This window comes from Sminthopsis crassicaudata, chromosome 6, assembly GCF_048593235.1.
Source record: "Sminthopsis crassicaudata isolate SCR6 chromosome 6, ASM4859323v1, whole genome shotgun sequence".
Lineage (NCBI taxonomy): Eukaryota > Metazoa > Chordata > Mammalia > Dasyuromorphia > Dasyuridae > Sminthopsis > Sminthopsis crassicaudata.
Window position 1 is genome coordinate 240,659,278 of NC_133622.1, and position 72,089 is coordinate 240,731,366.

Here is a 72,089-nt window from a genome sequence, read left to right on the forward strand (position 1 = left end):
GCTGTAGCCCACTTAGGAGAAAGGGGATGAAGGGGAAAAAAGAAAAAAAAATTAAAAAAATGTTCAGCAGAGAACATTTGTTGGCTGGAACACAAACTAACCAATTAGCCCCATTTTAAAGATGAGGAATATTAGATCAGAGATGTTAAGTAATTTGCTCAAATAGAGTATAAACAAAAATACAAAGAAGAATTAGAAATGAGATTTTATGAACATGAGTCTGACATTTTATCAAACATTCCACTTTGTTTCAAAGAATCAAATATAATCCAAGGACTACCCCAAAAAGTACCTTATTATGAGACTTCACATGGAAAAGTTCAGTAGCTAATAGGCTAAAAGAGCCCATCAATATTGATATAATTAATCAATCTCCTCTCCCTCTCCCCAATTTGGAACAGTGAAACACCATTTCAGAACCTATCACTTTCCTGAGGGCATCTTTTACATCTTTGTTTCTCAGACTGTAGATGAGAGGGTTTAACATTGGTATCACCACAGTATAAAATACAGTAGCAACTTTGTCTGAATCTAGGATATTTCCAGTTCCTGGTCTGCAATAAATGAAAAGGATTGTGCCATGGAAAACCACAATGGCAGTGAGGTGGGAGGCACAGGTGGAGAAGGCTTTGCGCCGACCCTCAGAAGAGCGGATTCTCAGAATGGTGATGAGGATAAATATGTAAGATGTAAGGATGATAATGATGGTGCTGATCTCATTGAAACTGGCCACTATGAAAAGTAGCAGTTCATTGATGGAGACATCTGAGCAAGACAGAGACAGAAGTGGGGGGAGATCACAGAAAAAGTGATTAATGATGTTGGATCTATAAGAAGATATCTTAAGGGCTAAACATGTGTGAATCAGAGAGCTAACTGTACCACAGATATATGAGCCACATACCAATTGAATGCAAAGCTTCTGGGACATAGCAATCATGTACAACAGTGGGTTACAAATGGCTACAAAGCGATCATAGGCCATCACTGCCAGCAATATGACTTCAGTGACCACACATGTGCAGAACAAATAGAACTGTACAATGCAACCGAGAAAAGAGATGATCTGATCTTCCGTTAATATAATGACCAGCATTTTGGGTACAATGATGGTGGAATAGCATAGATCAACAAAGGACATGTGGCTGAGGAAAAAGTACATAGGGGTATGAAGGCGGGGGCTAATCTTGATCAGGATAATCATTCCAAAATTCCCCAAAACAGTGATGGCATAAATCACTAGGAATATCAGGAAGAGGAAAATTTGGAGTTCTGGATGATCAGAAAATCCTAAAAGCATAAATTCAGTAAATGCAGTACAATTTTTCTTCTCTTCCATTATTTAATTCTGTTCAAGGACAAATAAAGCATAAATGAAAAATCCTTCCTTCATATGGTGTAAAAATAACTTTTAACCATATCCTAGAAAAACAACATTAGAATCAAAGTTAATACATATTTTATAGGAGAGAGACATTATATGACTTCATGTATATTTATTATCTTGGTATTATTATTTTAAATATCATAGGAATATCATCAAATTTATATACACCATCCAAGTCAAGGAAAGCCATGATATGTTTTGCATATTGTATAGATAAAAACATCAAAAACAAAGATAGCACTATGACCATGCATATTCCCTAAATCTATATGTATAACCCTATATATTTCTGTGGCTTGCATACTGGTCATCAAAACAAATGCATATACTCTTAGGCTGCATGAATTACACATATAATACACCTTGGTTCAAACTAGTATCATATGTAAAACCTAGCCTATATAGTTTGTGCCAATCCCAAAAAATGAAAGAAAGCAATTCATCTCTGTCTCTATTTCCTGTTTCTGTCTTTCTCTACTTCTCTTTCTTCCTCTTCTCCTCTTTTCCTCTCCTTCTCTCCCTCCCTCTACATATATATATATATATATATATATATATATATAAATTGTTTGTGTTTATTTAAATGATAGCTGTTAGCTATTATTATGGGTGGATGGGTATACTCCATTATACATACTGTTACTGTAGCATCATGCTCTTTAGAGCTCATGCTTCTTTAAAATTATGTTTCCTTTTATGTGTTGGAACTGCAAAATCAAGGAGAAGTAATGAATGAAAAACAGTTTTCTTTGGGAAGGGCTAACAAAAAAAAACTGGTTTTACTGGAAGGAAAAATAGAAGAGTCAGATTCAATGTTTGTCTATGAACAATTTAAAAAATTATGTCCTTGTACCTTGTCTGGCACAAAGAGAGAACTGAAATGAAATTTTGGACACTTCGTTAGGAACATATCCAGGTTTGACATGCACAATTTATCTGGGAAATTTTACAATCATGAAAGGGGCTTTTCTCTATTAGAGAAGTTAGAGGTCTTGACCATTGACTGTAATCATATCTTCCTGCCTTAAGACAGAGAAAGAAAGAAATTATAAGATACACATATGAAGCATTTGGCAAACTTTAAAACACCATATGTATATAAACTATCAACATATTATTTTATATTGTTAATAATAATAGCATTATTATCTAATATTAATTTACCATTCGTTTTAGTATGAAAGAAATCTTCACAGATGGATTCTGTGGCAAAAGATTGGGGAAAAACATCTTAGCAATGAAAACAACAGAATGAGAGCACAATTAAAACTTTTTTCCTGCAATGAATTTTTAAATTATTTCTAATAAAAAAAGTTACATGAAATCCATTTTTACCTATCGACACATACTGCAACTACATAAACAATCTGAAGGGCAGAGAAGGATGAGGCATTTTCTCAGTCAGAAAATCTGCTTCAATGCATGTTCAATGCAAGGGATTTTATAATTAATTTTTCCTTTGGGAACTAGGTCCCCTAAGTATGTTTCTGAAATTATGGATCTCTGTGGGTTGCAAAGTCTTAATCAAAACAAAGGCATACCTTTTCTGAGCATTTTGGTCAAAGGTTTTATCCTGTCCTACCCCTAAAAAAAATGTGCACTCATGATGTAGATGAGCATAGGATTTTTTTTCACCTTTTAGACAAAATGACAAAAATTTGCTATTTAAATTCATGTTCTTGGACCCCTGGGTCAAACTGAATTGTTTCAGTTATTGGAAATCACCTAGAATCTTTCTCCTAGCAATCTCAAACTTCAATTTCCAGTACTTATTAGACTTGAATTCAAGGCAGAAAGAAATAATAATCATTCTTTTATCTGTTATGTTCTCATACAAGCATGTCCATATGAATTTGAAGAAATCAGTGAACTAATAGTTATATGTATAACTGTTTACAGACATCTTAAAACAATCTGGTTTATTCACCTCATTTTACTCTGGGGAAAATGTGGCATAGAGAGAATAAATCTAAATCACTCTAAATCCTCTAAACCTCTAAATATAAAACCTTTCTCTATATAAATGTAAAACCTGTAAATGACTTTGATAATAAGTATCGGAAATTGATTATAACTAAGGTAGTAACTATAAATGAATCATATTTTTTGCTAGTAGAAATACTTAAGTTCCTAATAGTGATACGACAGAATGAGTGCAGATTACAGAAATATTAACAATTCATCATTTATGTAATGGTGAGCTACTCCAAATTCCTTTTCTAGGACATGATCATCTTCCATATGAGGTATAAAATCCAATGGTATTCTAACCACTAGAAAGTTATATTTTTAAAAATTCTTATGTCATATATGTTATGTTAGGATTACTAGGTGACAACTCAGGTTGTCTGGACAATTACAAGGTGAGAACTCAGGTTGACTTGACAGTTCTCTGGCTCAGACCTGTAAAGGGAATTCTCACCTAGTAATCCTGACATTTTCCTTTTTATTGGATGATGTTAAGGGAATATATGATGAATCCTCTGAGTGTATTATTTTGCCTTTATCTTGTACCTTTCCTACTCTATATCTTTGTCTTCTGTCTCTCTGTGTCTCTTCTCCCTCTCTCTACATAAGTATGGATATGGATTTATAGATATTTGAGTTGTACATAGATAGATATATAGATATAGATATGGATAGATCAATTATATATATATATATATGTATGTATATATGTGTATATATATATATATATATATATATATATATATATATCCAAATACATTATACTTTGGGTTTTATTTAGATGATTCTTTTTGTTTGTTTGTTGCCATATCACTCACTAATCTTCACTGCCATAAGGAAAACATTCCATTTTTCTTAAGTTCCTAATAGTTCCTCATATAGCAGGAATTCAAGTTCTTCACCTCTTGTCTTTGCCATACTTTTCACAGTTCCCAGCTTGAGAGTGAGTAAAAAAATAACATTTCAGTTCCTAAATGTAGAGTGCTGTGGACAAATTGCCATCCTAATTGCTAATAATGAAATAATACATAGAAATTTCATTTTAAAGAATCACATGAGACTCAACTTCTTCAAGTCAAGACATTAGAGTAAGCAGGGTATGTATACAACTCCCCTTTGTTTAAGTGTAGCCAATTATACAATAACACCCATCTTGAAGTGTAGAACCAACAAGGTTGAAACAAACTTTTAGCCCAGAAAACTTGGAGGATCAGGAAGAGAGTTCCTCTCACTCTGGTATTGGTGGTGGTACACAGTCCAAAACAGGAAATTCTCCAATGAGGCCATGGAGTGGGGGGAAATGAATAAAAAACAACAACAAACAATAATCTTACCATAGGAAGTTGCTATGGTAACAGAAAGACCAACTCACAAACTCAGAAAAGGATGTCAGTGTCAAAGTACCTATGAAAATATCCCAAAGATAAATAGGAAGTGGTTTGAAGCCAGAAACAAGTCATGGAAGAATTTACAGAAGGACTTTAAAAATCACATAAGAGATAGGAAAAAAGGTTGGGGGGAAAAACAAAGAGTGAACATCTTGGAAATTTGTCTGAAAAGTAGAATTGGCCAAATAAAAGGAGATTAGAAACATCCACTGAGAAAAACAATTTATTAAAAATTGAAAAAAATAACCAAATGGAAAGAAATTACAAAAATTAGTTGAGGAAAGCAATATCTTAAAAGCCTATTTTCATGTATCTGAGGAAAAAATAAAATATTCATACATATATATAGATATACATATCATATGTGATTAAAAGGAATAAGAATGAGTATTTTTTTCTTTTTTCTTTTTCCAAGGCAATTGGACCTAAGTGACTTTCTAGGGTAACACCTAGAAAGTGTTAAATTTCTGAGGCCATATTTGAATTCAAGTCCTCCTGCCTTTAGGGCTGGGGCATTATCCACTGTGCCATCTAGCAGCCCCCAAATAAGTATTTTTTATTGAGGTCAAGTAAAGGACTATGGGGTAAGCATTTGATTCCTTTATTTGTTTTACTTAAAGGCAGCCCTGTTACAGACTGAGGGAAGACAATCATATGTATCCTGAGCCACAGATGTATAAAGGCATATTATAAAAAAAATTCATGTGAATCAATATACGGATTATCAAATGGTATTTGAAAAGTCTAATTTCAATACTTTTATAGTATATAAAAAGCAACAGAAAAATGAAACCTAATTAAACATTTACAAATACTTCCAGTAAATAAAGATTTAAACAATTCTAAAAGATCTTTATTATTTATTCATTATGAAAAACTTAGTTATCCTGAATATCTACTTTTGTTCTAAAAATGACAGAAAAATAAGTCATTATTGCCTGTCTCAATGTTTTAGATTTCTTTTTTTATTAAAGTTATTTAAAAATCATTATGTTTATCTACCCACTTTAATAGCTACATAAAAATCAAGTAAAATATTTATATCTAGGTTATTTCCTACTAAATATTCATAAGGTATCAAGTTACTAAGAATAAGGAATAATGGGAAAAATACATTTTCCTTCCTCAAACATGCAATATAATATTATATCTATCCAATATGTGATGTTAACCTAGGATACTGCACTAAAACTATCTCAGCCCAAATGTATGCCATTCTTGCAACTCATTTAGACCACCACAAATGAACATACCTGGGTAGGCCACTGAAGCCCATGAGCTTCAAAATGTCATTCCCTGTACTTATACTATACACTTTGTGGAGCAGCTATCTACCCTTTATCTTTGTTTTATTGGGGAAAAAATATTCGAAGTACCAACATTTTATTTCTAAAATAAACTGTAGATATATGTTTCATTAAAAAATCAAAGAACATGTCCACGTAGAGCATGTCCTTTTTCTCTCTGTTAAAAAAATGATATGTTTCTACACTATACACATTTTAGAGTTACACCTACTCTGTGAGATCCCCAATTTAACAAAAAAAATTAAAGTAAAACGGTGGTGTTACTGGGAGCTGTTGTAATACAAGGGAGCCACCTGACAGTGGCAGGTGGAGATCCAACGGAGACCTGTAGAATGGATCTTCTCTTGTGAGAGGATGATACAAGGATACTGAGAGGCAGTTGCTGTTCTCTGATATCTCCGACTAAGAGGCCATTGCATTGTCTGACCTCCCTCCTCTTCCCTCTGCCTACAATTTATTTCCTTCCCAGTCCACAAGCAACAGTTATGTCAGTAAAGGCTGCCCAGCAACTCCTTCAAATGTTATAATCCACAGCTGTAGTGGGTCTTGGAGAATTAATCTGTCCCTTAACAATTCTCGCTTTTTGTTTTTTGCTGTTATTCCCCCCCCCCCCCCACAGCATGGTCCTCACACTGAGGAGTGCAAGTAGCCCTATCACTTCTGGATGGTTGTAGCAGGTATTGATCCTGTGAAATATCATGGAGGCAAACTTTCAAACAGAGAAGAGGACTATGATCAGAATAGGCATTTAAGTCTTTCATCATTCTCCTGGCCCAGTCCTTTGATGTGTTGGCCCATTTAATTGCCTGGACTAAAAAAGTCTTATCAGGTCTCTTCTTCCTTTCCTTCCCCACTGGTTACCAAAGGAACTCTGGAAGGATCTTTCTCAGGAACAGCTCTTTGTTTTTCTTGTGTGCCCCAGATTCAGGTGTCATAAAACTAACAATAGTGACTTCATCTGAAAGTGCATATGATATTTTATATTTGTAGGGTTTTGCAATTTTTTCCACTTCTATTTCCTTCTTTATTTCTTTGTTTAATTAATAGAATACTATTTTTTCTCTCTCACATTGCATATATTGGGGAAAAATATTACTTGTAACATATACTCAGTGTCTAGAGTAACACATTCTGTCATCTATTACTTGCAATAAAATAATATATTTCTCATTTTGTACCCTTACTCCATAATCACTCTGTGAGGAGATTCATAGAAAGAATCATCATTGGTTCTCTGAAAATACAGATGGCATATTTATCACAGTTCTTATAGCAATTTAAGTTGTTTTTCTTTCCAGTTCTACTCTTCTTTACTATTAGCCCTTCCCTACTTATTTCACATTACAATATTTTTTAAAATTCTCCAAAAATTACTATTTTCATATTTTTCTAGTGCTGCAGTCTATATTTGCTCATTTAAGATTGTTGATGCCTTTGAAATAATGTATTTATTCATTTCTTACCATCCAATAGTATTCCATTACATGTATATAGTAGTATTTCTTCCACTATTTTTAAAATTTTAATAGGTATACCTCTAGCTTCTACTCTATTGTACAGAGAAAAATTTCTTTATTTCTTTGACCTTTTTAAGTATGTGCCAAGAAGTGGAATAGTTGAGTCAAAGTGAAAACAAGTTTTTTGTTTGTTTTTACCTTTTTTGATATAATTCCAAATTGTTTTCCTTAATAATTGTCTACATTCATAGGTCCACCAATAGTACTCTGCCTATTTCCCTACATTTCCTTCAAGATTCATTATTTAACAGTCTTATAGGTATGAGATAGATTCTTAAGATTTCTTTAATTTGCATATTTATAGTTGATAGTCCTTAGAAACAAGTTGTTCACTTATCTATAGATAAACTATTTCATATCCTGAAAGCCATTCATTCAGACTCTTTTCTATTTATCAAATGGAGAATTGTTCTTATTTTTTATAAATTTTAGTCAGAAATGAATGCATCAATGAAATTTGCTATAAATATTTTCCAAAAAATGTCCTTTTAAATTTTAGTTTTATTTAATATTTTATCACAATTTTTAAAAATTTTATTTAATAAAAATTACCTTTCTTAATCAGTTTTATCCACTCTTTTCATGAAATTTTCATCTATATTGCTTTAATGAGTTATAATCTTCTTATTTCTCTAAATTGATGGTGATGTGACCTTTTTCAATTAGGCCATTTATTTAATTGGAGTTTGTTAGGTATGAAGTTTTGATGTATATATTTGTCATCAGGAAAATTTAATTAATAAGAGATATGTTCATGGAGAAGATACTTTAATTTCCATTAATTTGATGACTGTTTCTTTTACATCTTTGTTCCTCAGACTGTATATTAGAGGATTGAGCATGGGAATTACCACTGTATAAAACACAGAAGCTACTTTCACAGTGTGTCGAGAGTTTCTGGAGTTTGGAACACAATAGAGAAAGAGGATGGTCCCATGAAATATGGTGATAGCCATTAGGTGAGAAGCACATGTGGAGAAAGCTTTCCGTCGTCCACTGGATGAATTCATCTTTAGGACAGTGACAAAAATGAATACGTAAGAGGCTAGGATAATCAAAAGTGTGCTTACTTCATTAAAAGTGGCAGAGATGAAAAGTAGCATTTGGTTCAAATATGTATCAGAATAAGAGAGTGTAAGAACTGATGAGAACTCACAGAAAAAGTGATTAATTGTGTTTGAACCATAAAATAATAATTGTATAGCAGAACACGTGAGTAGAAGAGAACAGATTATACCCCATGTATATGACCCAGCCACCAATAGGGCACAAAGTTTCTGAGACATGGCAACTGTATACAGCAAAGGATTGCAAATAGCCACAAAACGGTCATAAGCCATCACTGCCAGCAGGAAGGACTCAGTCACTACAAATGTACAAAAGAAAAAAAATTGTACCAAACACCCAGAGAATGAGATGCTGCGGTCCTCTTTAAGTAAGTCCACCAACATCTTGGGAGCAATGATGGAAGAATAACAAAAATCCACAAAGGACAAATGACTGAGGAAAAAGTACATGGGAGTGTGAAGTTTGGAGTTGATTTGGATGATGCCAATCATTCCTAGATTTCCCACCACAGTTATAGAATATATGATCAGGAACACCAGGAAGAGGGGCACTTGAAGGTCTGGATAATCTGAGAAACCCAAGAGGACAAATGTTGCAACAGAACTTTGATTTGCCTCACTGGTCACCATGATTCATTCTGGGAAAAAGAATTAGAAAGTTACTAATGAAACCAATTTTAAATGGCATTCAAAAACATGTTTTAAATGCCTATTTTTATATGGCATTATGGTAGTCACTGAGGATATAAAGTAAACAAAACAAATTATACTCAAATAAATTATTTCCTTTCAAGGATGGTGGGAGTCTAATGGACATTAACAAAGAGTGAAGATCTCAGGAAGAAGCAATGACACTGATAAGGGTCTAATTTTATATATATTGTGTGTGTAATACATATACATATACATATACAATACTACATATACATATACATATACATATACATATACATATATATACATATACATATATACATATATACATATACATATACATATACATATACATATACATATACATATACATATACATATACATATACATATACATATACATATATATATATGTTTGGGATAGTTCTAAATGTTAGCACATGCCACATCTTCATTATATTACCTCCCTTCGATTTTTAGTAATTTTTATTTTTTTCCTCCTTTTCTCTGAGATGTCATGCAGAATAATATCAATGATCACAATAGCTACCAGAATTTTTAATGGAACATACAATTTGAGTTAAGCTCAAAGAAGGAGAGATGGCAGAGTGATACAGGAGTCAAGGAAACATTTAACACAAAATTAAATTATTTAAGAAAAAATTCAGAAACTTTGTGGAAGGAATGAGTTTCTTTAGTATAGAATATTAGTACAGATGAAAGAAGGAGGATGGAGATAAGGGAGCTACTAACAGTGAAAGATAAAGATTCATTGTTAGGGGGGAAAAATGACCAAGAAGGGAATTTGCTAATCCTTGAAAGATGAATTTAGATTGGTTATCAGCAGACCTGGAGCTCTAGATTCAGGATAAAATCCCTCCAGAATATTAGAAACTTCTGACTTGAGAATGATATTTCTTACTGTTCTCCAAAGTAGGAGACTGGTATGAAATGGAATGATTCATTTTCCAATTACCTGAAAGGAATTTTTTTCACTAGAAAATTGATAAGAAATGGAGCAGTTTTTTATGATTTTTTTCCTTATCTCAATTAAGGATAAAGGCTTTAAATTTAATATTGTAGAGCTAGAATATTCTTCATTCTCATCTTTCAATAGGTTTATTTAAAACAGAGGTTCATGGACATCTCTCACATGAGATCTTTCCTCTTACACTCAGTTGTTTATTCCTTTTGCTAAAGTAGCTCGTATTTATTTATTGTGTATCCTTTGACACTATAAAACATTTCTCCCTCCAAAATACAATTCATTAGGTAACACAATGTTACTGTTGTTGTTGCATGTGTTTTGTTCTATTCCTCCACCCATTCTTTGCACTGTACCTTTTATCTAGTAAGCAATTTAAAATTCAATATTGAATTTATTAGATTCATGTCAATGTTCTAGGATATTCAAAAACTTTTCAATTCCCTCCTCTCATTCATTGTGGTCCATATGCCACCAAGTTTTTTGTCATGCATACATTTTCTTTTTATATTTCCTTCCAAACTATTTAAATAAATTTGAACTCACATTTCAGGCCTTTGTTATTGCTGTCTATAACAGAAACATAATGTATATATTATAACAAGGATGTTAAAAGTATTTATTAAATAGTCCAACTAAATTAACTTAATTCTTTTGAGGTGGATCTTATTAGTGCTAATATAACACACTCATGACTGTGGCTCAAAGATATAATCCCATTGAGAGTAATGATTGAAAAGTTATAAAGCTGTGAAACAATTTGCTATCTACAGATCCTTTTTTTATATAAAAAGGAAAGTGATGTTCACAGAGGGAAAATGTCTCAGAGAAAATCTTAATAAAACAGATGATTGTACTTAAAAGTACATTGAGTATATTTTATTTTATTAGATAGCTTATTAGCCATTTAACAACACATCACTAAAGTCATAAGATTGAAAGAAAATTGACAAAGACACTCATCACAATGAAAACTTAAGATTTTTCAAGTATTTCGCTGAAGAAACAATTTTTCTACCCTTGACATGACGATATGGATTTTCAACAGATATATTTTTTATATTTCAGAGCTGGGAGGGCTCTGATTTAATGAGTCATTAGATTGAGGCAACAGATAGACATTTCAGAGAGATGGATTCCTATTGTATTTAAGATCGAAACTTCTACTGAAACTATGTAAATGTGTATCAGTGTGTCTTGAGAAATAGATTTATGGGATAACAATGAAATTCTGGAAGAGCCCTTATGGAACATATACTTCAACCCAATCATTTTACAAATTGAAGAAACTGAATCTTGGAATGTCACAGTAGAAGAAATAGGATTAAAGCATAACTTCTGTAATTCCAAATCCAGTTTTTTTGCTACGAAAAATTGAGTTCCTAATTTGGTCCTTTCAAAGACCGTCTCCTAAGGATGGGAAATAGGTATAGCACATTAACTCTAGCTGACTCAGTATGTTGGGTGCTTCTGAGGAAAAATATCTACCAGAAACCCAGCATACACAGAGCCAAGTGGCTCTGACAGAATTCAGGATTGACTAGTGGAAGATGAAAAAAGGGGAAAGTTCAAGAACTAACAAATAGCGAATTGTTACTACTGTCTTACCTTATAGGCAATTGTTTCAAAGATGAAATGTTCCAAAGGAAAACCAAATCTTTGCTCAAACATGAAATAAAATGAATCCCAAACAAAACAATTATTATCAAATTATCTCTTTTGGAGAATATAATTTTTTTAAGTACTATAGGAAGTTTTTGTTCATTTTATTGGTATTCCTATTACTTATATCAGTATTGCAAATAGTAGATACTTAGTAAATAAATAATGCTTATGTATTAAATGAATGAATTAATAAATAAAATGAATAATTTCTTCCTTTGCTGAAACTGACAAGTTAGAGGGTACTTCCAGGGGGAGCAACATGTAGAATATGGACATTTCCAGAACTCTCACTGACTTCCTTAGTGAAATGGTAACATCTTTGACCAGGCTTCCTGAGAGAAATAAACTTCATTTACTTCACAGAAATGGAGATCAAAAGTTATGAGGGACCACAGATAACATCTAGTTGAACTATCTTATTTGACAGATCAGAAAAGTGATACCAAAAATGTCAAAAGACTTGCTCTTTGTCACAGAGGTAGCATCTTTTTTTTTTGTTTTTGTTTTTGTTTTTGTTTTTGTTTTTGTTTTTGTTTTTGTTTTTGTTTTTTTTTCCCCCACTTTACTAAATCTGGGAGGGTATTGTTGAAATACTATCCTCTATTCTATACTGGCATTCTATTCTAGATTCACAGAGAAGTGACAGAATCTAGTTCTGGAGAGAATTTCTACTTAGAGAAGCTGTTGTTTTGGTTGCCTTGTTCAGGCATTAAATTACAATCTATTCCCAGTCCACACTTTTCTTTCATTGACAGAATCTTTGCTCAGTATTTTTTAGTTGGGTGGTGTAGTTGCGTATAGTTTATTTGGGTTGGAGAGAACAAGATTAACTCTTGAATATTTTTAAAATTCAATTAATCTAGAAATCTTCATTAAACTGAAAACAGCAAGGTTAGTATTTAGAGTCAAAGAACAGAAATTTCAGCTTGTCATTTGCTATGTAACTATATTACTTTGGATAAAACATTAACTTATTTCAGGCTTGTTTTTTTTTTAAATAAAATGTATTTGGACAAAAATCTGTCCAACTTTTTTTCATTTGTTTATATTTATAGGACCTTAAACATTAAGCACATACTATGGTCCAGGAAAGATGTTAAGATGTGTAATCTGAAGCAAATGCTTCTATCTCTCTGGGCTTCAGTTTATGTGTCTGTAAAATGAGGGGAGAGTTGTTGCCCTCTTTGGTCTGTTGTAGTGATCTATTCCTTCTCTTTCTTAAAGTACAGTTCAATGTTACACCAGAGTTAGAAGCTTCCACTCTTTTTAAATATCCAACTGGAGTCCCAGCCAGTTTAATAACAGGGATCTACCAACAAATCAGCTATTCACATAAAACATTTTTGATTCATAAAGATCATATTTCTTTAAAGAGACTGTTTTAAGAAATCTTTTACAGACTTTCAACTAAATTTATTATTAAGCTATACTATATGTTTGGTATTATACTAAGCAATAGAGACAAAGATAAAGCTTTCAAAAACTTTACATTCAACTTAGAAAGCTAGTCATACTCTGTGAATTGAGATAATTATTCTAAATCATTAATGACTATTTCATGCTGGGGGCTAAAGGGAATGGGGAGGTGGAATTGTAATGAAGCTGGAAGACAAAAATTCTCTTCAAAGAGAAATTGCTTGCTGGGAAAATGTTTTCTGTAGTCCATACAAGTCTCTCCTTTGTTCCATTTTGTTATTGTCAAATATCTATTTCCAGTTCTTAATTTCAGTGGAGGTTACTCTAGACAGAGGGTAGTATCTTTCAAGAGACACCAAAAGTTCCCTCCTGCTCTCTGACACAGTTTTTCTCAATACAGACCTATATATCTATTAATCAGCCTTCCATTTTAATTGAAATTATAACTCCCACATTTATCCTAAGACTTGTCTTGTCATTATGACACCTGTCTGTTGTCTTGCAGTAAGAACTAACTAAACTATAAGGAGATTTAAGGCTAAATGATGTAAAAGTTGTTTTTGCAAGCATTTTAGTTTTTCAGATGTTTTAGGTAAATACCTTCACCTAGAGGAATAATGTAGTGGTAGATAATTGCCACAGCAATTACACACAAGTAATTACATATAATACATGCACAGTAATTGCATATAAGTAAGTTATACACATTGATTCAAGACTGTAAAAGAAGTGGTTTCCTACTGAACATTTATCTCTCAATTGTTTTTTTTTTCTTCGTTAATGTTGATATTCACTGGATTAATAAACAGTTTTTTTGTTTGTTAATAAACAGTATTTCAGTGAATATTTAATGTTAATATAAGTGAACGATAGACCTTGTTTGGAGATTTCTAAGGTAGTATTTTGCCATCACAGGCAAAATTCCCCTCCACCGTTGATACTCTGTTTTCTAATGTTACATATGATTTTTTTTGATTCTTTGACCCACCTTAAATTTATTTTAATAGGGTTCCAAATTAATTCTTCATCATGTGATCAATCTTTTACAAGTGTATTAAAATGAATTGGTGGAAAGAAAGAAAGAAAGAAAGAAAGAAAGAAAGAAAGAAAGAAAGAAAGAAAGAAAGAAAGAAAGAAAGAAAGAAAGAAAGAAAGAAAGAAGAAAAAAATAGAAGTTTTGATCAGTGCATTGTCTCCAAAGGTTCTCTGATGAAAATGAGTCTGTTTTATTTGGGAGAAGCAGCAAAATTACAAAAAAATAAAATAAAATGAGGCAAACCAATATTTAGCTGTCCCACTGTCCAACCTATTCTCCCTATTACTTCAATTGGCTCTTCTTCCCATTGTAATGCTAATCATGGGAGAAATATATCTCCTTTGCAATTTTTACATTCTTCATGAATTCACATTTTAATATGTTACTTCCATGGCCCTAGATATGTAAGAGAAGAGTGAGATTCAAAGTTGAAAGAAAGTTTAGAAATCATCTAGTTTGTGTCTTCCATTTACAGATGAAAAAACTCAGGCACAAAGAAGCAAATTTACTTCCCCAAAGGCATAAATCTAGTAATTCTATCCTTTACATGTTGTCTTTATGGGTCTTACTTCTATCAAACCTTGCCAACTTTGGCACATTGAGAATATTTTATTGCTTCTGTATAAATAGGTGTGGATTAAAATGTGACTGGACATTACAAGTAACATAATATTTTAGGAAAATTACCAAAAGGAAAGAGAGAAACATTTCCCTTTCTAATCTTGCTTTTTTAGAAAGAAATCCTAGAGCATTTTTCATGATGATTCAAAGAGCCCCATTGTGAACAAACCTACCTTCTGGAGGGGAACAAGTCACTCTCCTGTCTCTGAAAGCTACAGGTGGGCATGATTCTAAGAATCTTATATCTGTGTTGTCCTCTGGGGACAAAGCCCTAGAGAATTCCTTCTCTACTTTATTATTCTCCAAGGACCACAGATAAGCAATTAAAAACAGTGAATTATCTCTGATGTCATCATGATAGAAGAAAAAATCAAGAGGAATATTGAAGTAGAAGGAGGAGAAGCATTATTATTTACATGCTTAATTTATATGTAATATTAATAATTTCTTAAAACATAGTATCTTATGCTACCTAAAGCTCTAGCATATCAATTATCTCAATTGTGTTTTACAATGACCTTACTTGAAAGACTTGAGAATTCTTATTCCCCATTGTACAGATGAGGAACCTGAATTGTGACTCACATAACTTTCCCATTGACAGAGTTAGTAAGTATTCAAGCCAGTATCTAAACCTAAATCTATTGCTTCCTAGTCTGATAACCTTTTTGATATGTTCTTTTTCCCCTGACTTCCAGGATAAATAGATAATTCCATAGTCATTCCAAGCAGTGGTCTCACTTCCTACTTTCTTCAAACTTACTACTCTCCCCCACTGTGTGCCAAATGGTTAACATGTGATGCCAAGTTATCAAGTATGACAAGTATCAGGAATTTGCTTAACCCAAGCCAAAGTTTGTTCATAATAAGGAATCTCCAATTTAAACTTCAGTGATTAGAACTTGGAAAATTTCTTTAAACCAGTAATCACAAGTGAGGAATATTTGATTTGAGGACATGCACTCTAAGTAGTGTTTACACCTTAAAACCTTTCTCCATCATGAATAAGGCACTGGATATATTTTCAGGATGGAGCTTTATGTGGGAGTCTTTAGAAAACATTATGATTCTAGGCATATATATATATATATATATATGTATATATATATATATATACATATATATATATATACACATATATATATGTATTTATATTTCCTAAACAACAACAACTACAACACACATATACTTGAAATTTACAAGTTTTTGCTTCTAAGTTTTAAATTTAATTTCTTTTAATTAAATTTATTTTAGGGAAATCTCCCAGTTTCAGGTAAACAACTTTAACATTAAAAAAAAAAATCTTTGAGTTCCAGATTCTATCCCTTTCCTTGGCCCCACCCTTCATCATTAAGAATGGAAGCAATTTGATAATTGTGTTGATAATTGTGTAAAACATTTCTATAATAGTCATATTATAAAATAAAACATAAACAAAGAAAAAAATCTCAAGGAAAATAAATTAAAAGAAAAAGTATGCTTCTATTAGTATTCAGACATCATCAATTCTTTCTCTGATGATGGATTGCATTTTTTTTTGTCATAGTCCCTTCACATTTGTCTTAGATCATTGTACTGCTGACAATAGCTAAATCATTTGTGATTATATCATCTTACAATATTGCAGTTACTTTGTACACAGTATATTTCACTTTGTATCAACTCGGGTTTTCTGAGAGCATCCTGCTCATCATTTCTTATAGCACAGTATTATTCCATCATAAATGCACATCAGAATTTGTTCAATCATTGATGGATATATTAATTTCCAGTTCTCTGCCCCCAGTAAAGAGCTGCTATACATATTTTTGTACTTACATGTTTTTCTTAGTTTTGCTTTTTAGAACTTTTGTTTGGGATACAGATCTAGTAGTGGTATTGCGAAGTCATATTTTATAGTTCTTGGACATAGTGCCTGAAAAACTGTAAACAAAGTTTCACATTATTATACAGCAAACACTTAACAATAAAAAAAGATGAAAATACTATGTTGTGATCCACACTCAGTCCCCAGAGTCCTTTTTCTGGATTCAGATGCTCTATCACAAGTTTATTGGAATTGCCCTGAAATCACCTGTTTAAAAAAAAAAAAAAAGTATGTTTATCAGAGTTGATCATCGCATAATCTTGTTATTTCTGTGTACAATGATCTCTTGGCTCTGCTCATTTCACTTAGCATCAGTTCATGTAAGACCTTCCAGGTCTTTCTGAAATCATCCTGCTTATCATTTCTTATAGAACATTAATGTTCCATTACATTTAAATACCATAACTCTTTCAGACATTCCCCAACTGATGGGCAGCCATTGAGTTTTCAGTTCCTTAACACTAGAAAAGGGGTTTATACCATCTTTTTTAGACCCTCATTAAATTTCTACTCCACTCAATGAATGTCCTTTTATTTTCAGTTTTTAGATAGCATTTTACCTGAACTTTTATTATTATTATCCTAGTATATATAAAATTATAGCACTTTTTGTGGCATTCCTGCAATTCAAATTATGTTCTTTCTCAGCATGGGCTCTATTTTTTCTTACATGAAAATGTTTTACTATGATAAAGACATCATACATTTTTTTATGATCCTGTTCTTTTCTTCTTGCCTTTTTAACAAGACCAGAAGAGAAACATTTGCAACCTTTACAATCTTGAAGCAGACTAAAGCAATATCACCAATGGTACGACCCTTTTTACCCAATCAAAACTTCATTCTTTTCCTCAATAAAACACAAGCTAGCTATAATTGGGAAGAAAGAGAGGGATCTATCTATCTATCTATCTAATTATTTATTTATTCATCTATCTACCTATTTATTTATTTGTGTTTTTCTTTTTATTTGATTATTTATTTATTTGTCATTTTTAATTGGCACATACTTCCTGATGTTATAATTGAACTACTTGACTTCCATATCAACTTTTCCTAAACTAATCTTTCTTGAATGGGATGCTCCTTTGTTATATCTGGGCTAGCTTTCTGGAGGTCCTCTTGAAGGGCCTTGGTCTTAGCAGAATAGACACCACTAGAATGGACAAGAATAGAGTCCAAAGCCTTTATTGTCTCTTATACAGTCTGTGTCTGTCATAGTCTGACTCAATCTCAATCCGATCCAATCTCAGTATCCTTCAGTAGTCTGATTCACAGTCTGACTGACTATCCCCAGGTTCCTCTAGCAGTCTGCCAGTCTCAACCAGTCTCCCCCAAGTCTGACTTTGTCCCTAGTTTAAATATGATATTTATGATAATTACATCATTACAGTATACTGAGTATGTGTGAACTAGAGAACCATTACATCACCTTGCTAAGTACTATGTGTATGTAAACTAGAGAACAATCATCTCATCAATTTCACTGAGTTAACACCTTGCTTCAAGTATACTTCTCCAGATTTCCGGCCCTCTACAATGCTTCAAATGAGTCTGCCTCCAAGGTAGTGCCCAAAAGAGCTTTCTTGTATCATTTTTCATACTACTTCTTTTCTCTACTGTGGCTATGGAGCTTTCTAGCTGCATGAAGACCATAGCACTTAAGCATGTTGCCATCTCTGGGTTGAGAGACAAGAGAATGACCTCTGTTACAATTTTTATGATTGGATTCCTCACTGTTAGGATTCTTACAAGATACTAAGTCAGTGGAATTGATAGAGACAATAATTATCTAATTTAGCATGGTTCAGTATGATTGATTTAATCCTACAAGGACATGTTATGGGCCAGAACTTGAAACAAGTTCCTAAGTGGAATTGAGGAGACAATGGCTAAATCTAATTTAGCATTGATTTAATCCTACAATCAACAAAGGTGATATAATGATTGGTGTGTACACAGTGTATAGCATATAAACAAGAAGCTTTCAGGATTAGGAGGACAAGCCCACTCTAGGAGGCAGAGAGAAATTCATTTCATTTTCCATCTTTGTGCTGGCTGAAGGATTTGGATTCCTTCAGAGGGAGCTAGAGACAGAAGCTGGCAGAGGCAAAGGACTCCAAATAACTAACTGATCCCCAAGTGAAGGAGATAAGAATTTGACGGAAACAATAAAGGATTTGGACTTTAATACCTGGCTGCATTTGGAGTAATTATACTGAACAGAAAGGAAAACTGCCTCCAAAAGCTCCCCAAGAAACTTGCTCCCAGAGACAATTACATTTTAGAGAAGAGAATATTGCACTTCACACCTAATAAAATATCTTGCAAATATACAGAATTCAATAAATTCATGTATTTGAATAGATACAGGGATGAAGGGATTAATAAAGTTTCCACATTCTTTAAAAAAACAAAGACATTATTTTTCATTGACCCATGCAAAAGGAGATGAAACATTTTGTAATCAGACTGGGGTCAATAGTATGGCTCTTATATCTTTGTCTCTGGCCTTTGGGGCCTGAATCCTAATGAGTTTTTAAGCTTTGAACCATATAATTTAGAATGTACAAATCCCCTGGATTTTATTCCCAAAGTAAAAAAAAAAAAAAAAAAATCACTGAATATCAGAAGAAAGGTTACTGAAATTCATTATCTTGATTTCCCTGAAGCTAAAGAAAATCTCAAGGTAGATAATGATGTTGAACCTTCCAAAGTATATTACTTTTTAAAAGAAGTTATAGAGAAGATTCTGGGTGGCAGAGTGGGTCAGTAAATGTCAAGTATTCTAGATTTCCCCCACAAATAGAACAAATTTGAGCCTCGGGGCAAACATAGGCAAATGCAAAACAAAGAAGCTTTGGGGCAAAACTGGGCAAACTCTAGAAAACGTGAGGAAAATCCCCAGGTGTGGGGCATTAACTTGAGGAAAGTAAAAACCCCTCCTGGATAGCTTTGCTACAGCACAAACAACAAATTGGGATCCTCAGCGTTAGCTGGGGGACTGATCGAGGCTCAGCCTGAACCATAGTAACTTTCAGCTGCTGGACAGCACATAGAGTCCCAGTCTGAGCAGTATGAGGGAATCTTGGCTGATCAGGAGCACCAGACCCAGCTGTGCTGCTGAAACAAGGCCTTGGGTCAGAGGAAACCAGGTAAGTGTGAAGACAGGGGGCAGGAGGGTTCTGGCTGTGGGCACTTGCAGAAGCAGAGAACTCTTGATTTAGGGTTCCAGGTTTGAGGGGAGAGCTCACTCAAGTGAAGCCAGAGGCACCATCTGCCACCCCATTATTAAAGGTGCTTACACTAATGTCTCTCATTAAAAAAAATAAAATCAAACAAACACAAGAAAGAACTCAATCATAGAAATTTACTATGGGAATAGGACACATACAGAGTTTATCTTCAAAGGAAAAAGTGAAGATTTTTTTTTTTTTGCCTCTTTTTTGAAACCCTTTTTATTACAATGACTAATGTTAAATGGTTCCCTGCCCAGAGAAAATTTATAGAAAACCTCAAAAAAAGATTTTAAAAATCAAATAAAAGAGATTGAGCAAAAACTTAAGTAATAATAAAAAATGTCTAAAAAATCTACGAATATTATAGGGGAGGGGGAATTAATTAGTTAGAAAACTATATAGAATATCAAAGAAGAAAATCATTCTTTGATAATTGGAATTGGGCAAAGGGAAGCCAGTGAAGCTTATAAGAGTCCAAGAAATAACAAAACAAATATAAAGAATGAAAAAAATGCAACAATCTGAGATAATCTAGCAGAAAAACAACAGATCTGAAGAACAAATAAAGAAGAGAAAATGTAACAATAATTGGACTACTTGAAAGCTGTGACCAAAAAAAGAACCTTGACACAATAATGCAAGAAATAATCTTAGAAGATTGTCCTAGAGTGATAGAACATAGTAGAAATATGAAAAAAAACTGATCAATACTTTTGGAAAATACATAGAAATATTATTGGTAAACTTTGCAACGCACAGGTGAAAGAGAAAAAAATTCAAGAAACAAGAAATACCTGGGTTAAATATAACACACTGCTTTTCAGCATTTTGGGGAATAATTCCAAATTGCTTTCCTCAACATATGTAAATTCTGCCAACAATGCATTACTATGTGAATTTTTCTGCATTGCCTTCACTATTTCCCTTTTTTTGGAAATCTTTAGCAGTCTGATATGAATGGATTCTTAAAAATTTCTTTAATTTGAGTATTTGCAATTGATATTTTTTTAGAAATATTTCTTTTAGGGACCCATGTTTGTAATAGCCCTTAATATAGTGACAAGAAACTGGCAACTGAGTGGATGCCCATCATTGGACAATGGCTGAATCAGTTATTGTATATTAATGTTATGAAACAGTATTGTTCTATATAAACCAACCATCAAGATTATTTCAGAGAGGCCTGGAGAGACTTATCTGAACTGATGCCAAGTGAAATGCCAGGAGATCATTGTACACAGAAATAACAATATCACAGGACAATCCATTCTGATATAACTTTCTAACAATGAGATGATTGAGGCCAATTTCAATGATCTCATGATGAACAGAGCCATCTACACTCAGAGAGAGAACTGTGGGGACTGAATGCGGATCATAATATAACATTCTCACTCTTTTTATTGCTGTTTGTTGAATTCTGCTTTCTAGAGCCCCCAGGTTGGGATGATGAAACATACTGTGTCCTTCTATAGCCCCCATATCAGGGTGATTAAAATATACCTTCCTAGTGGAGAAGTGATGAGGCAGGACCCCTGAAGATGGTGAAAATGTAGTCCATTTATTCCCCATTCTTTCCCTTTATATACTCTCATATCCTTATGTAAACCAAACAACACTAGGCATGCAGTAAGTATATATTGCTCACATGGGACCACATAAGCAACTTTTATTGTATGTAGGTTGTCACCTGGTATCACTCTTCCACTTGGTATTCAGTCTGCTTCAATCACAACACAGGTTGTCACCACCCTCTGATTTCTTAGCTAGACTGAAAGCCCTTAGAGGAGATGGGGAGCCAAACCATACATTGTCAGCAGGTTCCTTCTGGGCTGAAGTGTCTTATACCACACCCAGAGTTTCCCCAATGTCTGTGACCCTCTACAGTTGTTTTTTTTTTTCCTTATTTATTTCCTTTCCTTTTTGATCTAATCTTTTTTTGTGCAGCAAGATAAGTATACACATATGTTTGTTTACATATATTGGATTTAGTATATATTTTAACATGTATAATCTATTTTGCATTACTTGCAATCTAGGGAAGAGAGTAGGGTAAGGAAGGCGAAATATACAAGGAACAATGTTGAAAAAATTATCCATACATGTTTTGAAAATAAAAAAGCTTTAATAATAAAAAAGAAAAAAATAATTCTTTCATGCATATATAAATAAGCTGGAAATTTTTTCTTCTTTTTTCATTTATCAATGAGGAAATGGCTCTTATTTATGTAAATCTGAGTCACATATATATGTATATCTAAAGACATAATCAGTAAAATTTATTGAAATATTTCCTCAATTAATTATTTCCCTTTCAATCTTAGCTTTACTAAACATTTTGTCTAAACCAGTTTAATTTTATCTCATTGAAATTATTCATTTATCTTGCTTAGTCTTTTTTATCCATTGTTTGGTCAGAAATTTTCTTCTATGTTAATCTGGTAAATTGTTGGGTTTTTGTTTTTGTTTTTGTTTTTTTCATGTGCCCATAATTTATTGTTGTATGGACTTTTTCTTCTAACTCATATAGTCAACTGGAGCTTATCAGGTATAATGGATTTTCTCTAGATTTCTCATTAGGAATTTCTTATTAATGAGGTATTTGCTTATGAAGAAAAATTTTGATATCCATTAACTTGACAAATGTTTCTTTTACAACTTGGTTCCTCAAGCTGTAGATTAGAGGATTAAGCATGGGGATTACTATATAAAACACCAAGGCCACTTTGAATGTAAGCTGAGTGTTCTTGAAATTGGGAACACAATAGAGAAAGATGGTGATAGCCATTAGGTGAGAAGCACATGTGGAGAAAGTTTTCTGTTGTCATCTGGATGAATTCATATTCAAGACAGTGACACAAATAAATGCATAAGAGGCCAAGATAATCAAAAGTGTGCTTACTTCATTAAAAGTAGCAGAGATGAAAAGCAGCATCTGGTTCAAATGTGTATCAGAACAAGAGAGGTTAAGCAGCAAGAACAATTTACAGAAAAAGTGATTAATTATATTAGGTCCATGAAATGATAATTTGATAGCAGAACATGTGAGTAGAAGAGAACAGACCGTACCCCAGGTATCTGATCCAGCCACCAATAGAACACAAAGTTTCTGGGGCATGGCAACTGTGTATAGTAAAGGACTTCAAATGGCTACAAAGCGATCATAAGCCATTACTGCCAGCAGGAAGGCCTCAATTACCACAAAAATACAAAAGAAAAAAAAATGTACCAAACATCCAGAGAAAGAGATGTTTCGGTCTCCTATGAGTAAATCCACTAACATTTTGGGAGCAGTGATGGAGGAATAGCAGAAAACCACAAAGGACAAATGGCTGAGGAAAAAGTTTGAAGTTGATTTGGATGATATATATTATTAGGAACATCAGGAAGATCTGGATAATCTGAGAAACATAAGAAGATGAATGTTACAACAAAACTCTGATTTCCTTCATTGGTCATCATGATTGCTACTGTGGAAACGAATTCGAAAATTAGTCCTGAAAAAAAAAATTAAATGGTAGTCAACAAACATGAAGTAGAAAATGTAAACTAAATATACACTAAATAAAGGAAACTAAGTCTTGAAACATCACAAAGTAGGAAAATTAAGATTGAAGCTTAGCTCCTTTAATTCCAAATTCAGTGTTTTTGCTACCAAATGTGAGCTTCTAGCTGGTTCTTTGAAAAACTGGGTCCTAAGGATAGGAAATAGGAAAGGCACACTAGCTTCTACAAACTCAATCTTCTGGGTGCCTTTGAAGAGAAACGTCTACCAGAAACCTACCCTACACAGAACCAACTGGCTCTGACAGGATTCAGGATGGAGTGTCAGAACCATTGAGCTACTTTAATTTAATGCTCACAGTGGAACTTGAGATCAGAGAGGGAAAGGTTTAAGCTCAAACAAAAAGAAAATGATAAATCTGGGACTCAATTCACTATTTTCTTGACTTATAGATACATATGTCAAAGATTGGAAAAAAAAAGAACTAATTGTCAAATCTTTAATACATGACATAAAATGAATAACCCCCCCAAAAATCTAATTATCATCTTGGTAGAATTCAATTTTCTTAGCACCATAGGAACTTGTTATATCTTCTAGCTTTTTACAGTATTTATATCAATGCTTCATACATAGCAGAAGTTTAATGAATAATGATTATATATTAAATGAATTAATTTAAAAAGTGAATGGCTTTCTTCCTTTATTGACATAGACAAGTGTGGTTAGGGAGTCTTCCTGAAGGGGCAGGCTGGAGAATATGGCTGTTTTCCTTAATGAAATTAGATCTATCATATCTAGCCAGATATCTTGAACAAAATGAACTTTATTTACATCATAGAATCACAGCTGTTAGGGACCCTCAAACAATATCTCATTTTACATATGAGAAAAGTGAGATTCAAGGATGTTAGAAGTCTTATTCACTCTCATAAAAGTAGTCTTGGATTTTGTGTTGTGACCAAAGTCCTCTGACTTGAGAACTAATATTATTTCTATTTTTCCAAGCTGGGAGGACATTATCAAGATTTTACCATCATTATTATTATATATTAGAAATCCATTCTTAGGCACACAGAGGAAGGATACAGCCCAGTTTGGGGGAAAATCCTCCTTAGAGAAGGTTTTTTTTTCATGTGTGTGTGTGTGTATGTGTACCTCTATTCAGAAACTGGATTGCAACCTATTTCTATTTCACTTCCTTCATTCATTGGTAGAATTTCTGCTTAGTCAAATTTTAGTTATGTGACCTAGTGAAAAGCATTCACTGGATTTGTATTGGTATCACCAAGATTCAAGTCCTGAATCTTCAATTTAAAGTTAGGGTAGCCAGGAACCATCATTTCACTAGAAACAGGTATTGTATTTAAAATCATAAAATATGAATCCCAGATTATCACATACTAACTATGTATCTGCATAATTTTGGATAGGACACTCATCTGAAGCTCGGTTTTCTCACTTTTAGAATGAGATAGTTGGATAAGAAATTTTATTTGATATCTTTTTAAAAGTCTATATCATCATCTTAAACATTAAGCATTTATTATGCTCCAGGAATGATGATGAACTGTGTAAACTGAAATAAATCCTTCCATTTCTCTGGACATCAGCTTACTTACCTGTAAAATGAGAGGAAGGGAGTTCTGTGTGATCCATTGTTATAATGAAGTATAGAAGCTCCATCCCTTTACTTTTTTGAAGTATGTTTAATATTGCATTAGGATTTCAGGTTTCCATTCTACCTAAATGTTCAGCTAGGGCCCCAAACAGGAGCATAGCCAAAGAGTAAGCTATTCACAGAATCTCTTTTAAAATTTTTTTTTAAAAACCTTTTCAAATTAGACTAAATTTTACTGAGCTATAATATATGTTTGGCAGTATACTAGGCACTGACGACACTAAAGAAAAACTAAACTTGCCCCAGAATTCAAAAGCTTTACATTAACCTCAAATAGCTAGATCTAATTCTTGAATTGAAATGAATTTTAGGAATCATCTAATGACCGTTTCATGTTTCAGAGAATGAAATTGTGGTAAAGCTATAAGGAAAAGACTCTTCAAAGAGAAACTGCATACTGGAAACAAGGCTTTCTGACGCCCAGGCAAGTTTTCCTTTTATTGCATATTTTTACTAATTTTCACATGGATGTTGCTAGTTCTTAATTGAAGTGAATGAAGTGAAAATTATCTCCATACAGTGGGTAATATAATTGGAGAAATACCAAAAGTTATTTTTCTGCTCTATGATACTTTTCTACTTACCATATCCCCACCTGCCTATTTTTCAACCTTCCACTTTAACTGAATATATATACTTCAAAAAATTGCCTTTCTGGTAACGAATTCTTTCCAAATATCCTGTCATGAAAACAAGTTTGTTGTATTTGGGAGGTACAGAAAAATCACAGAAATAAGGGTTCATATTTATCTAAATTTCCTGTTGATCAATCTAATCTACTCTATTACTCTAATTGTCTTATTCCTCCATTCAAATGCTAATTAGGAAAGGAGTATGTTTCTTTTGTAATTTGGAGGTCCTTTATATAATGATATATTGAAAGTTTTTATTTCCATGGCATGAGATACATATATATATATATATATATATATATATATATATATATATATATATATATATATATATGCAGAGAGAGAGAGAGAGAGAGAGAGAGAGAGAGAGAGAGAGTGTGTGAGAGTGTGAGAGTGTGAGAGTGTGTGTGTAGTGGAATTTTACTATTTCTGTTAATCCTACTTCTAGACAAACTTTCCAGGGCTATGATATATTGAGATTATTGTGTTGCCTCTATGTAAATAGGTGTGGGTGACAGAGTTCCTACAATTTTAAAGTAAGAAAAGAGCCTAGAAGAAATATCAAGAAGAAGGAGAGATTTCCCCCTTTCATTTTACTTTTCTTGTAATAAAACTAGAGTATTTTGCATGACTACTTAAACAACTATTTTGTAAATAGATATACCTTCTAGAGGGAAACAAGTCATTCCAAAAGCTCTGAAAGCTGCATGTGGGCACAATGTTAGGGATTTTATGTGATGTCATAGGGGAACAAGGCTCTAGAGAACCCATCTCTATTTTATCATTCTCCATGGACCACAGATAAGCAATTAAAAGGAGTGAACTGTCTCTAATCTTCTCTTGATAGATGAAAAAAACAAGATGGGACATTAAAGTAGAAAGAGGAAAAATCGGAGAATTTGTTGATATTGATTATCCCTTACTACTTAATATAATTTATTCTATTTAATACTCCAGCACAACCATTATCCCATTTGATTTTTAATATGTTTTTTATTAGGAAGATTTGTCAAGAACTATTACTCCATATTTTATAGAAGAAGAAACTGACTCTTGTGATTTATATAAGGTCACAGAGCTAATAAGTATTCAGGCACAATTCCAAACACAATTTTTTTGGTTCCTAGTCCAGAACTCTTTTGGTTTTATGTCCTGACTTTCAGGGTCACTAGATAATTATAGCAAATATTTACATCTAGAATAGCTCATAGAACTAATTTACATATATGATCTATAATCTTTTTTTGATTACAAACTTAAGTTGTCGTCATCATCATCATCATTATCATCATCATCATTATTTTGCATGGAATGACAATATATCTCTATTTATTTATTTATCAATACATTATATGTCCTACTCTACTAAAAGAGGCAACAGAATGCTAGGAGGTACATTGGTTTCGGGACTTAGCAAATTGGGATCCAAATCCTACTTTTGAAAAAATAGCCATTGTGTGTTGCTGCGTCACTATTTTAACCCCTCAATCCTCAATTATATTATATAACATAATTCTTTCTCAAGGAAACTGTAAGCATGCTTGTATCTTTTGAGACAAATTAAAATCAAGTGAAGAGACATTTCTCTGAGATAATAGATTACAAAAGGAATAACAACCAGCCTTATAAAAAGGGATTTTAAGATGGTTAGCCTCCTATACTAATGATATGATAGATCTGAATATTATCCTTATATTTCCATCTCTATCCCTGTTAGTGTACTAATAAGTATATTCCATTTTCTATAATCACAAATACAAGTGGAAAAGGATGAAGCCAAGATGAAATAACAGTTGACTATAGATTAAATGAGGAATAGTGAAACTTACTAGGTATTCAGATCTTAGTAAATTTCACTCCCTCTTTTCTTCATACCTAACTGTTCTCCTCCATTCTTTTAAAACAAAACAAGCACCAATAAAATATCCATTCTTGCTTTGTTTCTCTTCTCATTTACAATTCAACACTTGTGTTTCTCTTCCAATCATTCCTCAATCATTTGATTCAGCTATCAACCTCATCACTCAATTTTAATTTGTCTCAAAAATTACCAGCATTCTCACAGTTTTTTGAATCTTTTTTTTTTTTTGCATTGTAATTCTTTCTTTTTCACTTGTAGTTTTGAAACTTCTTTAATGACTCTTTTCTGTTGGATTCTGTTTGTCCATCTCTATTTCTCTGTAGCCTCTCATCCCACAAGCTACCTTATGTTTAAATAATTTAATATATTTATATTCATTAAATACATACATGTTATATATATATATATATATATATATATATATATATATATATTTGTATGATTGTTTCTCTTCTAATTATGCTTTAAGATAAGTGGGAATAGGTTAGTGGGTATGTGGGTATATGCTTTAAAATTATATAATTGTACCAGCTGAAATTTAAAAAAAAAAAAAAAAAAAAAAAAAGAGTAATCCATGTTCTCACAGTTGAGATTCTAATACAATTCTTCTTAGTACAGGAAACTTTCTATCCTGTTTTTTCTATGCTGATCCTCTTTTCTGAGCCCTAGGCCAGTTTTCACCTCCTGACGTCAATTTTCTCACTTTCACAGAATTTCCCTTCAATGAACTAGAAAGCATAATTTTGGTGAAAGACTAAGGCTTACCCTACTTAGAAAATGAACATCTTATGAATTCAACCCCCTCCATTCATCCCAAATTCCCACACCTTAAAAATCCTAATTTCAATAATCATTGAGAGGAAAACAATTTAATACCAGTTAATTCAAATGAGTATTACCCAATTCAATGAGATCATTGCATTTAAAAAATATTCTCAGGTTCTAAAGCTATAATAGCTTTTAAAAAAATCTATATGACTTGTCCTTTATGGCTATCCATGAAACAAATACTAATATTTTCTTGTCTTCATAAACACTAAAATAAATGCCTCTAATTTAAGTTACTATCCAGTGAATACACATATTTAATAAAAAAAAATGTTAATTAGATTTTTCTTTTATCCAGGTAATGTTGATTTGACATGTGGTTGATATGAAAATCCAAAATCACTGATCGAGCATATCCATATGAACATATTTTTTTAAATCTCTGTCTCTTCATCCTTTTGTTTTTAATTTGAAAAAAAAAATTATGAGGGATGTAATATGAAATATTTTTGAAGCCTTAAAATGAAATTAAAACCTAGTCATATTTTTATTTCTCTACAATAGGTTGTAAAATACTGCTCAGATTCTTCACTGTTACATATTGGTCAATTAGGCAAAGAGAGTATAAAAAAGTCTTAGATTTTTAGTGATAAATTATGTTTATAATTAATGACATTGAGAGGACCATATATTAAGACTTTAATATATTAACTTCTAATGTGGTATATAAAAAAAAAAAACTGGAAATGACACATAAAACATGTATTAAATAAAAACAAATTATATTATTGTTTTTGTGAACATATTATTGATTAGATATAAATAAGAAATAACCCACATATTTTTTTCTTATTTCTTCAAAATCTCAACAAAAATGATCTAGACAAGCATTAAATACATAATTTAAGCAATTTTGAGATGAGAAACAACAGACGTTAATTAACACAATTACTTAAAATCATAGAATGCCAATTAAAATATGTTATAGAAAAGAAAATAACACTATGGTTATTAATTACTTCTAAAAAAATTCTGGCATTGATATGTCTCCCATATAGATATATGGAAATCATAAAAATTCTTATGGACAATTTTCTTACAGAATCAATATTGTGATTATTACAGTTAAGGGAGAGATAATGTAGGGAGAGATTTAAGAAATGGATTTGCTCATACTATGGAGACTGTCGAAAAGAATAGAAATAGAAGTATTTTTTTCTTAGTGATGAAGTCTTTTAGATATCACTATTTTTAGATGAACTATGATGACAAAATTGAATGCTATTACAACATAAAGTGACTTCAATGAGATCCACAAGTACACAATAGACTTAAAATTCAATCATTAACACAGAAATCAAGCATATGGAGAACACCTGTAGTTCCTATTATGATATCCTTTGGATGGATAGCCCATAAAGTTGATTTTAATTTTATATATATATATATATCTATATAGATATATAGATATATATATATATATGTAGATATAGATATAGATATAGATATATAGGCACACACAATACACATATACATTATACCTATAGCTAATATATACTTATATCTCTCTTTCATATATAATATGTATAGATATCTATAGATATGTTATATCTATCTAGTTATACATGTATCTATATCTATATCTAGCTATTTAGATAGATATAAATACACACAGTTATTTTTCTGATTACAAAGAATTTGAAAATGTCTAGATCCACATAATTTGGGGAACAGTTGAATAAGTTGTGGTATATGAAGGTAATGGAATATTATTTTTCTATAAAAATTATGAATAAGCTGATTTTAGAAAGGCCTGGAAACAATTTACATGAATTAACACTGAGTGAAACAAAGCAGATTCAGGAATATGTTGTACACACTAACAGAAAGAATGTACAATAATCAACCATGGAATCTTCTCACTAGTTCATCAATTTAAAACAATTCTAATAGACTTTGAATAGAAAATGCAATCTGCATCTAGAAAAAGAACTAAGGAGACTGAATGTAAATCAATACATTCTTTGTTCACTTCTTTTTTCTGTTTGTTTTTTTTAATCTTCTATTTTGCTCTTATTTTTATCTCCCAACATGATTCATAAAGCAATGTGTGTTAAAAATGAATAATTTTTAAATGATCAACTAATGATAGACTTAGCTTTCCTCAGCAATACAATGATATATGACAATGCCAAAAACCTCATGTTGTAAAATGCTCTCCAAATCTGGAGATATAGCTATGGAGTCTGAATGCAGATTGAAGCATATTATTTTCATTTTTTGGTCATTTTTTTTCTTCCTGATAGTTTTTTTTCCCCTTATACATCTGATTTTCTTTTGCAACATAACTAATGTGAAAATATTTTTGAAGGATCAAGTTTTTATTATTATTATTATAGCTTTTTATTTACAAGATATATGCATGGGTAATTTTTCAGCATTGACAATTGCAAACTCTTTTGTTCCAACTTTTCCCCTCTTTCCCCCCACATCTTCCTCCTGATGGCAGGTTGATCAATACATGTTAAATATGTTAAAGTATAAGTTAAATAGTATATATGTATACTTGTACAAACAGTTATTTTGCTGTTCAAAATGAATCGGACTTTGAAATAGCGTACAATTAGCCTGTAAAGGAAATCAGAAATGTAGGCGGACAAACATAGAGGGATTGGGAATTCTACATAGTGGTTCATAGTCATCTCCCAGAGTTCTTTTGCTGGGTGTAGCTGGTTCAGTTCATTACTGCTCTATTGGAACTGATTTGGTTCATCTCATTGTTGAAGAGGGCCACTTCCATCAGGACTGATCATCATATAGTATTGTTGTTGAAGTATATAATGATTTCATGGACCTGATCATGTGAAAATATTTTAAATATTGTATATGTATAACCTCTGTCAAGTTGTTTGCCATGTTGGCAAAAGGAGGGAGGAAAAAGTGAATTTTGAAAACTTAAAGTAGAAGGGAAAAAAGCACCAGGGGCTCAATGCTTTCAATTTTTCACTATGTTAATTCAACTTTCTGACCTTGAGCAAATTTTTTTTTCTTGTTCTCTGCGCTTTAGTTTATAAAATGACATTGTAAAAATGGATAATATTTCAACTACCAAGATCTAATGATATGACACAGAGATAAATATGATCAATGAGAAAAAGTATTTCTGTATATCAATTTCCTAAAAGCCTCTTTCACATCTTTGTTCCTCAAGCTGTAAATGAGGGGGTTCAACATGGGGTTTACTACTGTATAAAAGACAGAGGCCACTTTGACTGTATGCCTTGAGTTTTTGGAATTGGGCACACAGTATAAGGAAAGAATGGTACCATGGAAAATGGTGATGGCTGTAAGATGGGAGGCACAAGTAGAGAAGGCTTTTCGTCTCCCACTGGCTGAATTCATCTTTATTACAGTGACAAAAATAAAAGCATAAGAGGCAAGGATGATGATGAGGGTACTCACTTCATTAAAGGTAGCAAAACCAAAAAGCAGTAAGTGTGGGACATGGATATCTGAAGAGGAAACAGAAATGAGAGCAGTATATTCACAGAAAAAGTGGTTTATGATGTTGTAGCCAGAAAAGGTTAATTGTAGAGCAAAGCATAGGAGTACAAAGGGACCAAACATGCCCCAAAGATAGGATCCAGTCACCAGCAGGGCACAAAGCCTCTGAGACATGACAACTGTGTAGAGAAGTGGATTACAAATGGCCACAAAGCGGTCATAGGCCATCACAGCAAGTAGGAATGACTCTGTAACCACGGCTGTACAAGATAAGAAATATTGTAGCATGCAACTGGAATAAAATATGCTTTTGTCTTTCATAACTAAATTCTCCAAAAGTTTGGGTGTGACAATGGAAGAGTAACAGAAATCCACAAAGGACAAATGGCTAAGAAAATAGTACATGGGTGTGTGAAATTTGGGATTAATTTTGATAATTAAGATCATGCCCAGATTTCCTATGACTGTGATGATATACATGACCAGGAACACCAGAAAAAGGAATATTTTGAGTTCTGGATAATCTGTGAATCCTAATAACATAAATGTAGTAATAACAGTCTGATTGCTGTCAATGATCACCATGGCTCATGGAAAGGGAATAATGGATTCAATTTTGTAGAATATAATAGCAGAGAGAATAAAGACAAATTTTCTTTCTGTTCCTGTGGAGAAAAGAAATAGACTTGGGAGTTAGGATTTCATATAGGAATAATTTATTTTCTAAACAACTACAAGCATATTGTGGTTTAGTTGAATCTGCAGGGACAAAACCATTATGCAAAATATCTGTTATATTTCATCTAACATTAATGATATTTATAAATCTTCTGATACATCATATTAGCATCATTGATACATCCATGATCTCACCATTATAGCTACTCCCATCATTGCTGACAATTATGTAGCTTCTCTGTATTTTCATGCTGATTAATTTTATTCAATTTTACCTTACATATTCTCCATGGATCATTTGCCTGCCATATTTGCCAATGCTTCTTTTTTATAGTTAAAATAAATATTTTATAAATGTATTTTCTGTGACTTTACAGACATCTCTGGTTATGATCAATTCTTAACCAAATCAAAGATTTTGGAGAATTGTTTCAACTCAAATTCTGTGATCTAATCAACTAACATATTACTTTTGTATTACTGTTGTCTCACTTTTATATTTGTGTTCCCTATCTAGAATTACATAGCATCTAACATAGCTTTCTGGCAAAATGTTTTTAATTGACTGGTTAATAATGCTGTCTTATGTTTTTTGTTGTATAAAATATCATTAAAGCATGGAAATCAATTTACTATATCATTAACTCAATTGTCTAATAACCATCAATATAAAAGGTTAATTTGATTGGAGGTTTTCTTTGTATCTTATCACTTCTATTGGTCTTTTATGTATTTTTATTTGCAGTATAAATATGCATCAACGTTCCACTTCTATCCCTTTCTTTATTTTCACTTCCAGGAGTGTCACAGAACTTTTCTTTGGAGAACTTCTGAGTTTTAAATAACTTTATGTTTTATCACACAATCAGTACTACATCCAACTAATTGTATTCTTGGTTAGTCCATTTTTCTTTATCTTTTACAAGAAGAGACTGAGAAAATATATTAATCATTTTATTATTTGCAGATTTGATGTTCATTGAAATAAAAAAAATCAAAGTCTTTCTAATTTTTTTAAAAAATAATCTAGACAATAATCTAATAATGTGTGATATTGAAATACTAAATAAAAACTAATTTTTGTTGTAAGTTTGAAGCTATTAAAAATTGGATTTTGTCATAACATGGTGAAACTTCTGACCCTTGCCAGTTTCACAAATGCATGACATTGGACATTTTTTTTTAATTTTATAAGATATATGAGGAATAACTCAACTTATCACTCATCCCCTAAATTTATCCCCCACTATTTATAAAGTTATGTCAGGAGTCTGACCTTTACATAGAGATCACAAGTGCTGCTAACTTTTCTTATAAAGATAGTAATTAGAGCTTCCTTTATATGCATAAGTATTATCCAGATTTCTGAAGGGTAAGAATTAGAAGCATAAGCTTCTAGATTTGTTTTATTCATTATTATAATTTCTTAATTTTTGATGAATTTTATGTCAAGAAGCTCACATGAATTCAAAACCTTAAATTACATAAGTCTGTGATCATTTTAAATTACATTTTATCAAAGGTGGGAAAGCAGAAAGTATTACTTCCAAGATCAAACAATATATGACTAATTGTGTATAATTGTAATCACTTGTAATCCAAAAAAAAAAAAAAAAACAAACATTCAAACATGCATTTTTCTATTGATGTCGGTCCCTCTTTCCTAGTTACACAAGGTTGAATCTAGGCGGATTTTTGTTTTTGCTTTTGTTTGTTTTGTTTTAGTTTTTATTTTCATTTCATGCAGCCAAACATTTGGCCTGTCCTGTTGCTGACCCTTCCACAATGTCTCACATGTCCTCTCTACTCATCTGTTGAGTATATTGATTAAAACACTCATCAGTAGTCACATCAAAATTGTAAAATCTGACAAACTGTCTTCTTTGCTTCATTATCTTACCCTTCCAATCAATATTTTACAGTTTCCAAAATAATATTCAGTTCACTTTCCTAATTTAAAAAGAAAAAAAACAAAACTTTAGCAGTTCCCTATTTTCTACACAATGAAACTTAAATAACCTGCCATTCAAGATGTTTTATTTATAACACAGTTCCAATGTGCACCTTCCTATCCTTTCTTCATGTCATTACTTAAAACTGAATCTTTTCATTTCTTTTTTTTAAATTTAATTTCAATAATGTTATTTCCAAACATGCTTAGACTTATCCTAACTACTTATCTTCATATAGAGGTCTGTAGACAGAAAAATAATATTTCACTGGAATGAAGATAAAGCCCAAGTTATATGTAATCTTTAAGAAATATACATATTTTATTGTAAAAGTATATGCATTTTTCTATCCTTACTAAAATTTCTACTCAATTCTCATCAATGCATATTCTCCTTATCTTTAAGTTTCTCTAGGATGTTTTTCCTAGATTATTTCAGTATCCCTATTCTAGACTAGAATATGTTATAACATTTTTAATGGTATCCCTTCCATTTCAAACTTTATATTCTTTCTTAAAAAAAAGGCTCCATTGTTTTTGAATCACTGATATCCCTCACACCTAATAAAACAATTTGCACAAATCTATAATGCAATAAACAGATTTTGGAATAGATTGATAAATGAATGAATGGATAAAGTTTCTACATGTTTTAAATAACAAAGTTATGTTGTTTTTTTTTCATTGAACAATGGAAAAGGAGATGAAAGACCATCTCCTTACCTGCTGGAGGGAGAAGGTGTCTCAAAATTCTTTTGTCTGGAATCAGAGTCTGGCCCAGATGTCTGGATCTTACATCTTTTTTCTTTGGCTTTTGGGGCCTAAGCCCTTGTGTGTTTCTGCTAAGCACTGGGCTTTATAACTTAGAATCTCAAAGCCCATAGGGAGCTCTTTCTAGAGCACAATTTCCTTGAAATCCCAGAAGAAATTTTAGTAAAGCTCATTATCTTAAGTTTCCTGCAGTTAATGAAAATTCCTGTGGGAAATAATAGCACTGAGTCTTCCAAAGTGACGAAATAAGGAGGAGGGAGGGAGGGGAGAGGGAGAGAGAAGGGGGAGAGAGAGAAAGAAAGGGAGAGAGGGAGAGGGAGAGGCAGAAGGAAAGGGAGGAAGAGAGGGAGAGGGAGAGAAGGAAGGAGGGGAGGGGGAAGAAGAAAGATTAGAGGATAAAAATAAGGAAGGAAGGAATTACTCAAGTATTTCATTTCAGAAGTTGTTCTGTGTAAACTGGCAAAGTTATATAGTTAGCAATGTTTAGACTCAAGAATTTTTTTTTAATATAATAGGGAAAGGGAAAGAAAAAAAAAAACAGAACAGAAAATTAAGCACCCAGAAGAACACTAAAGAGGATTCAAAATATATAACAATAAATTCCCAGTTCTAGGAATAATATATAGCAGTAGCAGAAATTATATTTGGGGCTGCTAGATGGAATAGTGGACAATCTTAAATGTATGGTATACATATCCATGTAAAAACTTAAAAAAAAAATTTCCATGTTAATTTCCTAGAAAATGATCTTTGATACTAGCTCTTATATGTTACATTTTCTATTGAGTTTGGGTGTAGTTGAAAGTGCTAAAAGTCTGCAAGATCATTCTATGTCCATTTTTTTTTCAATCAATATCATGGATAATTTTGCTGCATATGATATTTTTGGTCACAGGCCTAGTTCTTTTGATTGCCAGTATATATGATTCCAGGACTTGCTGTCTCTATTGTGTCTGCTGAAAAGTCCTATACATTTCTAATTGTATCTCAACTGCCTTTGAATTATTTTTCCCCCATTTCTTACAGAATTCTCTTTTTGACCTAGGAGTTTTGAAATTTGGCCATATTATTCCTATGCGTTTTCTACAAAGGATCTCTTTGAGGATGTGATTGGTAGCTTTTTCATATTTCTACTTTCCCCTCTTTTTCCTTTTTCCCCAGAATAATTTTATTGTATTTCTTGCATCATTGTATCATGGGTCTTTTTTTGGTCACAGTTTTCAAGTAATCCTATTTTTTTTGATAACTTTTTAATTGACAGTACATATGCATGGGTGATCTTTTACGACATTATCCCTTGCACTCACTTCTGTTCTGACTTTTCCTTTCCCTCCCTCCACTCCCTCCCCTAGATGGCAGATAGTCTTATACATGTTAGATATGATATAGTATATCTTAGATACAATATGTGTGTAGAAGTGAATTTCTTGTTATACAGGAAGAATGGCATTCAGAAGGTCAAAATAACCTGAGAAGGAAAACAAAATTGCAACAGTTTACATTCATTTCCCAGTGTTCCTTCTCTGGGTGTAGCTGATTTTGTCCATCATTGATCAATTGGAACTGAATTAAATCATCTCTTTGTTGAAGATATTCACTTCCATCAGAATATGTCCTCATACAGTATCATTGTTGAAGTGTATAATGATCTCCTGGTTCTGCTAATTTCACTCAACATCAGTTCATGTAAGTCTTTCCTAGTCTCTCTATATTCATCCTGCTGGTCATTTCTTACAGAAAAGTAATATTTCATAACATTCATATACCACAATTTACTCAACCATTCTCCAATTGATGGAAATTAATTAATTTTCAAGTTTCTAGCCACTACAAAAAGGGCTGCCACAAACATTTTGGAGCATACAGGTCCCGTTCTCTTCTTTAATACCTCTTTGGGATATAAGCCAAGTAGTAACACTGTTGGATCAAAGGGTATGCACAGTTTGATAACTTTTTGGGCATAATTCCAGATTGCTCTCAAGAATGCTAGTGTCACTGCACCATCTAATCCCTCCCACAATTCTCTGTATACATCAAATGATTAGGCCAGCAGAGGACAGTGTGAAGGGCCATTTTTCCAAGGATATTCTTATAGAGTATTGTCCCATCAGTAATTAGCCTTAAATGCTCCCACTGCATTGACTCAAGAGTTTCAGCCCTTTACAAAGTCCAGATTCCACAGGCAAAGGTCAGCATGAGGTCAGCACAATGGCTCTATAGACCTTCAGTTTGACATGAAGTCTAATATCTCTTCTCTCCAAAACACTGAGCTAACTCTGTTAATGCATGCATCAATATCACCTGCTATGTGTATTTCCTTAGAAAATATACTACCAAGATAAATAAACTCAGTCACAGCAATAAAATGATGTGTGATATTTTTTCACTCAAAAATAAATCTGTTTAAAATGAGGCAGAGTGACTTGAAGTTGTCAGCCTCACTCTCTTCCAGAGTGGATGATGCATTAGATCAGGATAATCCAGTGGTTGACTTTATAAATACATATATATCTATAGATAGATAGATAGATATAATGTTTCTTTTACTTTCTTTTTTGTAAAGGCAATTAAGTGGCTTGCCAAAGGTCAAACAACTAAAAAGTATTAAGTCTTAACAAGTGTTTAAGTGTTAACAAGTGTTTAAGGGTTAACAAGTGTTTAAGGGTTAACAAGTGTTTGAGGGTTAACAAGTGTTTGAGGGTTAACAAGTGTTTGAGGGTTAACAAGTGTTTGAGGGTTAACAAGTGTTTGAGGGTTAACAAGTGTTTGAGGGTTAACAAGTGTTTGAGGGTTAACAAGTGTTTGAGGGTTAACAAGTGTTTGAGGGTTAACAAGTGTTTGAGGGTTAACAAGTGTTTAAGTATCTGAGGTCTTGTTTGAACTCAGGTGCTCTCCACTTCAGGGCCAGTACTTTATTCACTATGCCATTCATCTCCCCATCATCCTTAGGGTCTTTTATGTCTCAAAAAGCATTGCACAGTATCTACTTTCTGGATGGTCATTTAAATACATTTTCTAAACTGGCCATTCCACAAAGTGGTCTTCAAATATCTGCATTGGGAACCTTTACCTCATAGATTTGTGACCCCTTGTTACCCTCTACCTGGTTTAAACTGTCTGCTGAATGGTGTATTAGGGGGTGCATATTGTGTATGTAATGAATTCCTGGAGCCACAGGTGAAAGTTAGGTGAATCAGTAATAGAGCAAAGGGGAAAAGCTTCCTTAAAAGGAGCTTAGAAGTCTTCACACCATAGTCTATCTTTCCTGAACACCTCCTACAACACAAAAGGGATGGACTTGAAAGCTATGTTTTGTTTATTTAAAACAAAACAAAACAAAAAAAAAAAACAAGGTATCATAGACAATGAAAAATAATCTCAAGACAAACTTATATTCATCAAATGGCACATCTTACAAATTCTTAAAAGGAAAAAATAGATAAATGTGTTACAGGAGAAAATTGCAAAATTATACTAGTGGGTAGCCCGATTTTCCTCTCATAGACCAAGTTAAATCTAGCAAAAAAATGAGAATGCAATTAATAGCAGAATTTTAGGAAATCAGAAACAATTGGCTTCTGGATAAAAGTGAATTGGAATAGTGTGGTACATTACTTTTTTATTATAGCTTTTTATTGACAGAACATAAGCAAGTGTAATTTTTTAACATTGACCCTTGTAAGCACTTCTGTTCCAACTTTACCCTTCCTTTCCTCCATCCACTCCCCTAGATGGCAGGCAGTCTCATATATGCTAAAAATGTAAAAGTATATCATAAATACAATATATGTGTGCATATTTATACACTTCTCTTGTTGCACAAGAAAAAATCAGCTTTATGCAGGTAAAAAGGACATGGGAAGAAAACCAAAAATACAAGCTTTCCACATTCATTTCCCAGTGTTCTTTCACTGGGTGTAGCTGGTTCTGTCCATCACTGATCAATCGGAACTGAATTAGGAAAGGGAACAGTTTTTCTACATAATTCCTTAAAATGTGATTTTTAAGATCTTGCTTTGATTATGGTTTTTCAATTATCAAATAGTAAACAAATGATCTCTTCTTAATCTTTTTTTTTTTTCCCTCAGAGAATTCATTTTTCCAAAGAGGGAGTTCACACTTTCTTCTATTTGTACATTGTTTTGACTGTTTTTTTTTTGTTGTTGTTTTTTGAAGTCTCATGAACTCTCTTGAATCCATTAGTTTTCACGTACCAAATTCTATTTTCAAAAGATTTTTTTTCTTCAATGAGATTCTGCACGATTGCTTTTTTTTTTTTTTTTTTTTTTTTTTTTTCTATATGGACATGTCTATTTTTTTAGGGATTGTTATGGGAGATACCTGTACTTGAAATGAGGATTCTTACAAGGTGCTAACTCAGTGGAATTGATTAAGTAAATGGTTAAGTACTTTGCTTGGTGCTTACTAGTTCTCTAGTTCAAAACACATACTTAGTACTTACTATAGTTCCACAAGGTTTACACCTCTGATGATGTAATCAGAGCATATAAATAGGGACAAAGTCAGCCAGATACTCATTCCATGGCCCATCATTGTGGTGGCTGGAGAAGAAGCCCTGACACTCAGAGAGATTCACTCCATCTCACAACATCAGAGTGGTTGGTCCGTCCTACATTTACTCCACTGACACCAAGCTTGCCCAGGCCAGGCAAGGGGACCAAAAACTTGGATTTAACACCTGACTATCCTCTAGGACATTAATCAGTTGAAAGGAAGGCTTGTCCAGAGACTTCCGAAAAAGCAAGGAGAACACATTTTGGCGCCCAGTGTGGGGCTGGAAGCCAAGATCCTGCAAATCAGAGTCTCAAGCTCCATAGGCTGAGCTAGCTGGGCAGGCCCTGAGGGCCTAAGGAGATAGTCCTGAGCACTCCTATACTGAGAAGCACTGAGGAAGCCACCCCAGGAGCTACACCAGGTGGTGACTAGAGCCAGCTGCCCCATCAGGGAAAGAGCCATGGAGTGCACCAGGAACCTGCTGTTGGATGGAAAGGAGCACTGCCTGATGCTTGGGGACAGCTTCCAGAAGAGGCCCAAATCCTCCTTCCACAAGAGCTGCTATAATTTCAAGCTGGCATCAGCAGACCCATTGGGGGACAGAGAGCTGCAAGTGGACCAGGAGGATGATATCACAGTCATGCTGCCTCACTTCCCCAGTGGTGCAGCCCCAAGGACTGTCTTCAAAGGAAACAAAAGACCCTATGAGAGAGACTCTATTGTCATCATTAATCAGGATACTAAGGAACATGTGTTGGAAAAACTCAGTAGCAGTGTTCAGGTCAAGAAGATCAGAACTGAGGGAGGGAGCAAAACCCAGGGGAGAGTGGACCTGCCCCCTGAGTGGGCACAATTGACTTCCATAGCACTCAGAGCCCCAGGGAAGACACCCTTTGGACCAAAAACCTGTCCTGTGAAAGACCATCCTCCAGGTGAACTCCAGTTGGAGGACATTAAGAGACAGCTGAGAATGCCGGCCAAGCCAGAGAGTGAAAGGGCCAGGCTAGAACAAAGGAGCCAGAGGGGGCTGGCCCAGCCACCACCCAAGGGACTAAGGGAGCTGATGGGCCAGGCAGCAACAATTGGGTTTGGCACTGAGACATTTGGGATCATGGGGTCCGAGAATCCAAGTCCACAAAATCCGAGTTGTAAGATCATGACCTTCCGTCCTACCATTGAGGAGTTTCAGGACTTTGGGAAATATGTGGCCTACATTGAATCCCAAGGAGCTCACAGAGCAGGACTTGCTAAGGTGATCCCACCCAAGGAGTGGAGACCTAGGAAAAGTTATGATGACATTGATGACATGGTGATTCCAGCTCCTCTTCAGCAGGTGGTGACAGGACAATCTGGGTTATTTACCCAGTATAACATAAGGAAGAAAGCCATGACAGTGGCAGATTATCGCCACTTGGCCAACAGTGAAAAGTATTGTACTCCTCCACACCAAGATTTTGAAGATCTGGAGCGTAAATACTGGAAGAACCTGCCTTTTGTATCTCCAATTTACGGCGCTGATATCACTGGTTCTTTATATGATGCTGATGTGCAGGAGTGGAATATTGGGAATTTGAACACCCTTTTGGACATGGTGGAACACGAAGGTGGGATGATCATAGAAGGGGTGAACACTCCCTACCTGTACTTTGGCATGTGGAAAACCACCTTTCCTTGGCACACAGAAGACATGGATCTCTACAGTATCAATTACCTGCACTTTGGGGAGCCCAAGTCTTGGTATGCCATACCTCCAGAACATGGGAAACGTCTGGAACGCCTGGCAAAAGGCTTTTTCCCAGGAAGTTCTCAGGGATGTGATGCCTTTCTCCGTCACAAGACGGCTCTCATCTCTCCCTCCGTCTTGAAAAAGTACGGCATCCCTTTTGATCGGATCACTCAGGAGGCTGGCGAGTTCATCATTACTTTTCCCTATGGATACCATGCAGGATTCAATCATGGTTTCAACTGTGCTGAGGCCACCAATTTTGCCACATTGAGATGGATTGACTATGGCAAGATGGCTACTCAGTGCACCTGCCGAAAGGATATGGTGAAATTTTCAATGGATGTTTTTGTGAGACTGCTACAGCCAGAGCGCTATGAACTGTGGAAGCAAGGAAAAGATATTACTGCTTTGGACCACGTGAAGCCTACAGCACTCACTAGCCCCGAACTGAGTGCTTGGAAGGAGACCAAGGCTGTGCTGAAAGCTAAGCTCCCTGGGAGACAAATTAAGGAAAACAGACACTGGAAAAAGACTGAGGAGGAGAGAAAACCAAATACAGACAGGAAGAGAGAGCAGAACAGAAAGCCTGGCCTATGGTCCCACAGAAGAAGGAGACAGCCTAGGAGGAATAAAAAGGAAGACCAGAAGTCATTGGGAGAGGTTATGGCTGCAGAAACCCTTTGGGAGGAGGGTAAAGTTAAGGAAGAACCCAAATATGAGGCTGATCTAGAAGAAGAAGAGCAGCACAAAACTCCTGAAGGCAGTGAAGGTGATGGTAAGACCAAACTCTGAGGACTATGGACAGATTCCTGATGACCTGGGCTTCATGGAGAGCCTCCTGCAGTCACAATACCAGCCTGGAGCCCAGAGCCACATGTTTGGTACAAACTCAATTTTAGAATCAACATCTCCTGACCTCCTCCACCCCCACCCTTTGACCTAAGCTGAGCACCCAGACAACAGTGAAACAAGTAGACAGCCCTCTCCCTTCCCCTTTCCCCTTCCCCATGCAATAACTTGCTGTGAATTCCTTTCATCTACATTGAATTTGACCATCTGAGAGACTTGTCTGGCCACAGGCTACCTGGACTCTGCTCAACACACTGCTGATGGTCCTAGGAAAGGAGGCAATGGTAACCTCTCAGATTGCCTGTCACCCGGAGGCTTTAGAACAGCTTCTGCTCCTGGAGCCCATGGATGCCTGGCTCTTGTCTTAGGCTAGGAAGGATTAAATTTTATATTACAAAAGCAAAAACTGCTCAGATTTGGAAAAGGGGCTATTTCACTGACTACTGAAGCAGGCTTTGGAATTGTGATTTTTTTGTATAGAAATCACCTTTGTGAAGTTCTTTCTATAAATATTTATTGTTAAAAAATAAGAAAAAAGGGAAAAGGAGAGAAGAGAGAGAGAGAGAGAGAGAGAGAGAGAGAGAGAGAGAGAGAGAGAGAGAAGGGGGGAAGGAGAGGGAGAGGGAGAGCTTTGAGAGCTGAGATCAAGCAGATGGGGATCTTCAGTGACAGCAGGCCCTCTGACTCCCAGAGCTCCAGCAGTGAGGAGGTCACGTCCAGAGATTCTTTCTCAAGGGCATCCTCCTCTGCAGTCCTGTCACAGAAATGCTGTGGGGAACAGCAGCAGCTCCCTGGGAATCACCTACTGATGAGCACATTGGGAGATGATTTACAACTAAGGAGTCCTGCAGTGACAGTAATGTCTAGCATTGGGACTTCCTACATCTGTCTTGGAGGCATCCAGAAAGCTGGGGGACAGGATAAGAAATCCAGGAGCAGAAACCCAGCCCCAAGGAGAGCTTTTGGCCCTTAGTGATCCCTGAGTCTCACTGAACCTGAGCAGAGTGTGCTTGTATATATTATGGGAATACACTTTTACCTCAAAATCTGGGTAGCATAAAAAACAAACAAACAAACAAACAAACAAAAAAAAAAAAAAAAAAAAAAAAAAAAATTCCCAGATATGTTAGAACTATAAGACAAAGTAAAAATAGAAACCCCCACTCTATCACTTTCAACTTCTGAAAGAAAGCCCAAATCAGAAATAGTCAAATAAAGAGTATTCAAGTCAAAGAAAAAAAGAAGTGTTGTGAACAGCCAAAAACAGTTCCAGGATCAAGGAACCCCAGTGAGGATCACACAGGACTACTGAACTACTGACTTTAACTTAATTAACATGTATTGTTCTACCCTCCATCTAGGGGAGGCCGTGGGGGGAAGGGAGGGGAAGAGTTGGAACAAAACGTTTTGTAAGGTCAATGCTGAAAATTTATTTTGAACATATATTGAAAAAGATATCTTGTCAATAAAAAGCTATTAAAAAAAAAAAGAGTAGTGGCCTGCTTTTGGGAAGGGATGTCAGTAAGAGGTTTGCTGATGGTTGTGGGACAGCAAGGCCTAGCTGGAGAATTTTTCCTTCTAGGAAGGCCTGTCCTCCTTCATTTCTCCACTGAGACCAATGTCCATCTGAGCCAGAGAAAGACTCAGAATGGTTGAGAAGGACTGGAAATGAGACGTTCCATCCTTGACTATTCTCCTGCTGGTTCTCCCTCCTCCTGCACTCCTCCACTAAGATCAAGACTGTGTCAGACAAGCAGACTGTCACAGTCTGCAGGAGGAGACTGGAAGAGATGATGACTAAGGAAGGTCCAGACTGACAGACAATGTAAAGGAGATTGACAGACACAGATTGCAGAAGATACGTGATGATCTAGAATCTATTTGTGGCCATTCTCATAGGGGCTATCCTGTTGAGACCACGGCCTGACTGGAGGACCATCAGAAAGCATGAACATTACAAGAAATTTTCTTTATCATGAAGTTTTTTTTTTTTCCTACTTCTTTTATAGTTTGGTCAATTCTGTTTTTAATGTATCATTTTCTTTACTATTTTTTGGCTTCCATTATATTTTCATAATTGTCTTTTCCCACTCATTTCCCCATTTTTTTCTTCTCTTCAACTTATTTAGTTTTTAAATAAATTTAGTTCTTCAATGATTTGGGGGAAAGGGGGTATTGTGTCTAATTCTCTTGTTTCTTCTTTGAGGCTTTTCTTTTATCTATGTTGACATCATTGTGTTCTTCTTAGTTTGTGTCTTAATTTTCCTTGTCACCACTGCAGCTGTTTTAAAGTAATCTTTTCTTGTTTGCTCATGTTTAAAGCTTATTTCTTGACTTTTAATTTTAAATTAAACTTGAGCTTTATCCTTCAAATAATAATAAACCATCCCATGTTCCTCCAATTTATTTATAATTTCATTCTTTATGCCTAAAACTTGGACCCATTTTGATCTCATCTTAGTATGTGGTGTTAAATGTGGGTCCATGCCTAGTTTCTGCCATACTGATTTCCAGTTTTCCCAGCAGTTTGTCAAATAATGAATTCTTATCCCCAAATTTGGGATCTTTGGGTTTGTCAAACACTAGATTGTTATTTTTATTCACTATCTTGCCCTGTGAACGTAACCTATGCCACTGATCAACTTGTCTATTTCTTAGTCAATACCAAATGGTTTTGGTGACTGTTGCTGCATAATGTAGTTCTAGATTCTGTACAGCCAGACCACGTTCATTTAATTTTTTTTTCATTACTTCCCTTGAAATTCTCAAACTTTTGTTCCATATGAATTTTGTTGTTATTTTTTCTAGGTCATTAAAATAGTTTTTTGGGAGTCTGATTGGTATAGCACTAAATAAATAGATTAGTTTAGTGAGTATTGTCATCTTAATTATATTCACTAGGCCTATCCAAGAGCACTGAATGTCTTTCCAAATATTTAAATCTGACTTTATTTTTGTGGCAAGTGTTTCATAATTTTGCTCATATAATTCCTGACTCTCCTTTGGTAGATATATTCCCAAATATTTTATACTATATACTAATGACCATTATTTTGAATGGAATTTCTCTTTGTATCTCTTGATGTTGGATTGTGTTGGTAATGTATAAAAATGCTAAGGATTTATGTGGATTTATTTTGTATCCGAAACTTTGGTAAAATTCTGAATTATTTCTAATAGCTTTTTAGCAGAGTCTTTGGGGTGCTCTAAGTATACCATCATGCCATCTGCATAGAGTGATAACTTTTTTTTTTTTAAGATAGAAAGATTCTTCTTTATTAATGACCCCAACCTTATTTTTAGATACAGGAGTTTTAAACTCAAATACTTAGGAGAAAAACAAGTTAATATTGTATTTTCTGCAACTCATTACCAGTAACGTATTGCAAAGTGAAACAGCTTGGAGAGAGGGTGAGAGAGGGTGGTGGTGGTGATGAGGGAGGAAGGGATAAAGAAAAAGAATTAAATTGATCAAAGTGGAATTCTTTTTTTTTTTTTTTTTTAATTCTTGGGAACTATGAAGTCCTTGCAAACAAAGCTCGATTCTGCAGATTATTTTCCAAACATACAAAATAGAACCAAAATGGGAGAATTCCTTTAGAATCTATAGAGGTGCAACAATCAGAGCTCCGGTTATCTGGTAGCAAGCGCTCCAGCCTTGTCTTCAGCTTCCAACTTTGACTGTTCCCATGAGTTTAACGGGATGAAAACGTCTTCCCCGTGATGGTTTTCATTTCCTTTTTTTCTGCATCTGGGTGTGTGCCATTCAGCACCTTGAGGAAGTCAGATGTCTTTGCCAGCATTCCTGTGTGAATTTAGGCCTTGGAGCATTTGATATGATAGTGCAAGTAATCCCAGAATGTGTGAATCAAGTTAATGATGTTGCCTCTGGCATTAGCCTTGGTGTGGCAGGGGAACAGCACAAAAGTGATATAGCCAATATTATCATCCACAGCAGCATCTGTGTCTTTCAGCTTTAAAGGAGGTTCCCTGTGGCTAAAGAGGACCTGTGGAGCTGTGTGGCTAGCCCTGTGTCCTTCTTTGAATTCCTGTATGAACACCTTTCAAATCACCACATCATCATCATCTTTAAATACTGTGTTAAAGACAACTGTGACTCAATCCTTCTTAGACTCAACATTGTTTCATCATCTCTGAAATGGATTGTTGCCCTGTTTTCTCCCTCTTTTCCCTCTTCCTGGAATTTGAAGAATTTCTCAAAGACAGAGGCAAAACAGTTTCTTTTCAACATTCCAGCCTGATGCATGATGGAGTCCTTTAATGCAGGAAGGTTCTCAATGTCATATAGCAAAGAGACATTGTATCCTGACTCTGGATTTACCAAGAAACTTCCATATACCCTCTACAACAACTCATGAGCTCCATGTGCTTGAAGTTCCTTGTAGAATTTCAAAGAAATACTGACCATCACTTTTGTTTTGTCTCCATTTGGGATTTGAAATATGATAAAGGACTCCATCAAAGTCTGCAAATGTTACTTCTACTGCTTCTGGTTTGTTACCTGTGGCCGCTTTCTCAAACTTGAGCATGAGCTTCACCTCCATTATGCGGTTGTTCACCTCCAGCAGGATCATGGCCGAGGCGACTTTGGGGGCTGCCCGGAGCCAGGTGAGGGGAGGAAGGAGAGAGCCGCGAGGCTGCCCCCCAACCGGGGCAGGGAGTTGGGGAAAGGGAGTGGGGTGAAGGGGGAGGGGGCAAGGTGCACACCTCCACACAGGCGCAGCAGCTTGAGCGCTCTTCCCTGGTCCTCCAGCTTTTGGGACCTGGCCACTCGGACCTGGCCTACACTCTCCCGCAGAGCAGCAGCCACTGCCTCTGCTGCTACCCCCGCTGCTACCACCTCACCAAGCGCCCCGGGTCCCCTAAGAATGATAATTTAATTTCCTAATTTCCTACTGTAATTCCTTGAAGCTCTTTCTTGGATCTTATTGCCAAGGCTAGCGTTTCTAGTACTACATTGAATAGTAATGGTGATAGTGGGCAAACTTGTTTCATTCCTGATATTATTGGGAAAGGTTCCAGTTTATCTCCATTGCATATTAGGCTTACTGGAGGTTTTAAATTTATGCTCCTGATTATTCTAAGGAATATTCCATTTATTCCTATACTCTCAAGCGTTTTTAGTGGTGGGGGGCTTAAGGGAGTAGCATCTTTGTGGAAGATAATTTTCATCATGTTTTTCCCCTGAAATTTTAGGAAAGAGAGCTTAAATATAGAAACAAATATGCCAAAATTAAATGTAGCAAAGAGTAGTGGTGAGAAAGACCCCCTTCCCAATCCAATTAACTAATCAGAGACATCATCAGGTACAAAAAGAGAGCATTTCTGTAATCCCTGCAAGGTACAGTCCCAGACACACACCTGGGAGCATCATGCTAGGTCTTACTTATTACCCAGGATACGTAAATACAATGACTGATTCAGATGGGAAGCAGTCTGCATTAGGGAAGGACTAGAGCTGCAGGAGATTCAGAGCCAGCATTCAGGAAGAAGAAGAAGAGGCTGGCTGGAAACTTGCTCACAGAGGAAAAGACTCTACAGAAAAGAAAACTGCTCCCAGAGAAGGATTCCAAGTGAGAGAGAGTGTGAAGTGTTAACAAGTATTGTGTTAACAAGTGTTTAAGTATCTGAGGTTTGGTTTGAACTCAGGTGCTCTTCACTTCAGGGCCAGTACAGTCTATTCAGTAGGTGTAGTACAAAGAATTGCCACAGCCCAAATAAAATTTGCAGCCTCTAATATTTCTCAGCTCTTTAAGGAACTTACAGAGCAAGTGAGAAAGCATCCAGGCAAGAGCTATATCTTGCATGTCCACTTACCTAGTGGACTTCCAGGTACTACTTTTGATGGAAATTCAAAGGCAGATAGCCTTTTACATATGTTATCCAGTGCTCCTTTATTTCAGGAAGCACAAGAATCTCATTCTAAATATCATCAAGCTGCTGGAGCTTTACCTTTACAATTTGGAATTACAAGAGAGGAAGCTAGGAGCACAGAAAAAAGCTGTACAGCTTGCCTTCCTTTCCATGCTCCTACACTCCCTCCAGGGAAGAACCCTCATGGTTGGAGACCCAATGAAATCTGGCAAATGGATTTGACCCATTATAAATCTTTTGATCGCTTGTCTTTTATCCACTTGGTGGTAGATAGGCCTTTTTTTAAACCAACGAGTGGTATTCACTTTGCCCATCAGAGAGAGATAGAAAAAGAGAAAGACCTCAAAACCAAGGAAAAAAATCTAAGAAATATCTGACACTGAAAGAGAATGGCTGATAAGAAGCCTGTTAAAAATTCCCTAACACAAGATAAGACTGTTAAAGAACTTTAAACCCTGGAGCAATCATTGGATTTTTTTTAATGCAAGATGAGGAAAGGAAGCAATGGTAACCTCTCAGATTGCCTGTCACCTGGAGGCTTTAGAAGAGCTTGTGCTGCTGGAGCCCATGGATGCCTGGCTCTTGTCTTAGGCTAGGAAGGATTAAACTTTATATTACAAAAGCAAAAAACTCCCCAGATTTGTAAACCATGTAAAAGCTCTCGTCTTGAAAAGTGCTATTTCACTGACTACGGAAGCAGCCTTTGGAATTGTGATTTCTGTACAGAAATCACCTTTGTGAAGTTGTTTCTATAAATACTTATTGTTAAAAAAATATAAGAAAAAAAAAGGAAAAGAAGGAGGGAAGAGAGAGAGAGAGAGAGAGAGAGAGAGAGAGAGAGAGAGAGAGAGAGAGAGAGAGAATGAGAGAGAGAGAGAATGAGAGAGAGAGAATGAGAGAGAGAGAGAATGAGAGAGAGAGAGAATGAGAGAGAGAGAGAATGAGAGAGAGAGAGAGAATGAGAGAGAGAGAGAGAATGAGAGAGAGAGAGAGAATGAGAGAGAGAGAGAGAGAATGAGAGAGAGAGAGAGAGAATGAGAGAGAGAGAGAGAATGAGAGAGAGAGAGAGAGAATGAGAGAGAGAGAGAGAATGAGAGAGAGAGAGAGAATGAGAGAGAGAGAGAGAGAATGAGAGAGAGAGAGAGAATGAGAGAGAGAGAGAGAATGAGAGAGAGAGAGAGAATGAGAGAGAGAGAGAGAATGAAGAGAGAGAGAGAGAATGAGAGAGAGAGAGAGAGTAAAGAGAGAGAGAGAGAGAGAGAGTAAAGAGAGAGAGAGAGAGAGAGAGTAAAGAGAGAGAGAGAGAGAGAGAGTAAAGAGAGAGAGAGAGAGAGAGAGAGTAAAGAGAGAGAGAGAGAGAGAGAGTAGAGAGAGAGAGAGAGAGAGTAGAGAGAGAAGAGAGAGAGAGAGAGAGAGAGAGAGAGAGAGAGAGAGAGAGAGAGAGAGCGCTAGCTCTGAGAGCTGGGATGAAGCAGATGGGGGACCCTCAGTTACAGCAGCTCCTCTGATTCCCAGAGCTCCAGCAGTGAAAATGAGGAGCCCGCCTCCAGAGACTCTTCCTCAAGTCCATCCTCCTCTCCAGTCCTGTCAAACAAACCCTGTGGGGAACAGCAGCAGCTCCCTGGGAATAACTGGCTGATGAGCACATTGGGAGATGATTTACAACTGAGTGACTCCTGCAGTGACAGTGATGTCTAGTGTTGGGACTTCCTGCATCTGTCTTTGTTGTATCCAGAAAGTTGGAGGACACAAGCAGAAACCCACCCCCAAGGAGAGCATTTGACCCTTAGTGAGCCCTGAGTCTCACTGAACCTGAGCAGAGTGTGCTTGTATATATTATGGGAATACACTTTTACCTCAAAATCTGGGTATCATAAAAACAAACACACAAACAAACAAAAAACCAAAAAAACAAAACTTCCCAGATATGTTAGAACTATAAGACAAAGTAAAAATGGAAACCCCCACTCTATCGCTTTCACCTTTTGAAAGAAACCCCCAAATCCGAAATACTCAAATACAGAGTATTCAAGTCAAAGAAAAAAAAAAAGTGTTGTGAACAGCCAAAAACAGTTCCAGGATCAAAGAACCCCAGTGAGGATCACACAGAACTACTGAAATACTGACTTTAATTTATTTACCATGTATGGTTCTACCCTCCATCTAGGGGAGGGGGTGGGGGGAAGGTAGGGGAAGAGTTGGAACAAAAGGTTTTGTGAGGTCAATGCTGAAAAATTATCTTGAACATATATTGAAAAATATATCTTGTCAATAAAAAGCTATTTTAAAAAAAAAGAGTAGTGGCCTGCTTTTGGGAAGGGATGTCAGTAAGAGGTTTGCTGATAGTTGTGGGACAGCAAGGCCTAGCTGGAGAATTTTTCCTTCTAGGAAGGCCTGTCCTCCTTCATTTCTCCACTGACACCAATGTCCATCTGAGTCAGAGACAGTCTCAGAAGGGTGGAGAAGGACTGGAAATGAGACGTTCCATCCTTGACTATTCTCCTGCTGGCTCTCCCTCCTCCTGCACTTCTCCACTAAGATCAAGACTAGGTCGGACTAGCAGACTGTCACAGACTCCAGGAGGAGACTGGGAGAGATGAACACCAAGGTAGGACCAGACTGACAGACAATGTAAAGGAGATTGACAGACTCAGATTGCAGAAGAGATGTGATGGAGACAATAAAGACTCTAGAATCTATTTGTGGCCATTCTCATAGGGTCTATCCTGTTGAGACCAAGGCCTGACTGGAGGACCATCAGAAAGCTAGCATGAACATTACAAGGAATTTTCTTTATCATGAAGTTTTTTTTTTCCTACTTCTTTTATAGTTTGGTCAATTATGTTTTTAAAGTATCATTTTCTTTCTTTTTTTTTTTTGCCTCTCTTAGAAAGGCTTCAATTGTATTTTCATAATTGTCTTTTTCCACTCATTTCCCCCATTTTTCTTCTCTTCATCTTATTTAGTTTTTAAATAACTTTAGCTCTTCAATGATTTGGGGGAGTGGGTATTGTGTCTAATTCACTTGTTTCTTCTTTGAAGCTTTTCTTTTATCTATGTTGACATCATTGTGTTCTTCTTAGTTTGTGTCTTAATTTTCCTTGTCACCACTGCAGCTGTTTTAAAGTAATCTTCTTTTCTTGTTTGCTCATGTTTAAAGCTTATTTCTTGACTTTTAATTTTAAATTAAATTTGAGCTTAATCCTTCAAATAATAATGAGGTATTGTTCCAAGTTTGTGTTTGTTTGATTTCATACTATTCTTTTTAGTTCTATTTTGTATATATAATACATATTTAAATTTCCATATAGAAAATGCATTTTCATGATTATTTTACATGTTCAAAAATTACTCAAAATGTCATTTCACACTGCCAAATCAATCACCTATTTGAAATATATAGTGCTATGCACATGCTGTTTTCCCACACTAGGCATCTGGAAATATTTTTGACATTTTTTTCCTCTCCTAACCTCTACCAGAGAGACTAACAAATAAGTGTACCCATAAAAATGGTTAGTAAGATAAGGAGTAGTTGAGAAAAATAGTCCTGTTTTTCTTCCATATGTTCACAGTATTACATAGTAGGTTCAGTATATGTCCTTCCAATGAAGTCAACACAATGGTTCTATAGAACTTTAGTTTGACAGGAAGTCTAATATCTTCTCTGCAAAACACTGAGCTAACTCTGTTAATGCATGCATCAATATGTCCTGCTATGTGTATTTCCTTAGAAAGTATACCACCAAGATAAATTAACTCAGTCACAGCAATAAAATGTTGTGTGATATTTTTTCACTCAAAAATAAATCTGTTTAAAAGGAGGCAGGGTTACTTGAAGTTGTCAGCCTCACTCTCTGTTCCAGAGAGTGGATGATGCATTGGTACAAGAACATCCAAAGGATGACTTCATATATATATACATATATATATATGTATATGTGTGTGTGTTTGTGTGTGTATGTATAATGTTTCTTTTACTTTCTTTTTTTTTAAAGGCAATTAAGTGTATTGCCCAAAGTCAAACAACTAAAAAGTGTTGTGTTAACAAGTACCGTGTTAACAACTGTTTAAGTGTTAACAAGTGTTTAAGTATCTGGGGTCTGGTTTGAACTCAGGTGCTCTTCACTTCAGGGCCAGTACTTTATTCACTGTGCCATCCAGCTCCCCATCCTCCTTAGGGTCTTTTATGCCTCAAAAAATTCTGAGCTAGCAGTCTCTGTTCAATATGTGCTTAATCTGTAAGTTCTTCACCATATCTTACTCCACACACTTCCCTTAACCTTTAATTTGTTTAATTTATTGCTAATATGAAAGTAAAATATTCAGCTGCCTAATTTTTAGTATGCCTGCTTTGTTAAATGTGCTGGAAATTCTTAATTAAATTATATGAATCTCTATGTAAGGAATAAATAATTTTGAGTCCGTCCATCATGAGAGCAGGAGCCCCAGCTGCCTCTGGGAGCCTTCTGTGGCGGTGGACCTCCTGCTCCCTTCACTGTGCTTGGGCTTCTCCTTCCCCTCCTCCCCTGGTCTCTGGCCCCAGGATCTCCCACAGCCTCTCTCCCCCCGCCCCCCATGCCTATACTCCAGTCCCAGAGGCTTTCACTAGGAGCTCTCCCCTGCCTGCTTCCCTCCTCTGGCCACTTCTCTCTGATTTGCTCCCTTGGCCCTGGCAGAGGGATGTCTGAGGGATGCTGACGGACTGGGCAGCACTGAGATCCTTATTGTCAGATATATGTGCCAAGGACCAGGAGGAGCTGTGTGAAGGCATTTCTATGCAGCAGTTGCTTTAAGACCCCTCCTCCAGCTGAGTGAAGTTAGACCAGCATCCACCATGACTACACTCGATCTGGGAGTAATGCTGCTCATGCTCAGGCCCCAGTTAGTGCCTTCTCATCCCGCCTCCAGCTCCCAAGTCGAAGCCCCCACTGAAGCCAGGCAGAAAGAGCTGTTAAGAAAAAGCTCTGTCCAGAGCGACTTCCAAGAAGGGGCTCCTTTGAATGGGTCCATCCAGTGGCTGTCCCAAACCGGCGTGAGGAAAGGCGGTACCCGAGCCCTGCTGGAGATGCTCAGTCTGCACCCAGTGATAGTGGCTGCTGAAAGGGAAGTCGATTTTTGTGACTGGGAAGATCACTATGGAAACAGCCTGGAATGGTACCTCAGTCATATGCCCTACTCTTCCCCTCATCAGCTCACTGCAGAAAAGACCCCCTCTTACCTCACTTCATCCAAAGTGCCTGAGAGAGTTTATAACATGAACCCCTCCATCAAACTGCTCCTAATCTTGGGAGACCCCAGTGAGCGAGTTCTGGCTGACTATACTCAAGTGTTTATAACCACGTGCAAAAACACAAACCCTACTGTCCATAGAAGAATTCCTCATGGAAGTTGGGGAGCTCAACGTGGAATACAAGGCAATAAACAGGAGCCTCTATTGCTTTCACATGCATAAATGCCACTGGTACTTTCCACTGGATCACATTCACATCATGGATTTGGATCAACTCATTAGGGTCCATTTCCCAGAAATAGAAAAAAATAGATCGCTTCTTGAAGCTGGCTCCATAAATCAATGCTGCAAACTTCTATTTGAATAAAACAAAAGGCTTCTACTGCCTAAGGGACAGTGCCAGAGACAGGTGTTTACATGAATCAAAAGGAAAAGCACACCCTCAAGTGGATCCCAACCTACTTAGGAAATGGCAAGAATACTTTCTTGAGCCAAATAAGAAATTCTTTCAGCTAATGGCCAGAACATTTGACTGGCACTGGACTCCCGAGCAAGGCTCTGAACCTTTTTACTCTAAGGTCTGATGTGTGTCTAAAAAAGACAAAAATATCAATGATAATATTAATCATGATAACAAAAGGCATTGAAGCTATAATTTATTTGTAAAAATCCATAAATTACTTATGTACAGTTATTAGATTCACAAATGTGATATATATTAGTTTTATTTTTCTACTTGTAGGATTAAAGGCATTTTGTATCATTTTTCATGGCTGTTAACAAGGTGTATGATGTCTCTATATGAAGGAATTAAAATATTTTACTGCATAAGATTTACTAGGGACCGAGTCTTCCTTTTCAGTACAAAACTCATTTGCTCCCAACACCTGAGGCAACCGGCAGTTGGAGACTGCAATATCCAGACCCCTTCATCACATTCCAATGGAAAATTGCTTGTGCATTGTGTCTCTCAATCTGTTTTTTTTTTTTTTTTTTTTTTTTTTTTTTTTCCCGCAGTTATTTTAATTTTTAATGCCTCATTGTGGTCATCAGATTTCTTTGACTTGCCTCATAAAATTATATATATTGAAAAAAAAATTTTGATTTTACTGGGGGTTGACAGAATATCTAATTAAAAATGATGACAGTTAGGGAAATAGAAGCTGAGATGAGAAAATAATTACCTTTTTTCCAATTGATGGAAAATGTCTTCTTTCTATCAAGAATATATTTGAAATTATAGAATGAAATATTGAGATCGACAAGGTAGATAGAAAAATGAAAATGTGCTTTTAATTATCTTCACCCCAAATTAAAACATTCAGTTGATCAATCACCTTCTGTTGATTCTTGTTTTCAAAGCACTTGGAAGAGTTTCTTAAATAGATGGGTTTCCTGCCCTGCTCTGTGGGAACATCCTTTCTTCCAGTATATTTTACACTTTTTAATGAGAGTCAAAATCTTTAGGCTCCAAGTTCAGTAAGTTCTGCCCCAGTTAATGAGCTAGTGCTTCTGATGTCATAAAAAGAACTCTCAGAGGAGAGTCTGGGGATTCAGTGCCTGTCTTGGCTAGTCCATTTGTTAACTGTATAACACTTGACAATTCATTTCTTACCTTTAAAAGTCACTATCTCTCTGTGCAAAATGGTTCCAATAATACTTGTACTTCCAACCTCCAGGGATTCATGGGCAAAATAATTTGAAATGGGTGAATCCTTCTTATAGATGAGTTATCATTAATTACATAAACTAATAACAAGTGACTGTTAAATTGTTTGAAATAATAAGTCAAAATATTTATATTCCTTTGGGGGTGGATTTGAAGGATAAGCATCGTTGTGGGAGATAATTTTCCTCAGGTTTCTCCCCTGAAATATTAGGAAAGAGAGCTTAACTATAGAAAGAAATATGCCAAAATTAAATGGGGCAAAGAATAGTGACAAGAAAGACCCTCTTGCCAATCCAATTAACTAATCAGAGACATCATCAGGTACAAAAAGAAAACATTTATGTATTCCCTGCAAGGAAGACTCCCAGACATACACCTGGGAGCCATCCCAACCCCTACCATGTGCTCCTGGAACCCAACCTGCTTCCAGGCTTGTCCACCCTTTAAAAACAAAGGACTTGAGCCTTCTCATTGGATAGACTAAAAGGACATATTTATCCTTGACCAATAATCATCAATGCTAGCTGCCTCCCACAGGTGACATCACTTCCTGCAACTTCCTGTATATAAGGTTCAAAATTCGTTCCTCCATTAAGTAAATGACCTCCCCCAAGGTCCAAATTCTGGGAACAGGGATCATGTGATTCATTACAGAGAAATATTTCATCCAATCAGTCCCATTCTTTTATAAGAAGGGTGACCAAAAAAATAAAATTAAGGAAGACCTGAGTTTGAATCCTTCTCATACATTTACTGCTACTAGACTGTTAAGTCTAGGCATTTTGCTTATATCAAATTCAGTTTTTTCACCTATAAAAAACAAACAAAACCTATAATAATAGTAGCATCTTCCTCCTTAGATTAGAATAGGAATCAAACATGTGAATATTTTTACACTGGTTTATATACTTTAAGACTCTAAATTATACAGCTGCTGCTTCTTTTAATACTTGATTGGTTCTTGTCTTTTCTTCTCCTTAAGGACAAAAATTACATCACTATGTGCCAGCTATAGCTGATCAAATCAGAATGAAATCAGAAGGCTCCACCACAGGTTGGGGACAAATAGTCGATAAGAACATTGGAGCAGAGATGTCCCTAAATCTGTATAACCCACATTTTCTTTGAGTTAATTTCATTCTGTTTTGCTCATAGAGTGCAGAAACTTTTTTGATTTTGGCAGGTGGTGATGGCTGCTGTTGTGCTGGTGTCTACCATGTTTCACGATTAATTCCAAAGTTCTTCAGAGGGATGTTGAAAATATCCTTTTATTACTTCTTCTAAGAATGATGTAAAGGCCTACTGTATTTGGCTTCTCCATAAAATAGTCTTACTGGCAAACATACATTTGACATTCAAGCAATGAGTCCAGACCATTGGCAATGGATTCTGCAATTGAGGTCCAATACCTGGCAATTCAGCTTGATATCTTATCCTATCAGGTGATCTTTAGAATTTTCCTAAAACAATAAGAATGTAATTAATTCAATTCCTTGGCATGTCACTAGTATAATGTCCTGTGGCGATTGCATTAGGACCCTGGATGCCTTAGAATCAGCCAATGTCAGGATAAGCAAAAGCCTTTCTTCTTGGTCTTTAGTGATAAAAATGAAGAGAGCAGACCAGTAGGATAGCTGTGACCTCACTGCCTCTTCTCTCTCAAAGAAGTGGCCCTGCTAGTGTCACTGCACCATCTAATCCCTCCCTCAATTCTCTGTAAACATCAAATGATTAGGCCAGCAGAGGACAGTGTGAAGGGCCATTTTTCCAAGGATATTCATATAGAGTATTGTCCCATCAGTAATTAGCCTTAAGTGCTCCCACTGCATTGACTCAAGAGTTTCAGCCCTTTACAAAGTCCAGATTCCACAGGCACAGGTCAGCATGAGGTCAGCACAATGGCTCTATAGACCTTCAGTTGGACAGGAAGTCTAATATCTCTTCTCTCCAAAACACTGAGCTAACTCTGTTAATGCATGCATCAATATCACCTGCTATGTGTATTTCCTTAGAAAATATACTACCAAGATAAATAAACACAGTCACAGCAATAAAATGATGTGTGATATTTTTTCACTCAAAAATAAATCTGTTTAAAATGAGGCAGAGTGACTTGAAGTTGTCAGCCTCACTCTCTCTTCCAGAGTGGATGATGCATTAGATCTAGATAATCCAGTGGTTGACTTTATAAATAGATATATATCTATAGATAGATAGATAGATATAATGTTTCTTTTACTTTCTTTTTTGTAAAGGCAATTAAGTGGCTTGCCAAAGGTCAAACAACTAAAAAGTGTTAAGTGTTAACAAGTGTTTAAGTGTTAACAAGTGTTTAAGTGTTAACAAGTGTTTAAGTGTTAACAAGTGTTTAAGTGTTAACAAGTGTTTAAGGGTTAACAAGTGTTTAAGGGTTAACAAGTGTTTAAGGGTTAACAAGTGTTTAAGTGTTAACAAGTGTTTAAGTATCTGAGGTCTTGTTTGAACTCAGGTGCTCTCCACTTCAGGGCCAGTATGTTATTCACTATGCCATTCATCTCCCCATCATCCTTAGGGTCTTTTATGTCTCAAAAAGCATTGCACAGCATCTACTTTCTGGATGGTCATTTAAATACATTTTCTAAACTGGCCATTCCACAAAGTGGTCTTCAAATATCTGCATTGGGAACCTTTACCTCATAGATTTGTGACCCTTTGTTACCCTCTACCTGGTTTAAACTGTCTGCTGAATGGTGTATTAGGGGGTGCATATTGTGTATGCAATGAATTCCTGGAGCCACAGGTGAAAGTTAGGTGAATCAGGAGTAGAGCAAAGGGGAAAAGCTTCCTTAAAAGCAGCTTAGAAGTCTTCACACCATAGTCTATCTTTCCTGAACACCTCCTACAACACAAAAGGGATGGACTTGAAAGCTATGTTTTGTTTATTTAAAACAAAACAAAACAAAAAAAAAACAAACAAGGTATCATAGACAATGAAAAATAATCTCAAGACAAACTTATATTCATCAAATGGCACAGCATACAAATTCTTAAAAGGAAAAAAAAGATAAATGTGTTATAGGAGAAAATTGCAAAATTATACTAGTAGGTAGCCCGAATTTCCTCTCATAGACCAAGTTAAATCTAGCAAAAAAATGAGAATGGAATTAAGAGCAGAATTTTAGGAAATCAGAAACAATTGGCATCTGGAGAAAAGTGAATTGGAATAGTGTGGTACATTACATTTTTTATTATAGCTTTTTATTGACAGAACATAAGCAAGTGTAATTTTTTAACATTGACCCTTGCAAGCACTTCTGTTCCAACTTTACCCTTCCTTTCCTCCATCCACTCCCCTAGATGGCAGGCAGTATCATATATGCTAAAAATGTAAAAGTATATCATAAATACAATATATGTGTGCCTATTTGCACACTTCTCTTGTTGCACAAGAAAAAATCAGCTTTATACAGGTAAAAATAACATGGGAAGAAAACCAAAAATACAAGCTTTCTACATTCATTTCCCAGTGTTCTTTCACTGGGTGTAGCTGGTTCTGTCCATCACTGATCAATCGGAACTGAATTAGGAAAGGGAACAGTTTTTCTATATAATTCCTTAAAATGTGATTTCTAAGATCTTACTTTGATTAGAGTTCACACTTTCTTCTATTTGTATATTGTTTTGACTGTTTTTTTTTTTGTTTTTTGTTTTTCGAAGTCTCATGAACTCTCTTGAATCCATTAGTTTTCACGTACCAAATTCTATTTTCAACAGATTTTTTTCTTCAATGAGATTCTGTAGGATTGCTTTTTTTTTTTTTTTCTATATGGACATGTCTATTTTTTTAGGGATTGTTATGGGAGATACCTGTACTTGAAATGAGGATTCTTACAAGGTGCTCAGTGGAATTGATTAAGTAAATGGTTAAGTACTTTGCTTGGTGTTTACTAGTTCTCTAGTTCAAAACACATACTTAGTACTTACTATAGTTCCACAAGGTTTACACCTTTGATGATGTAATCAGAGCATATAAATAGGGACAAAGTCAGCCAGATACTCATTCCATGGCCCATCATTGTGGTGGCTGGAGAAGAAGCCCTGAGACTCAGAGAGATTCACTCCATCTCACAACATCAGAGTGGTTGGTCCGTCCTACATTTACTCCACTGAGACCAAGCTTGCCCAGGCCAGGCAAGGGGACCAAAAACTTGGATTTAACACCTGACTATCCTCTAGGACATTAATCAGTTGAAAGGAAGGCGTGTCCAGAGACTTCCGAAAAAGCAAGGAGAACACATTTTGGTGCCCAGTGTGGGGCTGGAAGCCAAGATCCTGCAAATCAGAGTCTCAAGCTCCATAGGCTGAGCTAGCTGGGCAGGCCCTGAGGGCCTAAGGAGATAGTCCTGAGCACTCCTATACTGAGAAGCACTGAGGAAGCCACCCCAGGAGCTACACCAGGTGGTGACTAGAGCCAGCTGCCCCATCAGGGAAAGAGCCATGGAGTGCACCAGGAACCTGCTGTTGGATGGAAAGGAGCACTGCCTGATGCTTGGGGACAGCTTCCAGAAGAGGCCCAAATCCTCCTTCCACAAGAGCTGCTATAATTTCAAGCTGGCATCAGCAGACCCATTGGGGGACAGAGAGCTGCAAGTGGGCCAGGAGGATGATATCACAGTCATGCTGCCTCACTTCCCCAGTGGTGCAGCCCCAAGGACTGTCTTCAAAGGAAACAAAAGACCCTATGAGAGAGACTCTATTGTCATCATTAATCAGGATACTAAGGAACATGTGTTGGAAAAACTCAGTAGCAGTGTTCAGGTCAAGAAGATCAGAACTGAGAGAGAGAGCAAAACCCAGGCAAGAGTGGACCTGCCCCCTGAGTGGGCACAACTGACTTCCATAGCACTCAGAGCCCCAGGGAAGACACCCTTTGGACCAAAAACCTGTCCTGTGAAAGACCATCCTCCAGGTGAACTCCAGTTGGAGGACATTAAGAGACAGCTGAGAATGCCGGCCAAGCCAGAGAGTGAAAGGGCCAGGCTAGAACAAAGGAGCCAGAGGGGGCTGGCCCAGCATCCACCCAAGGGACTAAGGGAGCTGATGTGCCAGGCAGCAACAATTGGGTTTGGCACTGAGACATTTGGGATCATGGGGTCCGAGAATCCAAGTCCACAAAATCCGAGTTGTAAGATCATGACCTTCCGTCCTACCATTGAGGAGTTTCAGGATTTTGGGAAATATGTGGCCTACATTGAATCCCAAGGAGCTCACAGAGCAGGACTTGCTAAGGTGATCCCACCCAAGGAGTGGAGACCTAGGAAAAGTTATGATGACATTGATGACATGGTGATTCCAGCTCCTCTTCAACAGGTGGTGACAGGACAATCTGGGTTATTTACCCAGTATAACATAAGGAAGAAAGCCATGACAGTGGGAGATTATCGCCACTTGGCCAACAGTGAAAAGTATTGTACTCCTCCACACCAAGATTTTGAAGATCTGGAGCGTAAATACTGGAAGAACCTGCCTTTTGTATCTCCAATTTACGGCGCTGATATCACTGGTTCTTTATATGATGCTGATGTGCAGGAGTGGAATATTGGGAATTTGAACACCCTTTTGGACATGGTGGAACACGAAGGTGGGATGATCATAGAAGGGGTGAACACTCCCTACCTGTACTTTGGCATGTGGAAAACCACCTTTCCCTGGCACACGGAAGACATGGATCTCTACAGTATCAATTACCTGCACTTTGGGGAGCCCAAGTCTTGGTATGCCATACCTCCAGAACATGGGAAACGTCTGGAACGCCTGGCAAAAGGCTTTTTCCCAGGAAGTTCTCAGGGATGTGATGCCTTTCTCCGTCACAAGACGGCTCTCATCTCTCCCTCCGTCTTGAAAAAGTACGGCATCCCTTTTGATCGGATCACTCAGGAGGCTGGCGAGTTCATCATTACTTTTCCCTATGGATACCATGCAGGATTCAATCATGGTTTCAACTGTGCTGAGGCCACCAATTTTGCCACATTGAGATGGATTGACTATGGCAAGATGGCTACTCAGTGTACCTGCCGAAAGGATATGGTGAAATTTTCAATGGATGTTTTTGTGAGACTGCTACAGCCAGAGAGCTATGAACTGTGGAAGCAAGGAAAAGATATTATTGCTTTGGACCACGTGAAGCCTACAGCACTCACTAGCCCCGAACTGAGTGCTTGGAAGGAGACCAAGGCTGTGCTGAAAGCTAAGCTCCCTGGGAGACAAATTAAGGAAATCAGACACTGGAAAAAGACTGAGGAGGAGAGAGAACCAAATACAGACAGGAAGAGAGAGCAGAACAGAAAGCCTGGCCTATGGTCCCACAGAAGAAGGAGGCAGCCTAGGAGGAATAAAAAGGAAGACCAGAAGTCATTGGGAGAGGTTATGGCTGAAGAAACCCTTTGGGAGGAGGGTAAAGTTAAGGAAGAACCCAAACATGAGGCTGATCTAGAAGAAGAAGAGCAGCACAAAACTCCTGAAGGCAGTGAAGGCGATGGTAAGACCAAACTCTGAGGACTATGGACAGAATCCTGATGACCTGGCCTTCATGGAGAGCCTCCTGCAGTCACAATACCAGCCTGGAGCCCAGAGCCACATATTTGGTACAAACTCAATTTTAGAACCAACATCTCCTGACCTCCTCCACCCCCACCCTTTGACCCAAGCTAAGCACCCAGGCAACAGTGGAACAAGTGGACAGCCCTCTCCCTTCCCCTTTCCCCTTCCCCATGCAATAACTTGCTGTGAATTCCTTTCATCTACATTGAATTTGACCATCTGAGAGACTTGTCTGCCCACAGGCTACCTGGACTCTGCTCAACACACTGCTGATGGTCCTAGGAAAGGAGGCAATGGTAACCTCTCAGATTTACTGTCACCCGGAGGCTTTAGAAGAGCTTCTGCTCCTGGAGCCCAGGGATGCCTGGCTCTTTTCTTAGGCTAGGAAGGATTAAATGTTATATTACAAAAGCAAAAACTACTCAGATTTGTAAACCATGCAAAAGCTCTCATCTTGAAAAGGGGCTATTTCACTGACTCCTGAAGCAGGCTTTGGAATTGTGATTTTTGTATAGAAATCACCTTTTGTGAAGTTCTTTCTATAAATATTTATTGTTAAAAAATAAGAAAAAAGGGAAAAGGAGAGGAGAGAGAGAGAGAGAGAGAGAGAGAGAGAGAGAGAGAGAGAGAGAGAGAGAGAGAGAGAGAGAGAGAGAGAAGGGGGGAAAGAGAGGGAGAGGGAGAGCTTTGAGAGCTGAGATCAAGCAGATGGGGATCTTCAGTGACAGCAGTCCTTCTGACTCCCAGAGCTCCAGCAGTGAAGATGAGGAGGCCACGTCCAGAGACTCTTTCTCAAGGGCATCCCCCTCTGCAGTCCTGTCACAGAAATTCTGTGGGGAACAGCAGCAGCTCCCTGGGAATCACCTACTTATGAGCACATTGGGAGATGATTTAAAACTAAGGAGTCCTGCAGTGACAGTGATGCCTAGCAATTGGGACTTGCTACATCTGTCTTTGAGGCATCCAGAAAGCTGGAGGACAGGATAAGAAATCCAGGAGCAGAAACCCAGCCCCAAGGAGAGCTTTTGGCCCTTAGTGATCCCTGAGTCTCATTGAACCTGAGCAGAGTGTGCTTGTATATATTATGGGAATACACTTTGTCATCAAAATCTGGGTAGCATAAAAAACAACAACAAAAAAAAACAAACAAACAAACAAACAAACAAAAAAAAAAAAAAAAACAACTTCCCAGATATGTTAGAACTATAAGACAAAGTAAAAATAGAAACCCCCACTCTATCACTTTCACCTTCTGAAAGAAAGACCAAATCAGAAATACTCAAATACAGAGTATTCCAGTCAAAGAAAAAAAAAAGTGTTGTGAACAGCCAAAAACAGTTCCAGGATCAAGGAACCCCAGTGAGGATCACACAGGACTACTGAACTACTGACTTTAACTTAATTAACATGTATTGTTCTACCTTCCATCTAGGGGAGGCGGTGGGGGGAATGGAGGGGAAGACTTGGAACAAAACGTTTCAATGCTGAAAATTTATCTTGAACATATATTGAAAAAGATATCTTGTCAATAAAAAGCTATTTAAAAAAAAGAGTAGTGGCCTGCTTTTGGGAAGAGATGTCAGTAAGAGGTTTGCTGATAGTTGTGGGACAGCAAAGATTAGCTGGAGAATTTTTCTTTCTAGTAAGGCCTGTCCTCCTTCATTTCTCCACTGAGACCAATGTCCATCTGAGCCATAGAAAGACTCAGAATGGTTCAGAAGGACTGGAAATGAGACGTTCCATCCTTGACTATTCTCCTGCTGGCTCTCCCTCCTCCTGCACTCCTCCACTAAGATCAAGACGGGGTCAGACAAGCAGACTGTCACAGACTGCAGGAGGAGACTGGAAGAGATGAAGACTAAGGAAGGACCAGACTGACAAACAATGTAAAGTAGATTGACAGACACAGATTGCAGAAGATACTTGATGATCTAGAATCTATTTGTGGCCATTCTCATAGGGGCTATCCTGTTGAGACCACGGCCTGACTGGAGGACCATCAGAAAGCTAGCATGAACATTACAAGGAATTTTCTTTATCATGAAGTGTTTTTTTTTTTTCCTACTTCTTTTATACTTTGGTCAATTCTGTTTTTAATGTATCATTTTCTTTACTATTTTTTTGCCTCTCTTAGAAAGGCTTCCATTATATTTTCATAATTGTCTTTTCCCACTCATTTCCCCATTTTTTTCTTCTCTTCAACTTATTTAGTTTTTAAATAAATTTAGTTCTTCAATGATTTGGGAGAAGGGGGTATTGTGTCTAATTCTCTTGTTTCTTCTTTGAGGCTTTTCTTTTATCTATGTTGACATCATTGTGTTCTTCTTAGTTTGTGTCTTAATTTTCCTTGTCACCACTGCAGCTGTTTTAAAGTAATCTTCTTTTCTTGTTTGCTCATGTTTAAAGCTTATTTCTTGACTTTTAATTTTAAATTAAACTTGAGCTTTATCCTTCAAATAATAATAAACCATCCCATGGTCCTGCAATTTATTTATAATTTCATTCTTTATGCCTAAATCTTGGACCCATTTTGATCTTATCTTAGTATGTGGTGTTAAATGTGGGTCCATGCCTAGTTTCTGCCATACTGATTTCCAGTTTTCCCAGCAGTTTTTGTCAAATAATGAATTCTTATCCCCAAATTTGGGATCTTTGGGTTTGTCAAACACTAGATTGTTATTTTTATTCACTATCTTACCCTTGAACCTAACCTATGCCACTGATCAACTTGTCTATTTCTTAGTCAATACCAAATGGTTTTGGTGACTGTTGCTGTATAATATAGTTCTAGTTCAGGTACAGCCAGACCACCTTCATTTAATTTTTTTTTTCATTACTTCCCTTGAAATTCTCGACCTTTTGTTCCATATGAATTCTGTTGTTATTTTTTCTAGGTCATTAAAATAGTTTCTTGGGAGTCTTATAGTATAGCACTAAATAAATAGATTAGTTTAGTGAGTATTATCATCTTAATTATATTCACTAGGCCTATCCAAGAGCACTGAATGTCTTTCCAAATATTTAAATCTGACTTTATTTTTGTGGCAAGTGTTTCATAATTTTGCTCATATAATTACTGACTCTCCTTTGGTAGATATATTCCCAAATATTTTATACTACATACTAATGACCATTATTTTGAATGGAATTTCTCATTGTATCTCTTGCTGTTGGATTGTGTTGGTAATGTATAAATATTCTAAGGATTTATGTGGATTTATTTTGTATCCTGCAACTTTGGTAAAATTCTGAATTATTTCTAATAGCTTTTTAGCAGAGTCTTTGGGGTGCTCTAAGTATACCATCATGTCATCTGCAAAGAGTGATACCTTTTTTTTTTTTAAGATAGAAAAATTCTTCTTTATTAATGACCCCAACCGTATTTTTAAATACAGGAGTTTTAAACTCAAATACTTAGGAGAAAAACAAGTTAATATTGAGGGAGGGATAAAGAAAAAGAATTAAATTGATCAAAGTGGAATTTTTTTTTTTTAATTCTTGGGAACTATGAAGTCCTTGCAAACACAGCTCGATTCTGCAGATTATTTTCCAAACATACAAAATAGAACCAAAATGGGAGAATTCCTTTAGAATCTGTAGAGGTGCAACATTCAGAGCTCTGGTTATCTGGTAGCAAGCGCTCCAGCCTTGTCTTCAGCTTCCAACTTTGTCTGTTCCCATGAGTTTAACTGGATGAAAAGGTCTTCCCCGTGATGGTTTTCATTTCCTTTTTTTCTGCATCTGGGCGTGTGCTGTTCAGCACCTTGAGGAAGTCAGATGTCTTTGCCAGCATTCCTGTGTGAATATAGGCCTTGGAGCATTTGATGTGATAGTGCAAGTAATCCCAGAATGTGTGAATCAAGTTAATGATGTTGCCTCTGGCATTAGCCTTAGTGTGGCAGGGGAACAGCACAAAAGTGATATAGCCAATATTATCATCCACAGCAGCATCTGTGTCTTTCAACTTTAAAGGAGGTTCCCTGTGGCTAAAGAGGACCTGTGGAGCTGTGTGGCTGGCCCTGTGTCCTTCTTTGAATTCCTGCATGAACACCTTTCCAATCACCACATCATCATCATCTTTAAATACTGTTCTAAAGACAACTGTGACTCAATCCTTCTTAGACTCATCATACATTGTCTCATCATCTCTGTAATGGATTATTGCCCTGTTTTCTCCCTCTTTTCACTCTTCCTGGAATTTGAAGAATTTCTCAAAGACAGAGGCAAAACAGTTTCTTTTCAACATTCCAGCCTGATGCATGATGGAGTCCTTTAATGCAGGAAGGTTTTTTGTAGTTTTGCTCATATAGTTTCTAATTTTCCCTTGGCAGATAGATTCCTAAATATTTTATACTATCAGTAGTTACTTTAAATGGAATTTTTCTTTGTAACTCTTAACTGTTGGATTTTGTTAATCACATATAAGAATGCTGATGATTTATGTGGGTTTATTTTGTATCCTGCAACTTTGCTAAAGGTGTGGATTATTTCTAATAGCTTTTTAGTAGAATTTTTGGCGTTCTTTAAGTATATCATTATGTAGTCAGCAAAAAGTGATAATTTGGTTTCCTCATTAGTTACTCTAATTCCTTTAATCCCTTTTTCCACTCTTATAGCCAAAATTAGCATTTCTAATACAATATTGAATAGTAATAGTGATAGTGGGCAACCTTGTTTCACCCCTGATCTTACTGGGAATGGTTGCAGTTTATCCCCATTACAAATGATGCTTACTGATGGTTTTAAATAGATGTTATAGATTATTTTAAAGAAAAAATCCATTTATTCCTATTTCTTCTTAATCTTTTAAACTCCCATTAATTGCTCTCATAATTTTCTTTCTCCTTTTTTATATTAAAACTTATCATAATAGAATGTTTTATCATCTCTCTTTACAAATGAGCAAACTAAGGCTGAAAGAAGTTAAATGATTTAACAAGTGTCATCTAAGAAGCATCTGTGATGAGATTACTATTAAGTTCTTTTCTTTAAAATATTTCATTTTTAATTTACAGAATAAAAAATTCATTTCCATAGCATAACAAAACATAACAAAAATTGGGGATCTAGGTTGTTCAATGAATAGAATACTAGCCCTGAAATCAGGAGGACCTGAGTTCAAATCCAACATCAGACCCTTAACTCTTATTAGATATATAATCCTGGACAAATCACTTAACTCAATTGTCTTGCCAAAAAAACAATGATTACTGATTTCTATGTCTGCTATTTTTTATGCAAAGTTGATAGAAAGATGCAAAGAAGGTTTTTACAAAGAAACAAGGAAAATAGAAATCTGTCTTTGCGGTCAAGACAACCAGGATTGAAATCCTTATTCTGATATATACAGTAGCATCATGGACAAATTACTCAATTTTTGAGGATACTTGGTGACTAAGGCAAAAGTAGTGGAGCAGTATTGGTAGAACAAAGTGTAATATCAAAATTATAAGTGCAATTATTCCTATTCATAAGAGAATTCAAATATTGCCATGTACAACAAGTATAAATATATGTGAACTGTTGAGGTTCTTGGAGGATATTTCATCGAGGTGATAAGAAGTGGGGGTATGAAGAAACTTCCCCAAAATACTTGTCAGTCTGTGATATTAATGATTGAAGAGATAATTAACAGTGATGAAATATAAAACTCTTGAACTAGAAGAATAAAAATTCTCTAATCATTAACTCTCATATGAGGAATTGTGCTTGATATCTTGTTTATCAGAGCTTATTCAAATACTATGCATGGAGAGTATATACACACAGATACTACAGAAGCTAGAAGAATTTAAAATTTTAACTTGCACAACTGATATCAATGTAAGCTTAAGAATTGCTTCTTTTGCCTCGATGCACCCTTCTCATGCATAAGCCACAGGGATACCAATAAAGTATCTCTGTTTTCTAGGAATTGGCATTGTGAAGGGAGATACCAACAATGTCTGAATCCATTGACTTACTTGAAGATGTACTACCTTGGTCAACTTAATTCCTACTTCCCCTGATTCTGTGAGTAATTAGGCTATTGGTCAAAGCTTTTCATGACCACAAATAACTCCCAATGAAAATGCCATTCTCAGCATGATGGATTAGTAAGCTTATGGATTGTAAATATTAGAATAGGGAAAAAAAAAAAAGTTGAATTAGTAATCATTAGCCATGTCATGTTCGACTCCTTTTCTGAAATTTTCTTCTAAATTTGAAGAAGAGGCACAAACTTATATTACCATAAAATATAAGGCTATCATTACTTTTCTGTGTCTAGAAACTGAGTTTTGTAACACTGCTTGGAAGCTTTTATTTATTCTCAACACCTTACAGAGTCGGGCTGCTAAGAATCTCTATGGCATTTTCTACTTTCTCTATTTCCCTCATCATGGCCCACAAAAGAGACAATTAAAGATAATCTTCTATCTCCTGTGTCATTGTTACTGAATAAGAATTTCTTTAAATCATATCTAAGCAAATAATTATATTATTCAAATCTTATGAAATCTAGAATCTATTAAAGTAGAGAAATTAAGTTTTATATTTAACTATTTTAGTCATTTTTATATATCACATTATTTTTTTTGTTTATTTTTGTCAGTTTTTGAAAAAGGAGAAATTAAAAAGTTGACATTCACAGTTTTTCTTCAACATATGAAGCTACTTCAAGTCTTTTTTTTTTAATTAATATCAATCCATTTATTTTGTATGGAATTGTGTAGAAGCAATTAGGCCCTTGTATACAATTATTTCTATCTTTATCAAGGCCTACCTGGGCTGGTCTAGAAGTGGGTCTTCTGGTGGGGTGTTAGGATTACTAAGTGAGAACTGAGGTTGTCTGGATAGTTACAAGGTGAGAACTCAGGTTGACTTGGTAGAAGGAGCAAGCCCATTGGCTGAAGTGGTTCTTCCCAGAAGCCCTTGCATTATCCCACGCCCATTCTCTGGGAGAATAAAAGCGAGGACTCTCAGAGAAAGAAGAAGACTCTCTGCATTACATCAGGCCTGACGGGGCTCTCTGCAGGAAGGGAAGTCACTTCTAAGGACAAGAGTTAACAGCAACTGCCTGGAGACAACGGTTCACTACAGGAAGAAGAATCTGTCTGAGAGATTTGAGTAGACACAGCAGATCTCTTCCCAGAGAGCGATCCAGCAGCTTCTGGAGACGACAGCTCGTTACATTTGGCGTCCACACGTGGGGCAAGGACTTTTGCTTATCCTGACAAGAGGAGCTAGACCAGACCTTCGCAATTTGGCGCCCGAACAGGGACAGACACAGTCCTGATTCCAGTGGAAAAGCTTCTGATCTAGATCTCAGTCTCTCTGACCCAGAACCGTGAGTAACGAGGAAACTTTGTTAAAGATTAAGTGAGCGTGCTAATAGATAAATAAGGAACTTAACTTGTTAAGGGCTAAACCAGGAATCTCTTAATAGCTGAAATGGGGCAGATGTTAGCTATATTCAATCCCTGGACCTCAGCCGACTCAACCTCAGCCCCAGACGCAACCTCAGCTCCATTCAGGAGTGGTACTATAGAGAGTATAATCAAGATAATTGAGGAGCAGAGTTTACTTGTAACCTGGGTACAGATTGCTAAACTCTTGGCTGCATTAAGACGTACATCCCCTTGGTTCTTAGAGGAAGAAAAGATAGATGTAGATAAATGGAAGCTAGTGGGATATGAAATGAAAGAATTTCAAGCAAAAAATGGGCCTCGTTCAATTTCTGCAGAAGTATTTTATATCTACAACATAGTTCAATTAGCCTTAAACTATCAAGCAAGTTGTAGGAGAAGGAAAAGTTCTAAAAATGAACAGAGGAGGAAGTGTGAGGAAAAAAGGAAAGATCAAGATCTTTCCCTAGAGCAAGAGGATTTAAATGAGGAATTATGGTATGATTCTCTTGAAGAAGCTTCAACCCTGCCTAGAGAACAGATTATTGACAGGCCCACATCAACCCCACCTTCAGAGATGGAGGAAGAAAGAGGGGAAGAGGCAGAAACACAAACAGAATTGCCTGTGAAGAAGCCTAAGCCTATGACAAGATTAGAAAAAGCATTGGTTAAAGCTAAGAGAGAAGGACAGGATATAAGTGATTTTATACATGCATATCCTGTGATTGAAAATATTGATTCTGTAGGTCATAAAATGAGAAGATATGCACCTTTAGATTTGAATAAAATTAAGGATTTGAAAAAAGGTTGTACCCTTTATGGGACTACATCAGCTTATGTCAAAATGTTACTAGATGGTTTGTCTTATGAAGTCCTAACCCCGAATGATTGGAAATCCATAGCAAGGATATGCCTGGAACCTGGAGAAAATTTATTATGGCTTTCGGAATTTCATGAATTATGTAAAATTCAAGTCAGATGCAATTTGGAAATAGGAGTTAACACACAATTCACTTTTGAGCACTTAGCTGGTGAAGGTCAATATGGAGAGAATTCGGAACAGATTAATTATACCATGACAATATATGAGCAAATTGCTAAGGCTGCAATAAAAGCTTGGGGTGTCCTTCCTGGACAGAAAGATCGTGGAGAGGCTTTCACTAAAATACAGCAAGGTCCCAATGAACCTTTTGCAGATTTTGTGGGACGTTTGCAAACTGCTGTCAAAAGAACTATTGGAGAAAATTCAGCTACAGAAATAATGACCAGACATCTGGCTAAGGAAAATGCCAATGAGATTTGCAAAAGAATTATATGGGGATTAGACAAAGATGCTCCTTTAGAGGAGATCATAAGACGCTGTGCTACAGTGGGAACAAATGCTTTTTACACCCGGACAATGATGAATGTGGAAAGACAGGGTCCCTCATGGCAAGGGCCTTCTAGAGAAACTCGGCGATGTTTTCAATGTGGAAAAATTGGGCATCTAAGAGCTCAGTGTAGATATGGAGATACAGTGAGAAGACAGGGTGAAAGAAGACCTAAAACCCCATGTCCAAAATGCAACAGAGGATTCCATTGGGCATCAGAGTGTAGAATAATTCAGGGAAATGGGATGAGGGGCCCAGGTCCAGGGCCCCAGGCAAAAAAGACTTGGGGCATGATGGCAGCTGATGTTACACCCAAAGAACCTTTAGAAGGCCAGGACTCTGATTTAATCAATCAGCAGAGAAGCAATCACATGGCAGAAAGGGATTACCTGATAAGTCAGTCAAAAGGTAATCAGATTGCAAAAATGGATTACACTTGGGGAGAATACAGGCCTTTTAAACCAACAGGGCTGTGCCCAGTGCAAACAACTCCAATGTAATTGTCAGATGATGAGAAGAGATTTAGAAAGCGGTTAACTGCCTGGGAGAGAGGGTTTGCTTGTATTTCTTCAGCAGGAAAAGGAATCAGATAGGTGCCAACGAGTCATATTCGCCTTGTCCACCAGAGAGAGACAGAAAAAGAGAAAGACCTCAAAATAAAGGAGAAGATCTAAGAAACATCTGACACTGAAAGAGCATGGATAATAAAAAGACTGTTAAAGAACTTTAAAATCAGCAGGAATCATTGGACTTCCTCACACAAGATGAGACTAATGGACAATGGACTTATGGACATTTATAAATTTTCAAATTTATGATTATTTGATTATGATTATGTTATATACTTCTAGCATGTGTTATGTTACTATGTTACTATGTGCTTATGTAATTTATGTAATTATCTGTAATACTTCCCATATTGATGGATTTATGTTTCAAGGTCATGACTGTCCTATGTTCTAAATCAAAAGAAAGGGGGAGATGTTAGGATTACTAAGTGAGAACTGAGGTTGTCTGGATAGTTACAAGGTGAGAACTCAGGTTGACTTGGTAGAAGGAGCAAGCCCATTGGCTGAAGTGGTTCTTCCCAGAAGCCCTTGCATTATCCCACGCCCATTCTCTGGGAGAATAAAAGCGAGGACTCTCAGAGAAAGAAGAAGACTCTCTGCATTACATCAGGCCTGACGGGGCTCTCTGCAGGAAGGGAAGTCACTTCTAAGGACAAGAGTTAACAGCAACTGCCTGGAGACAACGGTTCACTACAGGAAGAAGAATCTGTCTGAGAGATTTGAGTAGACACAGCAGATCTCTTCCCAGAGAGCGATCCAGCAGCTTCTGGAGACGACAGCTCACTACAGTGGGGGAATAGGGGGTACTGCTATTTCCAAAAATTTTGAATT

At 36.0% G+C, this 72,089-nt stretch overlaps 4 protein-coding genes and 6 pseudogenes across 4 annotated transcripts in view; 3 read left to right on the top strand and 7 right to left on the bottom strand.

Moving 5' to 3' along the window:
* Positions 1–349, bottom strand: part of LOC141547471 (olfactory receptor 5L2-like) — a 10,319-nt gene extending 9,970 nt beyond the window's left edge. Inside the window, exon 1 of the mRNA XM_074275878.1 lies at positions 293–349. Within this exon, the coding sequence (XP_074131979.1) occupies positions 293–349 (57 nt within the window). The remainder of the gene's footprint in view (positions 1–292) is intronic.
* Positions 350–367: 18 nt separating this feature from the next.
* Positions 368–1,339, bottom strand: LOC141547472 (olfactory receptor 5L2-like). The gene has a single exon (XM_074275879.1). The coding sequence runs from the start codon at positions 1,337–1,339 to the stop codon at positions 368–370; it is 972 nt and encodes a 323-aa protein (XP_074131980.1).
* A 6,980-nt stretch (positions 1,340–8,319) lies between these two features.
* LOC141546507 (olfactory receptor 5D18-like) lies at positions 8,320–9,264 on the bottom strand. The gene has a single exon (XM_074274366.1). The coding sequence runs from the start codon at positions 9,262–9,264 to the stop codon at positions 8,320–8,322; it is 945 nt and encodes a 314-aa protein (XP_074130467.1).
* A 13,443-nt stretch (positions 9,265–22,707) lies between these two features.
* Positions 22,708–23,457, bottom strand: LOC141547473 (olfactory receptor 5D18-like; annotated as a pseudogene).
* Positions 23,458–31,708: 8,251 nt separating this feature from the next.
* On the bottom strand, positions 31,709–32,653 carry LOC141547474 (olfactory receptor 5D14-like). The gene has a single exon (XM_074275880.1). The coding sequence runs from the start codon at positions 32,651–32,653 to the stop codon at positions 31,709–31,711; it is 945 nt and encodes a 314-aa protein (XP_074131981.1).
* Positions 32,654–41,073: 8,420 nt separating this feature from the next.
* LOC141546393 (lysine-specific demethylase 4B pseudogene) lies at positions 41,074–42,501 on the top strand (annotated as a pseudogene).
* A 3,301-nt stretch (positions 42,502–45,802) lies between these two features.
* LOC141546032 (actin-related protein 2/3 complex subunit 2 pseudogene) lies at positions 45,803–47,153 on the bottom strand (annotated as a pseudogene).
* A 6,137-nt stretch (positions 47,154–53,290) lies between these two features.
* On the top strand, positions 53,291–54,270 carry LOC141547475 (heparan sulfate glucosamine 3-O-sulfotransferase 1-like; annotated as a pseudogene).
* A 6,212-nt stretch (positions 54,271–60,482) lies between these two features.
* On the top strand, positions 60,483–61,889 carry LOC141546642 (lysine-specific demethylase 4B pseudogene; annotated as a pseudogene).
* Positions 61,890–65,417: 3,528 nt separating this feature from the next.
* On the bottom strand, positions 65,418–66,240 carry LOC141547476 (actin-related protein 2/3 complex subunit 2 pseudogene; annotated as a pseudogene).
* Positions 66,241–72,089: the final 5,849 nt, after the last annotated feature.

Excerpts from the sequence above, each read along its gene's own strand:
- LOC141547472 (XM_074275879.1), bottom strand. The coding sequence starts at position 1,339 with ATGGAAGAGAAGAAAAATTGTACTGCATTTACTGAATTTATGCTTTTA.
- LOC141546507 (XM_074274366.1), bottom strand. The coding sequence starts at position 9,264 with ATGGTGACCAGTGAGGCAAATCAAAGTTCTGTTGCAACATTTGTCCTC.
- LOC141547474 (XM_074275880.1), bottom strand. The coding sequence starts at position 32,653 with ATGGTGATCATTGACAGCAATCAGACTGTTATTACTACATTTATGTTA.